Source organism: Bos grunniens, chromosome X (assembly GCF_055505025.1).
Source record: "Bos grunniens cultivar Pamir isolate PY7600 chromosome X, Bosgru_T2T1.0, whole genome shotgun sequence".
Lineage (NCBI taxonomy): Eukaryota > Metazoa > Chordata > Mammalia > Artiodactyla > Bovidae > Bos > Bos grunniens.
This window is the reverse complement of record NC_141194.1, coordinates 53,318,957-53,391,045: the sequence shown is the minus strand read 5'-3', so window position 1 is coordinate 53,391,045 and position 72,089 is coordinate 53,318,957. Positions and strand designations below refer to the sequence as shown.

At 40.0% G+C, this 72,089-nt stretch overlaps 1 protein-coding gene and 1 long non-coding RNA gene across 7 annotated transcripts; one reads left to right on the top strand and one right to left on the bottom strand.

Annotated features, from left to right (window-relative positions):
- Positions 1-10,840: 10,840 nt before the first annotated feature.
- On the bottom strand, positions 10,841-16,408 carry LOC147340373 (diphosphoinositol polyphosphate phosphohydrolase 3-beta). Of its 5 annotated transcripts, none has more exons than XR_015159387.1 (4): positions 16,210-16,405; positions 15,404-15,959; positions 13,086-13,164; positions 10,841-11,640 (listed from the first exon to the last, which is right to left on the bottom strand). XR_015159387.1 is itself a non-coding variant. In XM_086388752.1 (3 exons), coding segments are annotated over exons 2-3 (495 nt in total). In that variant the 5' UTR covers positions 15,898-15,959; positions 16,210-16,408; the 3' UTR covers positions 10,841-11,639. The 5 variants fall into 5 exon arrangements, 3 of the variants coding, with proteins under 3 accessions (XP_086244878.1, XP_086244876.1, XP_086244877.1); XR_015159386.1 differs by having other exon boundaries at positions 16,277-16,403; XM_086388752.1 differs by lacking the exon at positions 13,086-13,164 and having other exon boundaries at positions 16,210-16,408.
- A 4,834-nt stretch (positions 16,409-21,242) lies between these two features.
- Positions 21,243-69,749, top strand: LOC147340372 (uncharacterized). 2 transcript variants are annotated; one of them, XR_015159384.1, is made up of 4 exons: positions 21,243-21,311; positions 26,469-26,687; positions 33,735-33,826; positions 34,736-35,025. It is a non-coding gene; the product is annotated as an uncharacterized LOC147340372 (long non-coding RNA). The 2 variants fall into 2 exon arrangements; XR_015159385.1 differs by lacking the exons at positions 21,243-21,311; positions 34,736-35,025 and adding exons at positions 62,232-62,286; positions 68,592-69,749.
- The last annotated feature ends 2,340 nt before the right edge of the window (positions 69,750-72,089 follow it).

Sequence of the window (72,089 nt, the reverse complement as noted above, 5' to 3'; positions counted from 1 at the left end):
CTTAAGTACTTTTTAGAGATTGAGTCATGGGAGCAGCTTTACCTTATCCATGGTGCTGCTGCTGCTGCTGCTAAGTCACTTCAGTCGTGTCCGACCCTGTGCGACCCCATAGACGGCAGCCCACCAGGCTTCCCCATCCCTGGGATTCTCCAGGCAAGAACACTGGAGTAGGTTGCCACTGCCTTCTCCAATGCATGAAAGTGAAAGGTGAAAGTGAAGTCGCTCAGTCGTGTCTGACTCTTAGCGACCCCATGGACTGCAGCCTAACAGGCTCATGAGATTTTTCCAGACAAGAGTACTGGAGTGGGGTGCCATTGCCTTCTCCTATCCATAGTGGGAATCATTTTATCCATGATTTGAAACTGCAAACTCAGGTTTTTGGTAGTGATGGAGAGTGGGGAGTGGAGGGACTTTCCTAGGCCAATTTGGAGTCAGCCTGCATTAGGGAACTTTTCTAGCAATGAAACCTAGCAAAGATCTGAACTGTACAGTAGTTGTAAATTGTGTTCATTGCCTCACATTATCTGGTACTCTTCAATAAATGGCCTTGTCTTTGGGGCACTGTATAAAATTGATAAGGGCACATTCTGGGGTAAAAAGATAGAAGGGGAATGAATAACAGGGTTCCATTTCCTGAGTCCAGAGTGGTGATGTCCTTGCTTACCAGTTGAAAAATCACTATGCTCAGAAGAGCACATGAGAGTCACACATGGCAGCTTAAAAAGGATCCAGAAAAAACAGAGAAGTTTCTGAAAAACAAGGTAGTAGCAGGCCAGCCTACTTTTAGCTAATATATTGCAATTGTGTGATTTAACAAAGGTGAACCCCTCTGAATTGATTGTTCTCCCTCCCCTGCCAGCCTCAGTGCTTGGTGACTAGAAAGTCTGTATGGGAATTAAGAGATGAAAAGCCAAACCAACTAAAACAAGCCTGCAGGGGGCGGTCCTAAGATGGTGGAGGAATAGGACAGGGAGACCACTTTCTCCCCACCAAATTCATCAAAAGAACATTTGAACGCCAAGCAAATTCCACAAAACAAATTCTGAACGCTGGCAGAGGACATCAGGCACCCAGAAAGGCATTGTCTTCGAAAGGAGGTAGGACAAAATATAAAAGATAAAGAGAGAGACAAAAGAGGTAGGGATGGAGATCTGTCCCGGGAAGGGAGTCTTAAAAAAGAGAGAAGTTTCCAAACACCAGAACACACTTTCTCCAGCGGGTCTGTGGTGAGCCTTGGAATCTCAGAGGGGAAAATAACCAGGAGGAAAAATAAATAAATAATTAAAACCCACAGATTATGTGCCTAACAGCAACTCCCAGCAGAGCAGCAGCCCAGACGCTCACATCCCCCACTAGCAAGCAGGGGCTGCATTGCTTAGGGTAAGGACCGGGCCTGAAGGCCCCGAGGGCAATCTGAGGGAACTAGCTTGAGATAGCAACCCAGACTGTGGGATAGCTATCCCATGAAAAGCCCTAACCTAACACACCACCAGGCCCGCTCACAGAACAAAGGACTGAGTAGAACTAGCCAGCTGCCGCAGGCACATCCCCTCCTAGAGACAGGCAGGCGAGGGCAGCCAGAGCTGGAAGGGGGCAATCACGACCCCAGAGAGGCATCCTATACCAAACTGCAAGCAGACTTCATTGCTAACCAAGACTTCTTGGGATTCTGGATGGTTGACATCCACCAGGAGGGTCGAGGTCAGAGATCAGCTCCCCAGAAGAGACACACGGCACACCTGAGAAGGCGCGCCCATTGTACACCCAGAAAACTGAGCGGCTGGGTCAGGGGAGGCAATAAGTCACAGCCTTCAACTGGGGGCAACTGTGCTCGCCAAGCACCTGGTCATCTGAGCTGCTTGGACCTGGGATGGGCACAAAACACAGGCCCAACCAAGTCTGCCTTTGTGGAGTACCCGAGAACCTGAACCTGAGTGGCTTAGACCTGGGAAGTGCATGCAAACCAGGGCCCGCATCAGACAGTTCCCGGCAGAGCAACCTAGAGCATGAACAGTGTAGACTGGGAAAGCACACACGCTGTGAGCGGGGGCAAATGCAGTGTGGCTGAATCACTGTGAGCACATGCCAGTGATATTTGTTTGCATTGTTCCTCCCTCCCCACAGCACGAAAGAACAATTGAGCCTAAAAAAAAGTGACCACCACCACCCTGCTTGTGTCGGGGCGGAAATTAGACACTGAAGAGACCAGCAAACATAAGAAGCTAAAATAGAGGGAACCACTTTGAAAGTGACAGGTGCAATAGATTAAAACCCTGTAGTTAGCACTGACTACATAGGAAGGGGGCTATAGACCCTGAGAAGTACAAGTTCGACCAAGGAACTGTCTGAAAATGAACTGACCCCACACTGTCCGCAAGAGCTCCAGAGAAAGCCCTAGATACATTTTTACTATTATCATTTTTTAAATTAAATTAAAAAAATTTTTTTAAGTCCCCTATTACTCCTTTAATTTTCATTTTTATAACCTACTATTACTTTGCAAAAAAAGACCATATTTTTAAAGCAAACTTCACATATATATATATATTTTATAATTTTTGTGACCTTTTTTTTTTTTTTGATATTGTATATTTGAGAATCTAACCTCTACTCTAGATTTTTAATCTTTGCTTTTTGATGTTTGTTATCAACTTTGTACCTTTAAGAACCCAATCTTCAGTACCCATTTTTACTTGGGAGTGAGATCACTGGCCTGATTGCTCTCTGCCCCTTTTGATTCTCCTTTCTCTCCACCAGGTCACCTCTATCTCCCCCCTCCCCCTTTGCTTCTCTACCCAACTCTGTGAATCTCTTTGTGTGTTCTACGCTGTGGAGAACATTTAGGGAACGGATTACTGGCTAGATCTGTCTCTCTCCTTGTGATTCCCCATTTTGTCCTCCTGGCCACCTCTGTCTCCTTCCTCCCTCTTCTCTTCTCTGTGTAACTCTGTGAACATCTCTGAGGGATCCTGACTGTGGAGAGCACACAGGGAAATGATTAATGGCTAGCTTGCTCTCTCCCCTTTTAATTCCCCCTCTTCTCGTCCTGGTCACCTCTATCTCCCTCCTCCCTCTTCTCTTCTCCATGTAACTCTGTGTACCTCTACGGGTGTCCCTCACTGTGGAGAAACTTTTCATCATTAACCTAGATGTTTTATCACTGGCGCTGTATAGATGAAGAAGTCTTGAGGCTACTGTAAGAATAAGACTGAAAACCAGAGGCAGGAGGCTTAAGTCCAAATCCTGAGAACACCTGAGAAATCCTGAATCCAGGGATCATTAATCGATAGGAGCTCATCAAACGCCTCCATACCTACACTGAAACCAAGCACCACCCAAGGGCCAACAAGTTCCAGAGCAAGATATACCATGCAAATTCTCCAGCAACACAGGAACATAGCCCTGAGCTTCAATATACAAGCTGCCCAAAGTCACACCAAACCCACTGACATCTCAAAACTCATTACTGGACATTTCATTTCACTCCAGAGAGAAGAAATCCAGCTCCACCGACCAGAACACTGACACAAGATTCCCTAAAGAGGAAACCTTGACAAGCCACCTGTCCAACCCCACCCACAGTGAGGAACCTCCACAATAAAGAGGAACCACAAACTGCCAGAATACAGAAGTGAAGTGAAGTGAAATGAAGTCGCTCAGTCGTGTCTGACTCTTTGCGACCCCATGGACTGTAGCCAACAAGGCTCCTCTGTCCATGGAATTTTCCAGGCAAGAGTACTAGAGTGGGTTGCCATTTCCTTCTCCAGGGGATCTTCCCCACCCAGGGATCGAACCCAGGTCTCCCACATTGCAGGCAGATGCTTTACTGTCTGAGCCACCAAACACAGCAATATGAACAAGATGAAAAGGCAGAGAAATACCTAGCAGGCAAAGGAACAGGATAAATGCCCACCAAACCAAACAAAAGAGGAAGAGATAGGGAATCTACCTGATAAAGAATTCCGAATAATGATAGTGAAAATGACCCAAAACCTTGAAAACAAATTGGAGTTACAAATAAATAGCATGGAGACAACAATCAAGAAGATGCAAGAAAGGTTTAACAAGGATCTAGAAGAAATAAAAAACAGTCAATATATAATGAATAATGCAATAAACGAGATAAAAAACACTCTGGAGGGAACAAACAGTAGAATAATGGAGCCAGAAGATAGGATAAGTGAGGTAGAAGATAGAATGGTAGAAATAAATGAAACAGAGAGGAAAAAAGAAAAAAGAATTAAAAGAACTAAGGACAACCTCAGAGACCTCTGGAACAATGTTAAACGCCTCAACATTCAAATCATAGGAGTCCCAGAAGAAGAAGACAAAAAGAAAGACCATGAGAAAATACTTGAGGAGATAATAGTCAAAAACTTCCCTAAAATGGGGAAGGAAGGAAATAATCACCCAAGTCCAAGAAACCCAGAGAGTCCCAAATGGGATAAACCCAAGTTGAAACACCCCAAGACACATAGTAATCAAATTAACAAAGATCGAACACAAAGAACAAATATTGAAAGCAGCAAGGGAAAAACAACAAATAACACATAAGGGGATTCCCATAAGGATAACAGCTGAGAGAATTCAGCACCACCAAACCAGCTCTCCAACAAATGCTAAAGGATCTTCTCTAGACAGGAAAAACACAAAGGGTGTATAAACTCGAACCTAAAACAATAAAGTAAATGGCAACAGGATCATACTCATCAATAATTACCTTAAATGTAAATGGGTTGAATGCCCCAACCAAAAGACAAAGACTGCCTGAATGGATACAAAAACAAGACCCCTACATATGTTGTCTACAAGGGACCCACCTCAAAACAAGGGACACATACAGACTGAAGGCAAAGGGCTGGAAAAAGATATTCCATGCAAATAAAGACCAAAAGAAAGCAGGAGTAGCAATACTCATATCCGATAAAATAGACTTTAAAACAAAGGCCGTGAAAAGAGACAAAGATGGACAATACATAATGATCAAAGGATCAATCCAAGAAGAAGATATAACAATTATAAATATATATGTACCCAACATAGGAGCACCGCAATATGTAAGACAAATGCTAACAAGTATGAAAGGGGTATTAATAATAACACAATAATAGTGGGAGACTTTAATACCCCACTCACACCTATGGATAGATCAACTAAACAGAAAATTAACAAGGAAACACAAACTTTAAATGATACAATAGACCAGTTAGACCTAATTGATATCTATAGGACATTTCACCCCAAAACAATGAATTTCACCTTTTTCTCGAGTGCACACGGAACCTTCTCCAGGATAGATCACATCCTGGGCCATAAATCTAGCCTTGGTAAATTCAAAGAAATTGAAATATTCCAAGCATCTTTTCTGACCACAAAGCAGTAAGGTTAGATCTCAATTACAGGAGAAAAACTACTAAAACTTCCAACATATGGAGGCTGAACAATACGCTGCTGAATAACAAACAAATCACAGAAGAAATGAAAAAAAAATATGCATAGAAATGAATGAAAATAAAAACACAACAACCCCAAACCTATGGGACACTGTAAAAGCAGTGCTAAGGGGAAGGTTCATAGCAATACAGGCTTACCTCAAGAAACAAGAAAAAAATCAAATAAATAACCTAACTCTACACCTAAAGCAACTAGGAAAGGAAGAAATGAAGAACCCCAGGGTTAGTGGAAAGAAATAAATCTTAAAAATTAAGGCAGAAATGAATGCAAAAGAAACCATAGCAAAAATCAACAAACCCAATATCTGATTCTTTGAGAAGATAAATAAAATTGACATACCATTAGTCAGACTTATCAAGACACAAAGGGTGCAAAATCAAATCAACAAAATTAGAAATGAAAATGGAGAGATCACAACAGACAACACAGAAATACAAAGGATCATAAGAGACTATTATTAGCAACTATATGCAAATAAAATGGACAACTTGGAAGACATGGACAAATTCTTAGAAAAGTACAACTTTCCAAAACTGAACCAGCAAGAAATAGAAAATCTTAACAGACCCATCACAAGCACGGAAATTAAAACTGTTAATCAGAAATCTTCCAACAAGCAAAAGCCCAGGACCAGACGACTTCACAGCTGAATTCTACACAATTTAGAGAAGAGCTAACACCTACCCTACTCAAACCCTTCCAGAAAATTGCAGAGGAAGGTAAACTTCCAAACTCATTCTATGAGGCCACCATCACCCTAATACCAAAGATGCCACACACAAAAAAAGAAAACTATAGGCCAATATCACTGACAAACATAGATGCAAAAATCCTTAACAAAATTCTAGCAATCAGAATCCAACAACATATTAAAAAGATCATACATCATGACCAAGTGGGCTCTATCCCAGGGATGCAAGGATTCTTCAGTATCCACAAATCAATCAATGGGATACACCACATTAACAAATTGAAAAATAAAAATGATATGATTATCTCAATAGGTGCAGAGAAAGCCTTTGACAAAATTCAACATCCATTTATGATAAAAGCCCTCCAGAAAGCAGGAATAGAAGGAACATACCTCAACATAATAAAAGCTATATATGACAAACCCTGAGCAAACATTATCCTCAATGGTGAAAAATTTAAAGCATTTCCCCTAAAGTCAGGAACAAGACAAGGGTGCTCACTCTCATCACTACTATTCAACATAGTATTGTAAATTTTGGCCACAGCAATCAGAGCAGAAAAAGAAATAAAAGGAATCTAGATTGGAAAAGAAGAAGTAAAACTCTCACTGTTTGCAGATGACATGATCCTCTACATAGAAAACCCTAAAGACTCCACCAGAAAATTACTAGAGCTAGTAAAGGTGCAGTAAAGGTGCAGGATATAAAGGTGCAGGATATAAAATCAACACACAGAAATCCCTTGCATTCCTATACACTAACAATGAGAAAACAGAAAGAGAAATTAAGGAAACAATTCCATTCACCATTGCAACGAAAAGAATAAAATACTTAGGAATACATCTACCTAAAGAAACAAAAGACCGATATATAGAAAACTATAAAACACTGGTGAAAGGAATCAAAGAGGACACTAATAGATGGAGAAATATACTGTGTTCATGGATTGGAAGAATCAACTTAGTGAAAATGAGTATACTACCCAAAGCAATCAGTAGATTCAATGCAATCCCTATCAAGCTACCAACGGTATTTTTCACAGAGCTAGAACAAATAATTTCACAATTTGTATGGAAATACAAAAAAACCTCGAATAGCCAAAGCAATCTTGAGAAAGAAGAATGGAACTGGAGAAATCAACCTGCCTGACTTCAATCTCTACTACAAAGCCATAGTCATCAAGACAGTATGGTACTGGCACAAAGACAGTAATATAGATCAATGGAACAAAATAGAAAGCCCAGAGATAAATCCACGCACCTATGGATACCTTATCTTTGACAAAGTAGGCAAGAATATACAATGGAGAAAAAACAATCTCTTTAACAAGTGGTGCTGGGAAAACTGGTCAACCACTCATAAAAGAATGAAACTAGATCACTTTCTAACACCATACACAAAAATACACTAAAAATGGATTAAAGATCTAAATGTAAGACCAGAAACTATAAAACTCCTAGAGGAAAACAGGCAAAACACTCTCCAACATAAACCACGGCAGGATCCTCTATGACCCACCTCCCAGAATATTGGAAATAAAAGCAAAAATAAACAAATGGGACCTAATTAAAATTAAAAGCTTTTGCACAATGAAGGAAACTATAAGCAAGGTGAAAAGACAGCCTTCGGAATGGGAGAAAATAATAGCAAATGAAGCAACTGACAAAGAATTAATCTCAAAATTATACAAGCAGATCCTACAGCTCAGTTCCAGAAAAATAAACGACCCAAAAAATAGGCCAAAGAACTAAACAGACATTTCTCCAAAGAAAACATACAGATGGCTAACAAACATATGAAAACATGCTCAACATCACTCATTGTCAGAGAAATGCGAATCAAATCCACAATGAGGTACCATCTCATGCCAGTCAGAATGGCTGCTATCCAAAAGTCTACAAGCAATAAATGCTGGAGAAGGTGTGGAGGAAAGGGAACCCTCTTACACTGTTTGTGGGAATGCAAACTAGTATAGCCACTATGGAGAACAGTGTGGAGATTCCTTAAAAAACTGGAAATAGAACTGCCATATGACCCAGCAATCCCATTGTTGGGCATACACACTGAGGAAACCAGAGTTGAAAGAGACACGTGTACCCCAATATTCATCACAGCACTGTTTATAATAATAATGCTTCCACGACATGGAGGCAACCTAGATGTCCATCATCAGATGAATGGATTAGAAAGCTGTAGTACATATACACAATGGAATATTACTCAGCCATTAAAAAGAATACATTTGATTCAGTTCTAATGTGGTGGATGAAACTGGAGCCTATTATACAGAGTGAAGTAAGCCAGAAAAAAAAAAAACACCAATACAGTATACTAACGCATATATATGGAATTTAGAAAGATGGTAACGACAACCCTGTATGCGAGACGGCAAAAGAGACACAGATGTATAGAGTAGTCTTTTGGACTCTGTCGGCTAGGGTGAGGGCAGGATGATATGGGAGAATGGCATTGAAACATGTGAATTATCATATGAGAAATGAATTGCCAATCCAGGTTCAATGCATGATATAGGGTGCTTGGGGCTGGTGCACTGGGATGACCCAGAGGGATGGTATGGGGAGGGAGGTGGGAGGGGGGTTCAGGATGGGGAACACATGTACACCCATGGCAGATTCATGTCAATGTATGGCAAAACCAATACAATATTGTAAAGTAAAAAACTAAATGAATTAGAAAAAAAAAAAAAAAGATTACAACCTTTAGTATCTTATTCTTGTATAAAGATCTCCACACAGGGCTTGCTAGCCTAGGCTGCAGCTCTTTCGTGGCTAAACAGATAAATAAAACAAACCTGCATTGTTCCCTTCATCAACACTTGATAGAGAACTTGGTCTGGATTTGACACCCAAGTTTTGTGCTATGCCTGTGCACTTGTACAGAAAAGAAGTAGCAAAAATTCCATGACAGCCCTGTGTAGTGTGCTATATTTAGTCGTTCTGTTGTATCCGACTCTTTGTAACTTCATGGACTGCAGCCTGCCAGGTTCCTCTGTCCGAGGGGATTCTCCAGGCAAGAATACTAGACTGGGTTGCCATGCCCTCCTCCAGGGGACCTTCCCAACCCAGGGATCGAACCCAGGTCTCTTGCATTGCAGGAGCATTCTTTACCATCTGAGCCACCAGGGAAGCCCATGACAACCATGAGAAGTACCCTAAAACACTCTTGAGGAACAGCAAGGTGCCTGTGTTGTGTTTGTTTAACAATAAAGTGGTCATGGATTTTAGGAACTATTCTGGGGGAAGGGGCTCATCTGTGCCATCTGTGTCTGGGTTATGTATGTTTATATTTGAAAAGAAAAATGGCTAGAATACACACACACACACACATTTTTTTTTTCAAACATAGTTATTCTTGGTAGGGGGATCATGTGTGATTTTTAATTCATTTATTTTGGGGGGAATTTTCCAACTTTTATGAAATTAAGATGAATTAACTTTGTAATGAGGAAAAAAATTTCAGCTTTTAAAACTATAGAATGGGGAGTGGAACCTAAGCTATGTCCACCAGTAGTGTTCAAAGCTTTCTGGTCATATTTGACATACTGATGCAACTAAAAGTCTTTTTATGTGTAGAGCTGGGAGACCTCCGAGGGAAGCATTCACATTAAGGGAAGAGAAAGTCTGCCAACATGTTAGCTCAGGAACAAAACCTAGGTTTTTTTGAGGGGAGGAGACGTTCTGGCTGTATGGGCTGTCAACTGATGTTCCAACCAACCTTCTCAAGTCGTAGGGATAGAGGTAGGCCTACAAGTATACTCTGAAGAATTTTTTTCAATTTTTATTATGAAAAATCTCAAACATATACAAAAGTATAGAGAATAGTATAACGAACTCCCAAATATCCATCACCCAACTTCAATAATTTTCAATTTATTGCCAATTTCGTCTATATGCTCACTCACCCCATCTAAGCAAATATCAGTAGCATATTTTTTCATCTGTTAAATTTACAGTATATTTCCCTAAAAGATAAGGATTTAAAAAACATAACCACAGTACTATATCATACCTAAAAAAATCCAATACACCAGGGAAATGTGTCTTTATTTCAAATTCTATAAAAATTGGGGAAATAATCAATACATTTCACTGGTACCATGTGGAAGGGTGTAACACTCAAATGGAGTCCAAGCTTTTTTTCGATTTTACTGCTTTACAATGCAAAAGAAAGAAAACTACCTTATTAAGGCCACTCTAGGGCCTCTGTAGGGAGATGAGGAAGAGTGCTGACATCACAAACCCCATGGCAGAACTCCATAAAATTTCCTCTAAACATCTCTGTCATTGTCTTAAAGTTGCTCTCTTGGAGGCAGCTGACCCAAGTCATCTCTAAATCTTTTAATTTTCAGCACCCTCCTAGAAGTGTCCCCCCTTGACTTTTCCAGGTGACAACAATGTAGCTCTCTTTCAATCCTCTGCATTCTCACATACAGAATCCAGGTGGGATGAGGATCTAGCTGAGTGTATTGGAAAAGGGGATGAAAACTATGGCCAACTGAATCAGTGAGAGGTAATAAAGAAACCTAGGCAAACTAAGTGGCATGATTAACTTTGGAAACTGCCTGTAGCAGTTTTTGTTGCCTCTGACATCAAATAATACAGTATACTGAATCTGTAAAATTAGAAAAGCAATCTTTTCTTCAAAGAAATGTTAAGATTACATGAAAGAAGTGGTTAGAGCAGTGCAAAAACATTAACTTTATTATTTGTATATTGTAAAACTTTTATTAAAAGCACATCATCTTATTATGTTCATTGTATTTATTTTTATAATTAGTTTTACAGCAAGTGGTATTCTTGAATAAAATTTTAAGCAAATTAACAACAGTACAAAAACACTGAAGTTGTTACACAAAGGACTGATTCTATAAAATTTTGCCCTACGTGATGTAAAAACCGTGCTATCCACTGCATGGTATGACATAGCAATAGGAGTAGTAATTGTTGTCCTTGAATATCCTACAACTGCCTTGAAAAGTTTCCAAAATGTCTTATTCAGAAAAGCCACACACATGGTGCCTGGAGAGCATATAGCACCAGATTGGAAGGGGAATGTTTTGCCATTATAATTATATGTAGTGATTATAAAATATTAATTGAATCAAAGAACCTTCAGTGATGTCAACCATATTTCAAGTAGTGTCTCAGGGGCAGAATATGCAAAGAATAAGGAGATGTGGTTCTTGATTTCAAGGATATCATAGTCTAATAAAGAAGGCAGACATATCCAAAAAAAGCACAACAAAAGGCTACAGGTGCTGAATAAGAGTCTGTTCATGTACAACAGTAAAATCACCAGGGCAAGAGAAGTCAGCAAAATAGACAGGGAAGGCATGTCTCAAGATGCAGGAAGAAAACCAGATGAGCTGTCTCCTTGGAAGCATGGAAGTGCTCACCTATACTTGACAATTCCATTTATTAATGGTTCACATCATTGGTTCTTTCAAACAATCCTGGACATCTTTGCTGTTCATCTGGAGAAACAAACCAACATAAAATTAGAAGGCTTATATTAATTTAACAATTCTTCCAATTGATAAACTTACAAAGGCTTTATTATCTGCATCATTCACTTCACATTTGGAAAGCCTTCCCAGAATTATGTAATGCAGCTGCAATGTGAGTCTGGATAAGCAGCTGAGGAAGTTATAAGTCAATATATGTTACAAAACAAAAAAATCTGGAAAGAAGTGATACCAGAAGTTTTGCAAAAGGGGGAGTGGTCATCTAAGACATAAAAAAAAAAAAAAAAAACACACATAAATTTCATGTTCTGGACTCTAGGCTTATGGGAATTATTGGTTCCTAGCCAGTGGCCACACAACCATGCAAATAGGTAAGTACAATAAATTGTAAAAACCATGACACACACAGGAGAGGGTATCTTGACCCAGGTGGTCAGGAAAGGCTTCTCATAGGAAAAGTTTATGAAGTAACCATTTTTATTATCTTCAATTTTATATTAAAAACCCTGAGCATCAAATAACTTGGCTGAAGTTACAGAATTAGCAAAAAGAAGCAGTTGAAAACTGCTCATAAAAATATCCAGTTTTACTTCAGTTACCATAGTGACCTTTCCGATTCTCATAATGCTATTTGCCCATAAAATATTTAATATCTGTTAAATATAGTATAACAGTTTATCAGAAGACAACTACCAGGAAAACACTGGTGAAACCCTGGTAGTGCCTGGTGGCTTCCCTATATGGGACACCTGGAAGTAAAATATTTGTCCCCCAAATATATTTGTGTGTGTACATATTCAGACACAATTTATTTAAAATTTTTTATACATTATAGACACAGCACCAATTATTTTCAGTGTTTCTATGTATTTATAATTAATCTCTAATGTTGCCTCTCTATAAATTAAAAGAATAAAATATTTGAGCAGCTGAAAATATATGCTGGTTATAAAACATGCAGAAAAAAATTTGATTCATTGCTGCAAACCTCAATTATCTATGGAGAGTACTCTTTTTCCCTTTTTACCAAGGGGAAGGCTGAAAAACCAAACAAACAACATATAAGTGACTTTAACACTCTTAGAAGGAAAAAAAAATCAACTGTACATCAATCTTTGGAGCGCTGAGGCGGTAGAAATTTTTTACATGATCTCTGCTCATCTGTTTAGCTTGAAAGGCTTGGTCTTAAAGAGAAAAAGAGAAGTCTCCTTGGAGCTTTAAACTATTTCGACTAGGCTAAGTTCCAGAGAATATTTCACAAAAGCTACTTAAATGAACCTAACAGTCAATCCTAAAATATAGCATGACATATTCTAAATGTTTCTGGCAAAAGCAAACAAACCCACAATGTATTTATATGCTAAATTCTTAACAAAGGGTTAATATGAATACTGTATATTTTTGCCTTTGTCAGACACTTAATTTAAGAACCAAGTAAGATGATGCATTATTACCTCTAAGAATAACAAGTTAAGGCTCCAAAGTATTTGTGACAGCATTTCAGATGGAAGGGGTTTTTATCTGCAAAAATATCTGTAAAATAAGAACCCAGTATATCTGCTGTGTTAATGTTAAGGTAGAATTTAAGAACCCTCTTGAATAACTAGGTTATTGGGGGAAAATATCTTTGGGGCTATTTGAGATTATATGAATAGTAAAGGTCAAGTTGTTTGGAATTAAACATATGTGCTCAAATATATATTTGATATAGATCACTTTTGCAGAGGAAAATTGAAAAATACACAATAATTAATTAATCAAATGAAATAATTCAGATAATAAACTGTCATTTGTTTTTAAAACTCATTCATTTTTTAGTTTACTTCAATGGCATTAGTACAGAAAATGTTTTGTGAACTGAAACTTGCACTTTATCTGTACTTGAAAGTGTAATAAGATTTGTTTTCAAAATAGTAGTACCAAATTTCTTTAGAAAGTGAAACAGAACCCACTTTTTAGAAGCAATCATATAAGCATGTTACTAATTTATAGAATTAAAATGCAACCAAATAGAGAAAAATATTTGAGTATTTTGAGGAACAAAACACATACAGCACACAAGGGAGCAGCACAAAAGAGTATATGTTCTAAAATTCAATATAAAGTTTAAAAGTAGAACTACTCTATGGTCTTAAAAGATAGAAGGGCAGAGTACTGATTAGGAAGAGGAATGCAATGGACTTTTGAGTTACAGGTAATGTTATTAATAATTTCTGGATCTGAACTCTAGTTACATGTATTGCTCACTATGTACAGATTCATTAAGCTGTAAAGATTTGTCAACTGTTCTGCATGTATGTTGCACAACAGTAAAATATGAATTAATTTAACAAAGGATAACTTCCATTAAATCTTTAGCAGTAATTGTGTTTTAAAACAGGCTACTTTCAGGACTAACAAAATGTTTGAAATAACTATTACTTTCTATCTTATTATTTACTAGAAGGATGTTTTAAAAATGCTTAAGTATTATGTATGGAATAACTTTTTCAACCTGAAGCCCAATTTAGAAAGTAGATTTTCCATCTACCTAACTGCCGACATGGCTAGAGGAATAAAGGTAGTTCCAGAAGACAGACCTATACATTTTAGATAGGATCCCTAAACAAGTCCTGAAGCAAATGTAAGTAAGAGCTTTTACTTAGACACCCAAAAAAGATTGTCATGTGACACAAAACCTAATCCAAAATCTTCACAAGAGATTGTTCAGACATCTTAACAGTTTGAGAAGTCAGTAGTAGCTGAGTAGCTAAGAAAGCTAACTCCCTCAATTGGGATGAAATTACCATATAATATTCCAGTTCTTTGACTACTGATATTCAGACAAGTTTAACTTGACTATCACAAATTCAAATACGCAAACTTTCTTTCAAAGAATAGTTTATACTGAGAACCATAGTTGTTCTAGGGCACTGAGAAAAGAGCAATGGAAGTTGGAAGTTGAGCATGCTAAATCACACTTGGAATACAGTTTTCATAATATGTACATTATCAGGACAGTACATAACAACCTTCTCGAGAGAGTGTTTACTCTATAAAATGGTATTTTGCTAAGCTACATTTGGGCTAAAAAGGTAATGGTTATTTCAAGTAAGAAGTAAAAAAATATCAGTTATGAAAATATTCTGAAACTCGAATTAACAACATATGAATAAAGCAATTTCTGAAAAGGGCAAATTAGATCACATATCTGAACATGCAATTATTGCTCAGTGCAGAAAGAGCAAATGATGTAAAATTTCTTAAATACTTTTTTGAAATTCAAAACTGGACCGTCAAACCAATTCCCATCACAGAAGGGCTTGCTGACAGGACTAAAGCTGTGAATGAGAAAACAACTTAAAAAAAATTAATGAAAATGCCACACAACCAAGGTGATCAGATTTTAAAGGCCCTCAATACAATACAAACCACAAGACTGGTACCAAAAGTACACATGCACACAAGCGCGTGCATGCACATACACACACATCCCAAACTCTGGGTGACCAGTTAAGGCAACTTAAAAAACCCATGTGGCTTTGGCTTTCTGAAATGTTATCAAGTGTTACCAAGAAGCGATTCTGAAAGCATCTGAAAAACGTGCAAAGTGCCTGAAAACAGTGCCTGGCAACTGAGACAGTTTGCAAGCATGATTCAGAGGTCTGCCAAGGAAACAAAAGAAGCCTCCCTCCTCCCGGTGAGACCGCACAAGGCAACAAGAGAGGTGCTCCAGGCACTACTTATTGTCAGGTAGGCGGAAAGCAGAAGTTTGTGCACGAGCGGTACATACTAGGGATCGCCCTCCGGCGGGGACGGGGCCACGGAGTTTCCATTGGTTGGGGAACCGCCCAGCTTTAGTTTTTGCAGATATTCGGCATGCACGGGCTTGTGGCACTGGAGAACCTTGATCGCATCTTCGACTTTGAACCACTCTCGCTTCCTCCCAATGCTAACCGAATCTTCCCAATCCTCCAGAATCTCAGTGACAGTCAGTACATACACGTACGTTCTGTGCTTGCGATCTTGGTTCTGCTCGAAAATGCCCAGGAGCCGGCCTAACTTCCCCTTGACTCCCGCTTCTTCAAACACCTCGCGGACGGCCGCACCGCCCGGCTCCTCCTCGGGCTCCATGCCCCCGCCCGGCACGATCCAGCGGTCCGGGTACCGACTGCTACTCACTAACAGCACCTCGTCCTCGCGCTCGCTCCGGAAGCACAGGCACGCCGCCCGCTTCTTGAACCCCTCCGGGTCGTAGGTCCGCGTCTGGTTCGGCTTGCACTTCATCTTCGAGGCCGTCCGCCGCCGCTCAGGTCCCCGCCGCAGCCGGGTCGAGGGGCTCCAAGGTGCTGGGGAGAGAAAGAGCCGCGAGGAGGGGCAGAGAGTGAGAGAGAGAGAGGGGCCTCAGCTCAGGAGCCCCAGGAGCTCAGGGAAGATAAGGCGGGGGCGGGGACGGGGGCGGGGGCGCGCGAGGTACGTCAGTCGGTCCGTCCCCCGCGCGGCCGGGGGTCCCGAGCACAGACGCCAGAGTGGAGGAGGTGCCGCCCCCGCCCCCGTCCCCGCCTCCGCCCCGAGCCCGCCACTCTGCGAAGAGCCCACTCGCGTCTCCGGTGCGCGTCTCCGTCCGTCCCTCCTTCCCTCCTCAGCCGCCCAGACCAAAGCTGACCGAGGTGATGCGCATTCGCGCGCGCGTCCGCGTCCCCAGGCACGTGCGCGTTCCCGTCGGAGGGCGGGGGTCTCGCGGCTCCCGCAGCGCCAGGCGCCTCTGGCGCACAGCGCAGGCGCCTGGCACTTCTCCGACTGGGAGTCTCCGTCCCCCAGGGTGAAATGCACCGCATTGTGACTTGGGCCAGCTTGTTTCCACGTGTGCCTTTGACCCACACGTGGCTGTGGCGCGGCCAGACCTCTTCAACCTCTCCATCAGGTCGCAGAAAACACACGCGCAATCGTTTTACACACAGGACCACAAGACGGATGGTCAAGTGCATAAGGTTGTAGTCATCTCCCACAATGAAGAGTACCGGCTTACTTATAGGAAGGCCTCGGTTTTGTCAAGATGATCCTAGGTATTGGGCGAAAGAGTACCGAATCATTGCTGAGTCATTTCGTGCAGTTTTGTTTTTTCAACAGGTTCTTCACTTGGCCAGGCATCTTGGCACAGTGCATGACTGAACAGCTTTCTTGAACCTACCCCTGTTGACATCTTACCTAACCTCTGGTCCCTGGTTTCCTCATCAGTAAACTCCTCACCTGCTTGGTTCAGACCTTTGCACTTTAGGTCATATTCACCCAACAGCTGGAGAGCCACCCAAAGCAGTGTTTTATTCAATCCCAAGAATCTCTCCCCTCCACACACTTCACACGTCTCTCTCTCTCTCATTGGGAAGCACTGGTTGAGGTTTTGGGAAACATGCCTCTGGCAGTCCCTTCATATTTTACATTTTGAGTTTCAGAAGCCTCCTGGCCTGGGACTCCAGCAAGGCCACTTGGTGATCTCTCACCTCTGCTGCTGCTGCTGCTAAGTTGTTTCAGTCGTGTCCGACTCTGTGCAACCCCATAGATGGCAGCCAACCAGGCTCCTTCGTCCCTGGGATTCTCCAGGCAAGAATACTGGAGTGGGTTGCCATTTCCTTCTCCAATGCATGCATGCATGCTAAGTCGCTTCAGTCCTGTCCAACTCTGTGCGACCCCATGGAGAGCAGCCCACCAGGCTCCTCTGTCCACAGGATTCTCTAGGCAAGAATACTGGAGTGGGTCTAGCCATCCTATACCCTTGGCCAAGAAGTGGCCTCCCCACAACCCCAGATATAACAACCTAAAGCCTTCCCCCTCCATTTTATTTCTTCTTATTGCCTCCCTGCTCTCACAGTAACCTTGTGGAGAAGACCTCTGATGTCCCCCACATTTTGCCTTATTGCAACTTAGGCATCTTTGTCTCTTTTGCCTGCAGACAGTCTGCTGGCATCAGGCAAGCCGGATCATGACAACTCACTTTTCCAAGGAAATAATCCATTCCTCAAGGGGAAATGGAATCAGAAAGGTATGTGGAAAATGGTTATGAAACATACAGTCCGGTTTTTAAATAACAAGTTTGTTCAGCTTCCCAGGGTCTGTTCCACTCTGTGTATACCCAAATAGCCCATAAAAATGATTCTGTTCCTGGTGGCAAGACTACCCTCAATATCTTGAGCATAATATGACAAAAGTATGTGGGCATGATAGAACAAAACTGTAGGAAGAAAAAGATAAGAGATATACAGAGTATCACCTGAACCAACAGCCATACTACCGCTAATGACCATATTTCAATGATATATGGATGATCAAAGAACAGTTGGTGGAATGCAACATACCATGACCAAAAACAAACTAGGAGGACTTCCCTGGAGATCCAGTGGTTAGGACTCTGCACTTCAAAGCAGGAGGCACGAGTTGGATCCCTGCTCAGGAAAGTTTCCTCTGCTGCATGGTAGGATTTCCACCCCACCCCACCCCCCAAAAAAAACTACACTAGGAAAAAATATAAATTTCAGCAAGATGTATTCCTCAGTGTGTTTATACTCACAATTAAAAAATCAAAAACAAAATCCATCATAATCAGAATCTAAGCAAATATATCAATTATCACCCATGTTATTACATATCATTTAAAATTTTCTTTCCCATGTAATGAGATCATAAAGAGAAAAATGCCTGCCATTTTGGAAAAGAAGACAAAATTCTCTTTATGGCAGACAGTAGGAATATATTCTTGGGAAACACCTGAGAAACGATGTAAAAATAAACTTCTTTAAGTGGGAGAAATTAATAAACATTAAATTTAAAATCCCAAAAGCTTTCATGTATGCCAGCAATAATCCTGTAGAAAATAGAATGGGTAAATGATGACATCACAGTAGTAGTATCAACCACTACAAAGTAAATGAAACGCCAAGGAATCCTAAAAATATGGTTAGGACGTTGTAGTAGAAAATGATAAAACTCATACTCAGCTTTAAAAGATATTTGAGTAAATCAAGAGGCACTTTAGCAAAGTTGGGAGATTGGGCTGGTGTCTGCAGGGATTATTATTATTCATTTCTTGCTTAGTACTTTCTTGTTTTCAGTCACTTAGTCGTGTCGTGACTCTCTGGGACCCCATGGACTGCAGTACGCCAGGCTTCCCTGTCCTTCACTATCTGCTTAGGACTTGAAAGTGTCAGTCCCTTAGTCGTGTCCTGCCAACTCTCTGTTCATGGGATTCTCTGGGCAAGAATACTGGAATGGGTTGCCATTTCCTTCTCCTGTCTGCAGGGAGGTGTGGACCAAACAGGCTGCAGCTACAACACAGGTCTGCTTCACAATTGCCAGGTACTATCTCCTTGTCTTACCAGAGGTGGCGTTTTATAGTCTATTCCACCATTCCCACGTCAGATTACACCCATGTAACATGTCTGTGCTGGGGGTGGGGCACAGTTTTTGGAAGGTAGAGGAGAGGCAACATTATAATATGGAAGGAGGTAGAGAGTGAATTCCTACTGGCAAAGACCCACAAGTTGCAGGTTTAGTACAATGCCAAGGATACTTACAGATTAGTTTTTCCCTTGATTTTCATAAAATAATTGTATTTTCCACCTGTTAAAACAATAGGGCAAGACAGTTTTGACTTTTTCTAAACAAGAGTAGAAATCTTTTTTGAAAGACTAGCACTCCACTGCGTGGTTTATCTATAGTTCAGGGCTACTGCACTGATGAGCAGGGTTGTTTTTTGAGCCACTGTAGTAGTAGACTGTTACAGCGACAGCTGTGATATGTGCATGCCTCCCACATTGTCGTAGCCTTGGCGATGGAGCTTGCTTTGTCTGATGGCACAACAGCATGTGTGAAGCAAGCAGAGAGTTGAAAAGTGCTTGCACACTGGGGTTTGCCCTCTCTTGCTGTTCTTGAAACAAGATCATAGCAATGTGAAGAAGCCTGGGATAGGTGAATGAGGTGAGATCCATGGTCCATGTTTCACCCTAGCTGCCAGAGAATCATTTACCAGAAGTGTGGGTGAGACCATCCTATACCATCCAGCCCCCAGCAGAGCCAGTTAGCTAACAGAGCACTGACCACGAATGCATTAAGTAAGGCTTCTGAGAACAGCAGGACTGCTCAGCTGAGCCCAGCTGAACTCATTGAGCTGCAGAATTGTGAGCAAAAGAATCAGTTGTGTAAATTGTGGGGTGCATCAAGAGCTAGCTGACACAATCATTAACTGCCATCCATCAAATTCCAACCAAAACTAAAGAGAGAACGTATATTTCCTAGTAGAATTTCACCTCTTTTGAAGAGATTGACATTGAACTGAGTCAGACCTTGACTCTGACTCCAAAGGTAATCTTCCCTTCACTATGACAGATTGCACATGTGCTGAGATTGCTGAGATGCACACACAGTACATGTTGTTCCTTATGGTACAGACTTTCTCTTCTCTCATTTTTTTTTTCTACCTGGGTGATCCAGGCACCCAGGAGACCATAGCTTCTATGTAACATTCTAAAACTGAGAAGACCTGCCCTGAGAGCAACAGGTCAGGGATACGTATTTGTGCACTTTTTCTGAGTTAGGAAGGAGCAGGCAGATTGGAAAGTGAGAGCAAGATTAGAAACATGATCCTGCACAGTTGGGCACCTTTCTTGGTGAGATGGGCATGGAACCCAGAGTTGTCTCTTTTGTGATTAAATTAAAGTGGAATACAATTCTAAGAGGGAGGAGTTCTCCAGAACAGATGTCAGCTCAGATGGAGACAATTTCAGGCCTTCTCAGAGCTTTATGGTATTCACAGCTGATTCTAGCTTTCAGGAGAGTTACCACCCATATCTGCGAGGATTTCTGGATGTATTAAAGGGAAGCTGAGTCAGGGAATGTGATTTTAGTAGTAGTCAATGAGTGGGGAAAATTGGTGTTTTGTTAACCCAATGCCCTAGCATTTAAATCTCGCTCTCTCACTAGCTGTATAGTCTTAAATCAGTGAATATCTTGGACCTTGATAGTTCTCCTCTATAAAATGCAGATAATGAGAGTACCTACCTCATTAATTTCTCCCTCCCGCAAAGGCTTTCCTGACCATTACTCACTCATCTCTTATACTGTGATTAAATTACCCTCCTCCTTTTTGCCAGGCTCCCTTGACTTGAATTCTGTCATAGTTTTATTTAGGGAGCGCTGTGATGATCTGTCTGCATGTTTGAGAAAAATGTAAAGGCTGGGGGCCAGCCAGATACGTACCTGTTCCCCGAGTCAGCACAGTGACCTGAACTTGGCATCCAGCAGGGATTCAAAATATATTGATTGAATGAAAGAGTGTGACAAAGGCTATTTGGATCATGAAGGATGGTTCTCATTACACCTAATAATTGTTTATTCCAAATATAAAATGAGAGATGAGTGAACACAGGCAACTCCATACGTGGCTTTTCATGTGGGGAGGCTTCATCATGTTCCTTGCATTCTCTCTTTTTCCCTCAAGTGCAGAGAGGGGCTATAGTAAGTCATTCAGTAGAAACTTCTCAAACACCAAGTGATTAGAACAAAACAATGCCTCTCCAGTCTTTCTCTTTGATTAATCAGTGAACCATGGGGATAAAAACAAGACTTCTAAGTTTGTGATTGTGTGAGTAACAGCACACATGTGAACAATCAAGGGTGTGAGCACAAAGGTCAATGGAGATCAAGTCCAGGTGAGTGTTACCACTCTCAAAGAGGCCGTGAGCACCCCTTAATTCCTCCTGCTTCTTTGGTGACTCCCTCTGGTTCCCTGACTGCAGTGTCCCCCTTTTTCACCGATTACTGTCCTCTCTACCGACCTAAATTCAGCACCCAAACCCTTGCTAGTGCTGTCTCTAGAGTCAAATGCTAATCACTAAGAGAGGTGTTTGAGGTCCTATAGGATCTGACCCTGTCTCCTCCCTGACTGTACCCCCAGCAGCCTCCCTTCAGTCACTCAACTCCAGGTCAGCTGGGCTCTGCAGTTTCTGGGTCATGTCAGCGAGGCTCCCTCCTCAGGGCCTCTTCCCTTTGCCTGCATGCTCCTCACCCACATCTGCCTGGCTGACTTCCTCACTTCCATGGAGGTCTTGCTCATTTCTCACTTGCTTTCTCTGTGAGGGCTACCCAGGCCACTGGACAGTATATTGGCAAGTGCACCCACCTTTCCCACCGTCCACCCTATCCCTCATCCCCTTTATCTTGCCCTACATTGTCCTTTAGTTACAACATGTATCACCTAACAGACTCTGTTATTTACTTCTTTGCTTTGTTTGTACTTATCTCTGTCCTCCCCCATAGTTCCCAGCTGCAAAGTCCTTGATCTTAGAAATCTTTCTCTCTTGCTCACTGGTCAATCTCCACCAGCCCAGAACATTACTGAGAACACACTGTAGTCACGCAGATGATATCAGTTTATGTACTGAATGTATCTGCCTCCCTTGGTACATTGTGATACCCTTGAGGGCAAGGGCCGTTGTTTGTCTTTGTCAAACCATGGATCTTTGTCACTCCATGATCCAGCAAACTTTCTGATACAGCTGGAGAGACACTACTGAATATTCACTGAATTAATGAATTAATTTGTGAAAGTGGCACTAACAGAGAAAAGATTCTGTTTCCAAACTGTAGTGCTTCCAGTAGGCACTATCTGTGTGAGAACCATGGACCTATCAGCGCCATGCAAACTCTGCTAGTCAGTGCGGCCAGATGTCTGACTTGTTTTCTGTGGAAATCTCATAGGCTAGCACTCGGCTTACTACCCAGCCTGACTTAGGGTGGCATTTCTGGAACTCAGGCCTTCGTCATCTAAATAGACTTTGCTTTAGCTGTGCAGAACATGCAGTACTTTATGTATTTTCTTTCAATAAAATTGTATCTTTGAGAATAAAAGGTAATCATATAATCAAACGTGAGTGCAAAAGAAGGTAATGAGCTAGTTGGAGGAAATTGGAGACTACCATGGAATAATAGTACACACAAAGATTGGCACCAAGCTAGGCTCTTCCTGGATCTTCTGTAGTTGAATCCTAATAAAAACCCTCAAGAGGTAATATTGTCATTCCCATTTCACAAGGGAGAATATTGAGACCATGGACATTCTGTGAGTTGCCTGTGATCTGGCAGTAGATAGCCCAATGAGCCCAGTTCAGGGCTCATTGGTGATAACACCTCAGAGCAAGTTCAGCATAGACAGTTGCTGTTGCTGTTTAGTCACTAAATCGTGTCTGAATGACCAAACGGACTATAGCCCACTAGACTCCTTGTCCATGGGATTTCCCAGGCAAGAATACTGGAGTGGGCTGCCATTTCCTTCTCCAGGTGATCTTCTGGGCCCTGGGATTGAACCCGCATCTCCTGCATTAGCAAGTGGGTTCTTTACCACTGAGCCACCAGGGAAGCCCACAGCATAGGCAGATCCCCCAACACACTTAATCTGCTCCCAGCAGTCCTGTTTGGTTCCCTTCCTTTTTTCACTGATCCGCTCTCCAAAGCTTCATCCCAGCTCATATCACTTGCAGAAGTGCTTCATCCCAGAGATTTCGCCCCAGCTCCTTTGATCAAATGTTGGTGTATTCAACACTGACCCCTGCTGTGGCAGATGGAAGGTGACTGTTCTGAGCCCTTGCGAAGGAACAAAGTAACTGTTATTTATACTTCTTCATGACTTTTGATGATTGTGTATGCTGGGGAGGGTCCTTTGCTGCAGAGCTAGTTTCCTTGTGTGAGAATCGTGTTCTTGGCAGGATGCCCTTTCCTTCCACAAAGACTTCAAACTGGCCCAGGATGGAAGGTCAGGATCTTACTGATCAGTGCTGCTATGTACCCACAGGCCCAAGCACTGCACCATGAGACCAGTTCCCTCAGAAGCAACACAGATCTCTCAGGGTTACCAGGCTGTTCTGCACATTTCACAGGCTCCTTTGATAAAGACAACAAGTGAGATTTGGAATCAAAATTGGGATCAGGAAAATGGCCACAGTCTTCCAGGACTTCAGTAAAATCTGCCTGTTCTGGGATGATGCACATTAGTGAGCAGCATGGTAGAGGGGCTCTGACCATGGGTTCTGAGCCAGGCATCATTCTGTTGAATTAGAGATTAGTGGACAATGGCTTCCCCCTTTTTTTCCCCATCTTCTCGGGTATTTATTTCAGGGCACATTTGAAAATCAGTGGTTTTGTTAGCAGTTTTCATAAAATAGAAGATCTCCTAGCAGAGGACACCAATTAGACTCTTATTTTCTAAACTTCATTTTAACGTTGATCAGATTGCTTTTAGTACCAGCCTACACCTCACAGGAAAGCTCCTTGACTTGTTGCTTTGGATGAATCTTCTGATGTGTATAATTCCCAGAGTTCTTGTAAAGGAATCCTAGTTCTCTTGTTGCTGTTTCCGAACTACATATCAGAAGAGATGATAGAGTCTCTTTGGGGGCTACTGCAGGTCAGCTATTTTCATAACTCACTGACAATTTCCATAAAATCCCTGCAGCATAAATGCCATTATTCCAGTGTCACAAATGAGGGAATGAAGGCCCGGGAGGATAGATGCCTTGCTCATCACAGAGTGAGGAAGTGGCAGAGCTGGGATTTAGAACTGCTCTCACAATCCATTGTCTGCATATCTCCACAATTTAAAAAAGTATTTGAAGAACATTCTTGTGTTTTTGAGAGTCACCAATGTAAATTGAAAAATTCTATACTGTTTCTCTATCTCATCATTCTGTTTATTTTTAGAGTCTTTCTCATGACAAATAGTACTTTCCTTTACAGACAGTATTAAGGTTATAACATTATACTTGGGGGTGGCAGACGTGGAAAGGCATATACATGACTCAGTTCTGCAAAGTGTCGCATTTCGCCATACTGTGGGCTAAAAACTGTGCCATATACTGTGTAGATGCACATGGAGAAAAGAGCCAGGTCTCGTCCTCCAAAACCTCCCGAGTTTCTAGAAGAGTTTGCATGGCACCTGATACTCATAAACCACAGCTATGCTACCTGTGTAGAAATCCTCTACTGTACTACCCCCAGGTTGCGAATGGATGTTTTTGAGGTTAAAGTTTCACGTTTCAGCGATGCCTAAGATGTTTCCTGCAGTGTATGTCCTACATGATAAGCAAAGAGCAAAGCAACCATGGTGCCAGCCCTTAGGATCTCACAGGAAAACAAACCAAAAAGAAGTTGTACTTGCTAAATTAGAAGTATCCACAGAGTACATGTACAGTGCAAGATGGGAAAAGAGGAAGAGGAGACAAAGATTAGGGCTGAGAATGAAGAGAGGCAGTAGGGTCAGAAGTCAGATCATATTGTGACTGTGAACACTTAAGGCCTGTATTGGAAAATTCCACTGTTTGCCAGGGGATGTGATTCCTTAATCCTGAATATTTGTGATTTTCAACAGAATGATTAAGTAATCACATTGCCAGCTTTATCAGTTCAGTTCAGTTGCTAAATTGTGTCCACCTCTTCGGGACTCAGTGGACTGCAGCACGCCAGACTTCCCTGTCCATCACCAAGGTTGCTCAAACTCATGTGAATCGAGTTGGTGATGCCATCCAACCATCTCATCCTCTGTAGTCCCTTTCTATTATATTCTTATACCAGCCTTATATTCACTAATTAATCTCTCAGTTACATTTTTTAAATAATTTTTATGTTTCTGTCATTTTTTTATTTGCAAAGCTTTGGATTTCGAAACGCTCCCATCATGAGGACATTTCAGAAACTGAGAGATGTTAGAAAGACCAACGATGATGAATCCAGGAAGTCGCCAGTACACTAGTAGTAGAGGCTCCTGAGTACAGGGAGCTGCTGTAAAAGTCAGGAGATGCGTACGTTCCACGCGCCATGGTAGGGTCTGGGATTAGAGCAATCAGGCAAGCTGATCCAGGTCTCTTAGTACAGAATCATGCAGTCATATCTTAAACCCAGTGGTCTGGAAAGATTTGTCAGGATTGTTGATGGAGGAGGTGTCTTACCTGCGCGCGCACACACACACACACACACACACTCACACACAGTTAATAAATTAGAATTCTGAAAGCCAGCTAAGATCACAGTTTTGGAGCCAGTCTGTCTGCCTCCAAAGCCTCAAAGAATGTCTATGACATCAAACCCTTTTTCATAATAATTTATTTCAATTTAATTGAGAACCACTACCTGCAGTTCCCCTGACTGTGCTTGCCTGTTGTTGCCCTTAAGAGGAACTGGGAACTGAATGTTCTGCCTTATCTAAACGGCAGGGACTGAGTGGGCAGCTCCTGCGCCCAAGCCCTTCATGTTGAGTATGGCCCCATCTGACAGCCATGTGACCTCATGTTGCTGTCCCACTGCAGGCTGCCTGTTTTTGCCTCTTTTTTGCAATTAGTCTTCACTACAATTAGAGTTAGAATTCTCTGCACTGTGACTTTGGTGATTCTTATTTTAATTGGCACTTTTTGAGGTATGTGTGACTATCACTGGGCCAGAAATGATTCCTTAACCTCCCCAGTAGATTGGATAACCTCCCCAGTAGATTGGATAATGCAGAGAATTACCTTATGCTCAACAGATTCAATACGCCAATAACTTAAATACCTGTGATCAGTTTTTGATTGCTGCACAGCAAATTGCCTTGAATTTGGCAGCTTAAACCAGCCCATATGTATTATTTTCCGGTTCCCATAGATAATGCATGCTGCATCGATCAAGTGAGTTCTCTGCTTAGGGTCTTACGAGGCTGAAATCAAGGTATCAGTGCGGCTGGAATCTTACCCGGAGGCTCTGGGGAGGAAGCAGCTTTTAAGCTAATCCGGGTGATTGGCAGAATTTATCTCTTACGGTGGCAGGACTGAACTATGTCTTTGCAGGGTCTTGTCGAAGCTGCTCTCGGATCCTAGAAGCTGCCTGTTTTTCTCATCATATGGTTCCCTCAATCTTCAAGCAAATGATGGTGTGTCAAAACCTTGTGCTTCAAATTTCTCTTGCTTTCCTCTGCTGCAAGCCAGGGAAAACTCTCTGCTTTTAAAGAACTGCTGTTATTCTGTTAGGCCCCTTTGGATAATCCAGGATAATCTCCCAATTTTGAGGTAAGTGGATTAATAATCTCAGTTACTACTGCAAAAGCCCATTAGCCATGCAAATATAACACAAATGTGCATGTGATTCCTCCTCTAATTCACAGTACCTGGGATTATGGCAAGGTATCTTGGGAAACCAGTATTAGGATTCTGTCTACCATAGCCTTTAATAACCATCAGATAATTATTTATTAAAACCCTGTTTTGTGACCCTGATGGAGTATCTGTAAATTCTGTGATCATACTGCAGGTCTTCACTGAGTTCTATCATGTCATCATGTAATTTTATTTGCACCAGTGACTAGTGCCTTCACAAGTGTATTGGTCAGAGTTCCAGAGGAACAGAACCAATAGGATATTTAGAGAGAGAGAGAGAGGAGAGAAATAGATTTTTTTATTAGGAATTGGCTCACATATTTATAGAGGCTGACAAGAGCCCAAGATATGCTTTCAGCAACGTGGAGACCTAGGAAAGCTGATGGTACAGTTCGTCTGAGTCCAAAGGCTGAGAACCAGGAGAGCCAGTAGTGTAAGTTCTAATCCAAAAGTGCTGAGATTGAGCCTTATGAGCTTGTTCAGTTCAAGTCCACAGGCAGGAAAAGACCAGAGTCCCACCTCAAGCAGTCAGACTTGATTCCCTCCTCCTTGAAGGAAGCTCAGCTTTTTTTGTTCTATTCAGGCTTTCAACTGTTTGGTATGGGACATCCCCATTAGAGGGCAACCTGCTTTACTCAGTCCACTTATTCCAGTGCTGATCTTATCTAAAACTCCCTCACAGACACACTCACAATAATGGTTGACCTACTGTCTGGGCACTTTCTGTGGCCCAATCACATTGATGCAAAATATTGCACATTAGTCCAGGCATCTTGACACAGTCCATAGGTTATCATTTATTTTAAAATTCCTATTCTTTGTTAATTAACTGCTTAGTTTCCCAGCTTCCTTGTCTGTGGATAAGTTCCCTTTGTTAGTTTTATTGTAACTAATTACCTTTAAGAGTATATGTGTTAAAGGGAAACACTGATCAGGAAGCAGTGTACATTCTATATGGTAAAGGAGAATATTGCATCATGTAGCATGCAGATTTAATAATACCTAATATTTATGAAATAGTTACCATATAGCACATCCTTTTGTATGTTTTTAAAGTGCTTTACCTCGTTTGTTCAGCAAAATCCCATGAGATACATGCCATTGTTATTCCCATTTCCATATGAAGAAACTGGGGCACAGAAGTAATTTGCTGCAGATGTCAACTGTTAAGTGGCAGGCCCAGGGTTGGAATCTATGGCTTCAGAACCAATGTCCATAACTAGTTAGTGTGAGCATATAATTTATCATCCACACCAGAATGAGAGCACTATGAAAAATTATACCTCAGTGGGCATAAAACAGAAGACTTACATGTGTGAAGATGCTGTTCACTCTATTAGTGAAAATCCTTTGGGTTGCAAGGAGCAGAAAATTATTTTCTAGGTTGGCTCAATGGAAAAGGAAGTTCATGATCTCAGAGCATTTGTAATATCTGCATCACTTTCCCTCCCTCTGGTAGATTACTCCTGTCAAAATAAAAATTGATTTATTATTATTATTTAAAAAACAAACAGAAAAAAACCTTCTTTTTGCCTCCCTATTTCTTACTCCCTATGGGGACATTTCTCCTCCCCTTGGTAGCCTACTTCACATAGCGAGGGTCTATACTCACTGTCTCCAGTTTCCTATCCTTCCATTCTGTCTTAATCTCACTGTGATTGAGTGAGGACATCTTCACCTGAGCTGAAACTGTTCTAATCAACGTAATAATGACATCAATATTTCTAAGTCAGTGGCTATGTCACAGTTCCTTGTGTATTCTGTCTATAATTTTGGGCCAAGTCAATCACTCCTTCCACCTGGAACTACTTTCTCCCCTGGTGTATTATTTAGCATTCTCTGGAGATATGGAAACAATAGGATATATATATAGGAAGAGATTCTTTAAAGGAATTGACTTACGCAATTGTGGAGACAGAGAATTCCCCCAATCTGGTGTCTGCAAGCTGGAGTCCCAGAGAGGCTTGGTGGCTTAATTCATTTCAACTCCAACAGCCTGAGAACCAAGAGAACTAATGAGGTAGATTCTAGTCAGGGTCTGAAGACCTGAGAAACTGTAGCACCGAGAACAGTAGAAGATCAATGTCCCAGTTCGTTCAATCAGGCAGGAAAGGCCCAGATTTTCCTTCCTCCACCTTTTTATTGTATTCAGCATTGTTTGCCCTCACACTGGGAAGGGCAAACTTCTTTTCTAAGTCCAGTCCAAATTAAATTCAGATGTTAATTTCACCCGGAAATAGCCTTGCAGACATACTCAGAAATGATGTTTAGCCAAATATTTGGATACCCCGTGATCTAGTCAGGTTGACGCATAAACACCTGGGTTCCAGGACAACACTTTCCTGGTTGTTCCCTGATAAAATGTAGCTGTAGCTGCTCAGTCTCCTTGGCTTGTTCTTCTCCTTTCCTTGTGTTCTCTCCATATTGACAAACCTCAGAACTGAATCCTTATCCTCTTCTTCTCTACCTATACTCATTCCTTTCGTGATCTCATCCAGGACTGAGGCTTTCTATGCCATCTATACCCTCTTCTCTCCCCAGCTTTGATATCCAACTTAGGCTCCAGAGTCTGTTTTCACTGTCCACCTGGAAGTGCAAATGGATATCCAATAGACATTACATTTCAATCATGCAAAAAATGAACTTATTTCATTTCAGTCAATCAAATTCTGTTGGTTGTCATCTCAGTTAACATCAGCCTTCCAGATACTCACTTAAAAATACTGGGGTCAGAGGAATCCCTAGTGGTTCTGTGTTCCCAATGCAGGGGTCCTGGCTTCGATTCCCTGATCAGGGAACTAGATTTCATATGCCCCAGCTAAAAATCCCACATGTGGCACCAAAGATTGAAGATCTTACATGCTCCAACTAAGTCCTGGCACAGCCAAATAAATAAATATTAAAAAAAAATATTGGAATCAGTCTTACCATTATATCCATCCAGAAATCCTGTTGCTTCTGTGGTCTAAGTAGATTGGGATTATGAAAAATTTTGCCTTCCCCACTCCTACCATTTGATTCTAAGCCACTACAACTTCTTGCCTTGATTGGTGCAACAACGCAACATCAAAATATTTACATGACCTACAAGTTTCTGCAAGATTTGATGTGTTATTTCTCTGAAATCCAACTACACTACCACGAAATCCCTCCATAGCTACCTTAAGTTAAGTAATCACAGTTTACCTGAATGCTCTTCAACTGGCTGTTGTCTGTGTTTAAAATGTTCTTCTTCTACATATTTAATGGCTCATCCTACCAACTCCTTCAAATCTTTGCCTAAATACACTTTCTGAGTGAGGCTTATTCTGACTACTTAACAAAATTTCCAATTTCTCAACATTCCAGATTTTTCTTTGTTGTTTTTATAGTTCAGTGGCTAAATCGTGTCTATATAGAAATATATATACTTTGTCTACAACTCATGCTTCCAGTTTTCACAATCTTCCAGTTGTTCTTCAGTTGCTCAGTTGTGTCTGACTCTTTGCAACCCCATGGATTGCAGCATGCCAGGCTTCCCTGTCCTTCACCATCTCCTGGACTTTGCTCAAACCCATGTCCATTAAGTCGGTGATGCCATCCAACCATCTCATCCTCTGTCATCCCTTCTCATCCTGCCTTCAATCTTTCCCAGCATCAGGGTCTTTTCCAATGAATCAGCTCTTCACATCAGGTGGCCAAAGTATTGGAACTTCAGCTTCAGCATCAGTCCTTCCAATGACTATTCAGGGTTAATTTCTTTTAGGATTAACTGGTTTGATCTCCTTGAAGTCCAAGGGACTCTCAAGAGTCTTCTTCAGCACTACAATTAGAACACATCAGTTCTTCAGTGCTCAGCCTTATTTATTGTCCAGCTCTCACATCCATACATGACTACTGGAAAAACCATAGCTTTAATTATACAGACCTTTGTAGGGAGTGATGTCTCTGCTTTTTAATATGCTGTCTATGTTTGTCATAACTTTTCTTACAAGAAGCAAGCATCTTTTAATTTCATGGTTGCAATTACCATCAACAGTGATTTTGGAGCCCCCCAAAATAAAATCTGTCATTGTTTCCACTTTTTCCCCTTCTATTTGCCATGAAGTGATGGAACTGGATGCCATGGTCTTTGTTTTTTTAATGTTGCATTTTAAGCCATCTTTTTCACTCTTCTTTTTCACCTTCATCAAGAGGCTTTTTAGCTCCTCTTCACTTTCTGCCATTCGAGTGGTATCATCTGCATACCTGGGGTTGTTTATATTTCTCCCAGCAATCTTGATTCCAGCCTGTAATTCATCTAGTCAGCATTTCATGTGATATACTCTGCATATAAGTTAAATAAACAGGGTGACAATGTAAAGACTTGTCCTACTCCTTTTCCAGTTTTGAACCAGTCAGTCCTGGCATGTAAAGTTCTAACTGTTGCTTCCTGACCCACGTACAGGTTTCTCAGGAGATAGGTCAGGTGGTCTGGTATTCCCAACTCTTTAAGTAATTTCCATAGTTTTTCATGATCCACACAGTCAAAGGCTTTAGCATAGTCAATGAAGCAGAAGTAGATGATTTTCTTGAATTTCCTTGCTTTCTCTATGATCCAGCAAATGTTGTCAATTTGATCTCTGGTTCCTCTGCCTTTTCTACCCCTTGCTTGTACATCTGAAAGTTTTCAGTTCACATACTGCTGAAGACTAACTTGTAGACTTTGAGAATTACCTTATTAGCATGGAAAATGAGTGTAATTGTGCATTAGTTTGAGCATTCTTTCTGCCCCCTTCTGTTATCTGTGTCAGAAATCTCTTTCTGACACAGATTTCTCTATCTCTTTTATACTTTGATAAAACTTTATTACACAAAAGCTCTGAGTTATCAAACATCATCACTGGCCCCGGATTGAATTCTTCTCCTCCGGAGGCCAAGAATCCTGGCATCTTTTGTGGTTTAGCAGTAACCTTTCATCTTGGGGCCTCATCCAGGATTCTTCAGGACAAGTAAGGATGCTTGGAGCTCTAGTTCTTTGTTCTCCTAATGAACATGCTTTCTGCTGTACTTTACTAACTCTACAGTGTGCTTGTGTGAATGAATGACATGCCCTGTGTGAAGCAAGTGAGGATCCCTGCTCTGCAGTTCCACAATTCCACAGTGACCTCATATGGCTCATGGCAGAAACCCTGTCAGGGGTTTATACCAACCTGCCAATGGACTTCCCTGGTGGCTCAGACGGTAAAGCGTCTGCCTACAATGTGGGAGACCTGGTTTCAATCCCTGGGTTGGGAACATCTCCTAGAAAGGAAATGACAACCCACTCTAGTATTTTTGCCTGGAAAACCCCATGGATGGAGGAGCCTGATAGGCTATAGTCCATGGTGTTGCAAAGAGCTGGACACAGCTGAATGACTTCACTTTCACTTGCTTTCACTTTGAGCATTCTTTAGCACTGCCCTCCTTTGAGATTGGAATGAAAACTGACATTTTCTGTCCTGCAGCCACTGCTGGGTTTTCCAAATTTCCTGGCATATTGAGTGCAGCATTTTATGAGCATCATCTTTTAGGATTTGAAATAGCTTAACTGGCATTCCATCACCTGCACTAGCTTTGTTTTTAGTGATGCTTCCTGAGGCCCACTTGACTTTACACTCCAAGATGTCTGGCTTTAGGTGAGTGACCACACCATCATTGAAAACCTGGTCATTAAAACCTTTTTCATATAGTTATTCTGTGTATTCTTGCCACCTCTTCTTAATCTCTTCTGCCTGTTAGGTTCTTACCGTTTCTATCCTTTATTATGCCCATCCTTGCATGAAATCTTCCCTTGATATCTCCAGTTTTCTTGAAGAAACCTCTAGTCTTTCCCACTCTATTGTTTTCCTCTACTTCTTTGCATTCTTCATTTAAGAAGTCCTTCTTATCTCCCCTTGCTGTTCTCTAGAACTCTACGTTCAGTTGGTTATCTTTCCCTTTATCCCTTGCTTTCCACTTCTATTCTTTCCTTGACAATTTATAAAGCCTGCTCAACTTGCTCTAATCTGCTTTCCATAGCAGTATAATATTCCTACTTACAGTGTAATTCAGTGATTTATTTATTGTTTATACAGGTACCCCAAAATATGAGTTCTGTGAAGGCAGAGACAGATGTACATTTTGTTTACTTTAGTATCTTCAGGGTCAACAGTAGTGCCTGGCAGGTAGCTGTTAGTCATTACATATTTGGTCTAATTGCCAAGTAGACTGGAAGTGCAAAGTAGGGTGGGTTCTAGACATGGAGAAGTCCAGTTCAGGGGTGTCATTAAGGGTTCAGATTCTTTCCCTCTTTTCTTATCCACCTCAGTGTCCTCCATCATTCTGGTACCCAGATGTCTGTAGCAATACAGAGCTCATATCTAGAAATGGTAATATTTAGGGAAAATGGAAAATATCTTCCAGTGTTCCTTTTCCAAGAGCAAGAAAACTGTGACATAATACTTTCTACCCCCATCATCCCAAGAATATGAGACTGAATCTGGTCACATGACCAACCCCAAATCAGTGATTGTCAGTGATACTGGATGCATCATAACTGGCTTAGATGAACATGAGATGATGAGGATTTTATCACAATGTCCCCTGAAAAACATCCATATACTGTTATGATGAGAGAGTGTGTGTGTGTGTGTTTGTGTGTATGTGATTGATAGGGGGGGTGGAATTCTGATATGTAGTGGTTTCAGATCATGAAGAAGTAGATTACGGTAATTCAGGAGGCAGGAGATGGGGGAAGAGTTGACATTTTGCCTAGAAACTCCTGGTCTGCTAATCACATGAGGCTAATGTCATTTGATATGTCTATCTCAGACTAGATACTATGTTGACAAAGGCACTAAGAATACTCAGTCAAGTTAGTAGAGACATTTTTGCCCAAACAGTGGTTAGATTGGCATTAAAAGTTTTGTTTTATGAATGAGTAACCTACCCCTTCTGACTGATAACATCTTCTTCATGTAGCCATGTTAATGCATGTGTGCTGAGTCATGTCTGACTCTTGGTGACCCGATGGACTGTACCTAGCAGGCTCCTCTGTCCATGGAATTTTCCAGGTAAGAATATTAGAGTGGGTTGCTGTTAATACCTTTATTCAAATCTCAGCATTTGTGTCTTGGGACCTACATATTCCCTTTCATTGGGTTCAGTTTTGAAGTAATATATAACATACGTAAGAAGCATGAAACATATACAGAGATTAATAATGAATAATTATAATGTGAAAACCTATGTAACCACCACCCAAAACAGTGACTCAAATATTATTAAAATCCCAGAGCCCCCGCAGCTCCCCTCTCTGACCACAACAGTGTCTCCTCAATAGAGAAATCTGCCATCCTGATCCTTGCTCAGTATCTCTTCCTTGCAGCTTATTATAGCTTCACCTACTGCCTATGTAAACTACACTAAACTATCTAGTTTCATTAAAGATAAACCTTGTGTCAATAGATATCACATGTTTGATTTTTTTAGTGTACACTTAGAGAGCCACCTCATGTAACTTGTTTCTACAAGCTCTCTGAAATGTTGAAAGGAACCCTTCTTTCCAGGTTAAAGGAAGAAATTCTGTCCCCAAGTATGTGCTTGAGAGTGAATTCAGTGCGAGAGTATACATGAGAGCTAAACAGTATTTTTGACCTCCAGTGAGTCTACAGGCCAGTTAGGAAGATGGTGTAGGCTGTAGGCTGCTAGAGCTAACAGTAGCTCAGGTTAGCAGTAAGGCCACGGGTGAGGCATTCCTTGTGCTACCTCTTACTGGTTTGTGATTTGGGGCAAATCTCTCTACATCTCTGAGCCTGTGAGCTGCTTTTTAAAAAAACTTATTTATATTTAATTGAAGAACACTTGCTTTACAATATTGAGTTGGTTTCTGCCACACATCAACATGAATCAGCCATAGGTATACATATGGCCCCTCCTACTTAAACCTCCCTCTGACTTTCCACCCCATCCCACCCCTCTAGGTTGTCGCAGAGCCCTGGTTTGAATTCCATGAGTCACACATGAAATTCTCATGGCTATCTATTTCACAAATGGTAATATATGTTTCCATGCTATTCTCCATTCGTTCCACATTCTCCTTACCCCTCTGTGTCCACAAGTCTGTTCTCTATGTCTGCATCTTCACTGCTGCACTGCAAATAGGTTCATCAGTACCATATTTCTAGCTTCCATATGTGTGCATTAATATATTATATTTGTTTTACTCATTCTGACTTACTTCACTCTGTAAAATAAACTCTAGTTTCATCCACCTCATTAGAACTGACTCAAATGCATTTCATTTTATGGCTGAGTAATATTCCATTGTATATATGTACCACTACTTCTTTATTCATTCATCTGTTGGTGGACATCAAGGTTGCTTCCATGTCCTAGCTATTGTAAATAGTGCTTCAGTGAACATTGGGGTATGTGCTCTTTCAAATAATTTATGGTTTTCTCAGGGTATATGCATTCATCTCACACACTAGTAAAGTGATGCTTAAAATTCTCCAAGCCAGGCTTCAGCAATACGTGAACCATGAACTTCCAGATATTCAAGCTAGTTTTGCAAAAGGCAGAGGAACCAGAGATCAAATTGCCAACATCCGCTGGATCATCGAAAAAGCAAGAGAGTTCCAGAAAAACATCTATTTCTGCTTTATTGACTATGCCAAAGCCTTTGACTGTGTGGCTCACAATAAACTGTGGAAAATTCTGAAAGAGATGGGCATACCAGACCACCTGACCTACCTCTTGAGAAACAGAGGTCAGGAAGCAACAGTTAGAACTGGACATGGAACAACAGACCGGTTCCAAATCGGGAAAGGAGTACGTCAAGGCTGTATATTGTCACCCTGCTTATTTAACTTATATGCAGAGTACATCATGAGAAATGCTGGGCTGGAGGAAGCACAAGCTGGAATCAAGATTACCGGGAGAAATATCAATACCCTCAGATATGCAGATGACACCACCCTTATGTCAGAAAGTGAAGAAGAACTAAAGAACCTCTCAATGAAAGTGAAAGAGGAGAGTGAAAAAGTTGGCTTAAAGCTCAACATTCAGAAAACTAAGATCATGGCATCCGGACCCATCACTTCATGGGAAATAGATGGGGAAACAGTGGCTGACTTTATTTTTCTGGGCTCCAAAATCACTGCAGATGGTGATTGCAGCCATGAAATTAAAAGACGCTTACTCCTTGAAAGGAAAGGAGTGACTGACCTAGACAGCATATTAAAAAGCAGAGACATTATTTTGTCAACAAAAGTCCATCTAGTCAAGGCTATGGTTTTCCCAGTGGTCATGTATGGATGTGAGAGTTGGATTATAAAGAAAGCTGAGTGCTGAAGAATTGATGCTTTTGAACTGTGGTGTTGGAGAAGACTCTTGAGGGTCCCTTGGACTGCAAGGAGATCCAACCAGTCCATCCTAAAGATCAGTCCTGGGTGTTCATTGGAAGGACTGATGTTGGAGCTGAAGCTCCAATACTTTGGCCACCTGATGCGAAGAGCTGACTCATTTGAAAAGACCCTGATGCTGGGAAAGATTGAGGGCAGGAAGAGAAGGGGACGACAGAGGACAAGGTGGTTGGATGGCATCACCAACTCGATGGACATGGGTTTGGGTGGACTCCGGGAGTTGGTGATGGACAGGGAGGCCTGGTGAGCTGCGGTTCATGGGGTCGTAGAGTCGGACACGACTGAGTGACTGAACTGAACTGAACATGGTATATGCATGGTAGTGGCATTATCGTGTCATATGGTAGTTTTCTTCCTAGTTTTTTGAAGTTTTCCATAATGGCTATATCAGTTTACTTTCCCGCCAGCAGTGCAAGAGGGTTCCTTTTTCTCCACATCCTCTCCAGCAGTTTTTGTTTGTAAATTTCTTGATTATGGCCCTTCTGACTGGTGTTAGATGATACCTCATTGTAGTTTTGATTTGCATTTCTCTAATAATGAAGGATGTTGAATATCTATTCATGTGTTTATTAACCACCTTCATTGGAAAAATATCTGGTTAGGTCTTCTGCCCACTTTTTGATTGAGTTGTTTGTTTTTCTGGTATTGAGCTGAATGAGCTGCTTGTATATTTTGGAGATTAATCTTTTGTCTGTTGTTTCATTTGCTGTTATTTTTCTCCAACAAATTGAGGGTTGTTTTGCTGTGCAAACGCTTTTATATTTAATTAGGTCCCATTTGTTTATTTTTGTTTTTGTTTCCATTACTCCAGGAGGTAGGCCGCAGAGGATCTTGCTGCGATCTGTGTCAAAGAGTGTTCTGCCTATCTTTTCCTCTAAGAGTTTTATAGTTTCTGGTCTTACCTTAAGGTTTTAAATTCATTTTGAGTTTATTTTTGTATATGGTGTTAGGAAATGTTCGAATTTCATTCTGTTGTACTTAGCTGTCCAATTTTCCCAGCACCACTTACTGAAGAGACTACCTTTTCTCCATTGTATATTCATGCCTCCTTTGTCAAAGATAAGGTGCCCATAGATTGGTGGATTTATCTCTTGACATTCTATCTAGTTCCATTGGGTTGTATTTCTACTTTTGTGCCAGTACCATACTGCCTTGATGACTGTAGCTTTGTAGTGTTATCTGAAATTAGGAAGGTTGATTCCTCCAGCTTCATTGTCAAGGTTGCTTTGGCTATTCAGGATCTTTTATGTTTCCATATAAATTGTGAAATTATTTCTTCTAGTTCTGTGAAAAATAATCATTGGCAGTTTGATAGGGGTTGCAGTGAATCCATAGATTGCTTTGGGTAGAATAGTCAATTTCACAATATTGATTCTTCCAATCCAAAAGCATGGTATATATCTTTTTTTTTTTTTTTTTTTGGTATATATCTCTTGATCTGCTTGTCACATTGATTTCTTTAATCAGTGTCTTATAGTTTTCTGTATACAATTCTTTTGTCCCTTTAGGTAGGTTTATTCCTAGGTATTTTATTATTTTTGTTGGATTGATGAATGAATTGTTTCCTAAATTTCTCTTTCTGAGTTTTCATTGTTAGGGTATAGCAGTGCAAGTGATTTCTGTGGATTAATTTTATATCTTGTGACTTTACCATAGTCACTGATTAGCTCTAGTATTTTCTGGTGGCTTTTTTTTTTAGCATTTTATATGTTTAGTATCATGTCATCTGCAAACAGTGAGAATTTTACTTCTTTTCCAATCTGAATTCCTTTTATTTCTTTTTCTTTTCTAATTATTGTGCCTAGGACTTCCAAAACTATATTGAATAATAGTAGTGAGAGTGGACATGCTTGTCTTGCTCCTACTGTTAGAGGAAATGCTTTCAGGTTTTCACCATTGAGAATAATGTTTGCTGTAGGTTTGTTGTAGGTGGCCTTTATTATGTTGTAGTATGTTCCTTCTGGGCTTCCCTGGTGGCTCAGATAGTAAAGAGTCTGCCTGTGGTGCAGATTCAGCCTGGGTTCAGTCCCTGGGTCGGGAAGGTCATGTGGAGAAGGGAATGGCTACCCACTCCAGTATTGCCTGGAGAATTCCATGGACAGAGGAGCCTAGGGGGCTACAATCCATGGGATCACAAAGAGTCGGACACAACTGAGCAACTAACACTTTTACTTTCACATGTTCCCTCTATGCCTACTTTCCATAGAGCTTTTATCATAAATGGGTGTTGAATTTTGTAAAAAAATTTCTCTGCATCTGTTGAGATGATCATATTGTTTTAATCTTTTGATTTGTTAATATAATATATCAAAATGATTGATTTGCGTATATTGAAGAATCCTTGCATCCCTGGGATAAAGCACATTGGATCAGAATGTATGATCTTTTTAATTATTGTTGGCTTCTGTTTGCTAAAATTTTGTTGAGGATTTTTGCATCTATATTCATCAGAGATATTGGCCTGTAATTTTCTTTTTTTGTGGTATTCTTGTCTGGTTTTGGTATCAGGGTGATGGTGACCTCATAGAATAATTTTCAGAGTTTTCCTTCACCTGCAATTTTCTGGAAGAGTTTGAGCAGGATAGGTATTAACTGTTTTCTAAACTTTTGGTAGAATTCACCTGTGATACCATCTGGCCCTGAGCTTTGGTTTGTTGGAAGATTTTTGATTACAGTTTTGATTCCTATGCTTGTGATTGGTCTGTTCATATTTTCTATTTCTTCCTGGTTCAGTTTTGGAAGGTTATACTTTTCTAAGAATTACTCCATTTCTTCCAGGTTGTTCATTGTCTTGGCATATAGTTGCTTGTTATAGTCTCTTATGATCCTTTGTATTTCTGTGTTGTCTGTTGTAACCTCCTTTTTCACTTCTAATTTATTGATTTGAGTCTTCTCCCCTTTTTTCTTGATGAGTCTGTCTAATGTTTTGTCAGTTTTGTTGACAAAAAACCAGGTTCCTATGTTAGGTTCTTTGGTCTTCTCAAAGAACCAGCTTTTAGTTTTATTGATCTTTTCTATTGCCTCATTCATTTCTTTTTCAGTTATTTCTGTGCTGATCTTTATGATTTCTTTCCTTTTACTAATTTCGGGATTTTCTTGTTTTTCTTTTTCTAGTTATTTTAGGTGTAAAGTTAGGTTGTTAATTTGATATTTCTCTTGTTTCTTGAGATAGGCCTGAATTGATATAAACTTCCATCTTAGCTCTGCTTATGCTTGATTTCTTTAGTGACCTCTTGGTTTTTCAGAAATGTATTGTTTAACCTCCATGTGTTTATGTTTTTAATTTTTTTCCCTGTGGTTGTTATCTAACAGCGTACAATAAAGATACTTGAAATAATTGCAGTTTTCTAAAAGTTACCAAGGCTTGATTTGTGAATCGAGGTGTGATATATCCTGGAGAATGTTCCATGTGCACTTGAGAAAAAAGTGAAATCTACTATTTTTGGATGAAATGCCCAAGAGATATGAATTAGGTCCAGCTGGTCCAGCGTATCATTTAAAGCTTGTATCTCCTTATTAATTTTCCATCTGGATGTTCTGTCCACTGGTGTGAGTGGGGTGTTAAAGTCCCCCACTATTACTGTGTTATTGTCAATTTCTTCTTTAATACATGTTAGCATTTGCCTTTGGAGAAGGCAATGTCACCCCACTCCAGTACTCTTGCCTGGAAAAATCCCATGGATGGAGGAGCCTGGTGGGCTACAGTCCATGGGGTCGCTAAGAGTCAGACATGACTGAGCGACTTCACTTTCACTTTTCACTTTCATGCATTGGAGAAGGAAATGACAACCCACTCCTGTGTTCCTGCCTTGAGAATCCCAGGGATGGGGGAGCCTGGTGGGCTGCCGTCTATAGAGTTGCACAGAGTTGGACACAACTGAAGCGACTTAGCAGCAGCAGCATTTGCCTTATGTATTGAGGTGCTCCTATGTTGGGTGCATATATATTTATAATTTTTATATCTTCTTGGATTGATCCCTTGATCATTATGCAGTGTCCTTCATTAACTCTTGTAATAGTTTTTATTTTAAAGTCTATTTTATCTGATATGAGTATTGCTACTCGCACTTTCCTTTAATTTCCATTTGCATGGAATATCTTTTTCCAACCCCTCACTTTCATTCTGTATGTTTCCCTACGTCTGAGGTGGATCTCTTGTAGACAGCATATATAGGGGGTCTTATTTTTGTATCCATTCAGCCAATCTGCATCTTTTGGTTGGAGCATTTAGTCTGTTTACCTTTAAGGTAATTATTGGTGTGTGTGACCCTATTACCATTTACTTTATTGTTTTAGGTTTGTTTTGTAAACCTTTTCTTTCTCTTGTGTTTCAAGAAGTTCCTTTAGCATTTGTTGTAGAGCTGGTTTGGTGGTGCTGAATTCTCTTAACCTTTGCTTGCTTTAAAAGTTTTTGACTTCTCCTTGAAATCTGAATGACATCATTACTGTATAGAGTAGTCTTGGTTATAGATATTTTCCATTCATCACTTTAAGCATATCTTGCTACTCCCTCTGGCCTACAGATATTCTGTTGAAAGATCAGCTGTTAGCCTTATGGGGATCCCCTTGTATGTTATTTGTTGTTTTCCCTTGCTACTTTTAATATTTATTCTTTGTGTTTAATTTTTGTTAGTTTGCTTACTATATGTTTTGGTGTGTTTCTCCTTGGGTTTATCCTGTATCAGAGTCTATGGGCTTCCTGGACTTGGGTGACTATTTCTTTTCCTATGTTAGGGAATTTTTCAACGATAATCACAAATATTTTCTTGTACCCTTTTTATTGTCTTCTTCTGGGACCCCTTCTTTGAATGTTGGTGCACTTAATGTTCAAGAGGTCTCTGTGACTGTCCTCATTTCTTTTCATTATTTTTTCTTTATTCTTCTCTGCTTCAGTTATTTTCATCATTCTATCTTCCAGATCACTTATCCATTCTTCTGTCTCAGTTATTTGCCTATCAGTTCCCTCTAGTGTATATTTAATCTCAATTATTGATGTGTTCATTGCTGGTTGTTTATTCTTTAATTCTTCTACATGTTTGTGAAACATTTATTGTATTTTCTTGATCTGTGCCTCCAGTCTATTTATCTGTACCTCCATTTTATTTCCAAAATTTTGGATCATATTTACTATCATTACTCTGAATTCTTTTTCAGTTAGACTGCTTATTTTCTCATCATTTGTTTTGTCTTGTAGGCTTTTACCATGTTCCTTCATCTATTGCATGTTTCTCTAACTTTTCATTTTAAGTTACTGTGTTTGGGGTCTCCTTTTCTGCTGGCTGGAAGGTTGTAGGTCCTCTTAATTGTGGAGTCTGCTCCCTGTGGATGGTGTTGGCCAGTGCCTTGTGAAATTTTTGTTGTTGGGGAGACTTGTGCCTGTGTTCTTGTGGGTGAAGCTTGATCTTGTCTCTTTGAAGGGCAGTGCCATCCATGTCCAGTAGTGTGTTTTGAGGTGTCTGTGGGCTTGGTATGACTTTGGGCATCCTTTCTGCTAATGGCAGGGTTGTGTTCCTGTTTTGCTGACGATTTGGCTAGAGGCGTCCTGCACTGGAGCTTGCTGGCCTTTGGGTGGTGCTTGGTCTTAGTGTGGACCTTGAGGCCTTTGGTAGATCTCTCACCAATTAATGTTCCATGGTGTCAGGAGTTCTCTAATTGTCCAAAGTGCTAGAATCAGGTCTCCCACCTTGGAGCTTCAAGCCAGACTCCTTACTGCAGCACCAAGACTTCACAGGCCACACATCACAGAAGACAAAACCCCAAGACTAATGGTGAAAGCAACATTCAACATCCAAGAACACCCAAAGAAACTCAAACACAAAAAATAGGAAAGGAAAAAAGGGATAAAAACAGGAGTCAAAAAGGAAGAGAGCAATTAAGGCAATGAGCAAACCTCTAAGTGAAAATGAATACTAAAAACTAGACTAGCAAAAATACAGAATCAAAAATATTGAAAAAATACATGGGGAAAATGCGATATAACTAATGACTATTGTAAAAATAGGAAAATAAAATGAATTTATTTAAAAGTAAGGTGTTTTAAAAAGAAAAAAGGAAGAGGCGGTCCTAAGATGATGGAGGAATAGGATGGGGAGACCACTTTCTCCCACGCAAATTCATCAAAAGAACATTTGAATGCTGAGAAAATTCCACAAAACAACTTCTGAATGCTAAAAGAGGACATCAGGCACCCAGAAAAACAGCCCATTGTCTTCAAAAGGAGGTAGGAAAAAATATAAAAGATAAAAAGAGAGACAAAAGAGATAGGCATGAAGCTCCATCCTGGGAAGGGAGTCTTAAAAAAAAGAGAAGTTTCCAAACACCAGGAAACACTTTCACTGCCGAGTCTGTGGCAAGCCTTGGAACCACAGAGGGCAACATAATCAGGAGGAAAAATAAATAATTAAAACCCACAGATTATGTGCCCAATGGTAACTCCCGCAGTGGAGAAGCAGCACAGATGCCTGCATTCACCACTAGCAAGTGGGGGCTGGGCAGGGAGGCACGGGCTGCATTGCTTAGAGTAAGGACTGGGCCTGAATGCCCTAAGAGCAATGTGAGGGAACTAACTTGGGCTAGCAAGCCAGACTGTGGGATATGCTACCATGCAAAAAGCCTTAACCTAAGACACTGCCAGGCCCACTCATAGAACAAAGGACTGAGCAGAGCTAGCCGGCTGCAGACCGGCCCATCCCCCTGTGATGACAGGCAGACGAGGGCAGCCAGAGCTGGAAGGGAGCAATCGTGGCCCCAGAGAGGCATTATCTACCAAACTGCAAGCAGGCTTCATTGCTAACCAAGACTTCTTGGGATTCTGGACGGTCAACATCTGCCTGAGAAGGTGTGCCAGTTGTATACCCAGAAAACCAAGCGGCAGGGACGGTGGGAGGCAATAAATCACAGTGACCACGCTCGCCAAACACCTGGTCACCTGAGCTGCTTGGACCTGGGAAGGGCACAAAATGCAGGCCCAACCGAGTCTGCGCCTCTGAGGAATACCCAAGTACCTGAACCTGAGCAGCTTAGACCTGGGAAGTGCATACAACCCAGGGCTGGCCTCAGACAGTTCCCAGCAGAGCAACCTAGAGCCTAAGAAGTGTAGACAGGGAAAGCACACACACCGTGAATGGGGGCAAACCCAGTGTGGCCAAGACACTGAAAACACACAGCAATGTTATTTGTTTGCAGCATCCCTCCCTCCCCACAGCACGACTGAACAAGTGAGCCTAAAAAAGTGTCCACCACCGCCCCCTTGTGCCAGGGTGGAAATTAGACACTGAAGAGACCAGGAAACAGAAGAAGCTAAAACAGGGGGACCCTCCTTGGAAGTGACAGGTGCAATAGATTAAAACCCTGTAGTTTGCACCAACTACATAGGAAGGGGCCTATAGATCTTGAGAAATATAAGCCGGACCAAGGAACTATCCGAAAATGAACTGAAACCACACTGCCCACAACACCACCAGAGAAAGTCCTAGATATATTTTTTACTATTTTTACTATCATTCTTTAATTTTTTTAAATTTTAAGTCCTCTATTACTCCTTTAATTTTCATTTTTATAACCTACTATTACTTTGCAAAAAAAAAGAGATACCCTATTTTTTAAAGCAAACTTCATATATATATATATATATTTTATAATTTTTGTGACTTTGTTTTGTTTTTTTCTTTTTCCTTAATATTGTATTTTTGAAAATCCAACCACTACTCTAGATTTTTAATCTCTGCTTTTTGTTATTTATTATCAATTTTGTACCTTTAAGAAACCAATATTCAGTATGCATTTTTACTTGGGAGTGAGATTACTGGCTTGACTACTCTCTTCCCCTTTGGCCTCTCCTTTTTCTCCACCAGGTTGCCTCTATCTCCTCCCTCCCCCTTCTCTTCTCTACCCAACTCTGTGAATCTCTTTGTGTTCCGGACAGTGGATAACCCTTAGGGAACTGATTACTGGCTGGATCTGTCTCTCTCAGATTTGATTCTCCCCTTTATCCTCCTGGCCACCTCTGTCCCCTTCCTCCCTCTTCTCTTCTCTGTATAACTCTGTGAACATCTCTGAGTGGTCCAGACTGTGGAGGGCACATAAGAAAGTGATTACTGGCTAGCTTGCTCTCTCCTCTTTTGATTCCACCTCATCTCATCCGGGTCACCTCTATCTCCCTCCTCCCTCTTCTCTTCTCTTCTCTATGTAACTCTGTGAACCTCTCTGGGTGTCCCTCACTGTGGAGAAACTTTTCATCTTTAATGTAGATATTTTATCAATGGTGCTGTATAGATGGAGAAGTCTTGAGGCTACTGTAAAAATAAGACTGAAAACCAGAAGCAGGAGGCTTAAGTCCAAATCCTGAGAACCCCTGAAACTACTGACTCCAAGGAACATTAATCGACAGGAGCTCATCAAACGCCTCCATACCTACACTGAAACCAAGCACCACACAAGGGCCAACAAGTTCCAGAGCAAGACATACCACTCAAATTCTCCAGAAACACAGAGACACAGCCCTGAGCTTCAATACACAGGCTGCCCAAAGTCACTCCGAACCCAATGACGTCTCATAACTCATTACTGGAGACTTCATTGCACTCCAGAGAGAAGAAATCCAGCTCCACCCACCAGAACATGGACACAAGGTTCCCTTACCAGGAAAGCTTGATAAGCCAGCCATACAACTCCACCTACTCCACAATAAAGAGAACTCCACAAACTGCCAGAATACAGAAAGGCCACACCAAACACAGCAATATAAACAGGATGAAGAGACAGAGGAATATCCAGCAGGTAAAGGAACAGGATAAAAGCCCACCAAACCAAACAAAAGAGGAAGAGATAGGGAATCTACCTGATAAAGAATCCAGAATAATGATAGTGAAAATGATCCAAAATCTTGAAAACAAAATGGAATCACCAATAAATAGCCTGGAGACAAGGATTGAGAATATGCAAGAAAGGTTTAACAAGGACCTAGAAGAAATAAAGAACAGTCAATATATAATGAATAATGCAATAAATGAGATCAAAAACACTCTGGAGGAAACAAACAGTAGAATAACGGAGGCAGAAGATAGGATAAGTGTGGGAGAAGATAGAATGGTAGAAATAAATGAATCAAAGAGGAAAAAAGAAATATGAATTAAAAGAAATGAAGATAATCTTAGAGACCTCTGGGACAATGTTAAATGCCCCAACATTCGAATCATAGGAGTCCCAGAAGAAGAAGACAAAAAGAAAGACAATGAGAAAATACTTGAGGAGATAATAGTTGAAACTTCCCTAAAATGGGGAAGGAAATAATCACCCAAGTCCAAGAAACCCAGAGAGTCCCAAACAGGATAAACCCAAGGCGAAACACCCCAAGAGACATATTAATCAAATTAACAAAGATCAAACACAAAGAACAAATATTAAAAGGAGCAAGGGAAAAACAACAAATAACACACAAGGGGATTCCCATAAGGATAACAGCTGATCTTTCAATAGAAACTCTTCAGGCCAGGAGGGAATGGCAGGACATACTTAAAGTGATGAAAGAAAATAACCTACAGCCCAGATTACTGTACCCAGCAAGGATCTCATTCAAATATGAAGGAGAAATCAAAAGCTGAGAGAATTCTGCACCACCAAACCAGCTCTCCAACAAATGCTAAAGGATCTTTTCTAGACAGGAAACACAGAAAGGGTGTATAAACTCGAACCCAAAACAATAAAGTGAATGCAACGGGATCATACTTATCAATAATTACCTTAAATGTAAATGGGTTGAATGCCCCAACCAAAAGACAAGGACTGGCTGAATGGATACAAAAACAAGATCCCTATATATGTTGTCTACAAGAAACCCACCTCAAAACAAGGGACACACAGCCTGAAAGTAAAGGGCTGGAAAAAGATATCCCATGCAAATAGAGACCAAAAGAAAGCAGGAGTAGCAATACTCATATCCGATAAAATAGACTTTAAAACAAAGGCTGTGAAAAGAGACAAAGAAGGACACTACATAATGATCAAAGGATCAATCCAAGAAGAAGATATAACAATTATAGATATATACGCATCCAACATAGGAGCACCACAATATGTAAGACAAATACTAACCAGTATGAACGGGGAAATTAACAATAACACAATAATAGTGGGAGACTTTAATACCCCACTCACACCTATGGATAGATCAACTAAACAGAAAATTAACAAGGAAATACAAACTTTAAATGATACAATAGACCAGTTAGACCTAATTAATATCTATAGGACATTTCACCCCAAAACAATAAATTTCACCTTTTTCTCAAGTGCACACGGAACCTTCTCCAGGATAGATCACATCCTGGGCCATAGCCTTGGTAAAAAAAATTGAAATCATTCCAAGCATCTTTTCTGACCACAATGCAATAAGATTAGATCTCAATTACAGGAGAAAAACTATTAAAAATTCCAACACATGGAGGCTGAACAACACGCTGCTGAATAACCACAAATCACAGAAGAAATCAAAATATGCATAGAAATGAATGAAAATGAAAACACAACAACCCAAAACCTGTGGGACACTGTAAAAGCAGTGATAAGGGGAAGCTTCATAGCAGTACAGGCATACCTCAAGAAACAAGAAAAAAATCAAATAAATAACCTAACTCTACACCTAAAGCAACTAGAAAAGGAAGAAATGAAGAACCCCAGGGTTAGTAGAAGAAAAGAAATCTTAAAAATTAGAGCAGAAATAAATGCAAAAGAAACAAAAGAGACCATAGCAAAAATCAAGAAAGCCAAAAGCTGATTCTTTGAGAGGATAAATAAAATTGACAGACCATTAGCCAGACTCATCAAGAAACAAAGGGAGAAGAATCAAATCAATAAAATTAGAAATGAAAATGGAGAGATCACAACAGACAACACAGAAATACAAAGGATCATAAGAGACAAGTATCAGCAATTATATGCCAATAAAATGGACAACTTGGAAAACATGGACAAATTCTTAGAAAAGTACAACTTTCCAAAACTGAACCAGCAAGAAATAAAAAATCTTAACAGACTCATCACAAGCACGGAAATTGAAACTGTAATCAGAAATCTTCCAGCAAACAAAAGCTCAGGTCCAGACGGCTTCACAGCTGAATTCGACCAAAAATTTAGAGAAGAACTAACACCTATCCTACTCAAACTCTTCCAGAAAATTGCAGAGGAAGGTAAACTTCCAAACTCATTCTATGAGGCCACCATTACCCTAATACTAAAACCTTGACAAAGATCCCACAAAAAAAGAAAACTACAGGCCAATATGATTGATGAACATAGATGCAAAAATCCTTAACAAAATTCTAGCAAAGAGAATCCAACAACATATTAAAAAGATCATACATCATGACCAAGTGGGCTTTATCCCAGGGATACAAGGATTCTTCTATATTCACAAATCAATCAATGTGATACACCACATTAACAAATTGAAAAATAAAAGCCATATGATTATCTCAGTAGATGCAGAGAAAGCCTTTGACAATATTCAATGTCCATTTATGATAAAACTCTCCAGAAAGCAGGAATAGAAGGAACATAACTCAACATAATATATATGACAAACCCTGAGCAAACATTATCCTCAATGGTGAAAAATTGAAAGCATTTCCCCTGAAGTGAGGAACAAGACAAGGGTGCCCACTTTCACCACTACTATTCAACATAGTTTTGGCCACAGCAATCAGAGCAGAAAAAGCAATAAAAGGAATCCAGATTGCAAAAGAAGAAGTAAAACCCTCACTGTTTGCAGACGACATTATCCTCTATATCAGTTCACTTCAGTCGCTCAGTCGTGTCTTACTCTTTGTGACCCCATGAATCGCAGCACGCCAGGCCTCCCTGTCCATCACCAACTCCCAGAGTTCACTCAGACTCATGTCCATCGAGTCAGTGATGCCATCTCATCCTCTGTTGTCCCCTTCTCCTCCTGCCCCCAATCCCTCCCAGCGTCAGAGTCTTTTCCAATAGAGGACCCTAAAGACTCCACCAGAAAATTACTAGAGCTAATCAATGAATATACTAAAGGTGCAGGATATAAAATCAACACACAGAAATCCCTTGCATTCCTATACACTAACAATGAGAAAACAGAAAGAGAAATTAAGGAAACAATTCCATTCACCATTGCAACGAAAAGAATAAAATACTTAGGAATACATCTAACTAAAAAACATAAGACCAATATATAGAAAACTATAAAACACTGGTGAAAGGAATCAAAGAGGACACTAATGGATGGAGAAATATACCATGTTCATGGATAAGAAGAATCAATATATTGAAAATGAGTATAACTACCCAAAGCAATCTATATATTCAGTGTAATCCCTATCAAGCTACCAACGGTATTTTTCAGAGAGCTAGAACAAATAATTTCACAATTTGTATGGAAATACAAAAAACCTTGAATAGCCAAAGCAATCTTGAGAAAGAAGAATGGAAATGGAGGAATCAACCTGCCTGACTTCAGGCTCTACTACAAAGCCACAGTCATCAAGACAGTATGGTACTGGCACAAAGACAGAAATATAGATGAATGGAACAAAATAGAAAGCCCAGAGATAAATCCACGCACCAAGGGACACCTTATCTTTGACAAAGGAGGCAAGAATATAGAGAGGAGAAAAGACAATCTCTTTAACAAGTGGTGCTGGGAAAACTGGTCAACCACTTGTAAAAGAAAGAAAGTAGAACACTTTCTAACACCCTACACAAAAATAAACTCAAAATGGATTAAAGATCTAAATGTAAGACCAAAAACTATAAAACTTCTAGAGGAGAACATAGGCAAAACCCTCTCCTACATAAACCACAGCAGGATCCTCTATGACCCACCTCCCAGAATATTGGAAATAAAAGCAAAAATAAACAAATGGGACCTAATTAAAATTAAAAGCTTCTGCACAACAAAGGAAACTATAAGCAAGGTGAAAAGACAGCCTTCAGAATGGGAGAAAATAATAGCAAATGAAACAACTGACAAATAATTAATCTCAAAATTATACAAGCAACTCCTACAGCTCAATTCCATGAAAATAAATGACCGAATCAAAAAACGGGCCGAAGAACTAAACAGACATTTCTCCAAAGAAGACATACAGATGGCTAACAAACACATGAAAAGATGCTCAACATCACTCATTACCAGAGTAATGAAAATCAAAACCACAATGAGGTACCATTTCATGCCAATCAGAATGGCTGCTATCCAAAAGTCTACAAGCAATAAATGCTGGAGAGGGTGTGGAGAAAAGGGAACCCTCTTACACTGTTGGTGGGAATGCAAACTAGTATAGCCACTATGGAGAACAGTGTGGAGATTCCTTTAAAAACTGGAAATAGAACTGCCATATGACCCAGCAATCCCAGTGCTGGGCATACACACCGAGGAAACCAGAATTGAAAGAGACACGTGTACCCCCAATGTTCATTGCAGCACTGTTTATAATAGCCAGGACGTGGAAAGCCACCTAGATGTCCATCAGCAGATGAATGGATAAGAAAGCTGTGGTACATATACACAATGGAGTACTACTCAGCCATTAAAAAGAATGCATTTGAATCAGTTCTAATGAGGTGGATGAAACTGGAGCCTATTATACAGAGTGAAGTAAGCCAGAAAGAAAAACACCAATACAGTATACTAATGCATATATATGGAATTTAAAAAGATGGTGATGATAACCCTAAAGAAGCTGAAGTTGAATGGTTCTATGAGTACCTACAAGACCTTTTAGAACTAACACCCCCAAAAGATGTCCTTTTCATTATAGGGGACTGGAATGCAAAAGTAGGAAGTCAAGAAACACCTGAAGTAACAGGCAAATTTGGCCTTGGAATACGGAGTGAAGCAGGGCAAAGACTAATAGAGTTTTGCCAAGAAAATGCACTGGTCATAACAAACACCCTCTTCCAACAACACAAGAAAAGACTCTATACATGGACATCACCAGATGGTCAACACCGAAATCAGGTTGATTATATTCTTTGCAGCCGAAGATGGAGAAACTCTATACAGTCAGCAAAAACAAGACCAGGAGCTGACTGTGGCTCAGACCATGAACTCCTTATTGCCAAATTCAGACTTAAATTGAAGAAAGTAGGGAAAACCACTAGACCATTCAGGTATGACCTAAATCAAATCCCTTATGATTACACAGTGGAAGTGAGAAATAAATTTAAGGGCCTAGATCTGATAGATAGAGTGCCTGATGAGCTATGGAATGAGGTTCGTGACATTGTACATGAGACAGGGATCAAGACCATCCCCATGGAAAAGAAATGCACAAAAGCAAAATGGCTGTCTGGGGAGGACTTACAAATAGCTGTGAAAAGAAGAGAAGTGAAAAGCAAAGGAGAAAAGGAAAGATATAAACATCTGAATGCAGAGTTTCAAAGAATAAAAAGAAGAGATAAGAAAGCCTTCTTCAGCGATCAATGCAAAGAAATAGAGGAAAACAACAGAATGGGAAAGACTAGAGATCTATTCAAGAAAATCAGAGATACCAAAGGAACATTTCATGCAAAGATGGGATCGATAAAGGACAGAAATGGTATGGACCTAACAGAAGCAGAAGATATTAAGAAGAGATGGCAAGAATACACAGAAGAACTGTACAAAAAAGATCTTCAAGACCCAGATAATCATGATGGTGTGATCACTGACCTAGAGCTAGACATCCTGGAATGTGAAGTTAAGTGGGCCTTAGAAAGCATCGCTACGAACAAAGCTAGTGGAGGTGATAGAATTCCAGTTGAGGTATTCCAAATCCTGAAATATGATTCTGTGAAAGTGCTGCACTCAATATGCCAGAAAATTTGGAAAACTCAGCAGTGGCCACAGGAATGGAAAAGGTCAGTTTCCATTCCAATCCCAAAGAAAGGCAATGCCAAAGAATGCTCAAACTACCGCACAGTTGCATTCATCTCACACGCTAGTAAAGTCATGCTCAAAATTCTCCAAGCCAGGCTTCAGAAATATGTAAACAGTGAACTTCCAGATCTTCAAGCTGGTTTTAGAAAAGGCAGAGGAACCAGAGATCAAATTGCCAACATCCGCTGGATCATGGAAAAAGCAAGAGAGTTTCAGAAAAACATCTATTTCTGCTTTATTGACTATGCCAAAGTCTTTGACTATGTGGATCACAATAAACTGTGGGAAATTCTGAAAGAGAATGGAATAGCAGACCACCTGATCTGCCTCTTGAGAAATCTGTATGCAGGTCAGGAAGCAACAGTTAGAACTGGACATGGAACAACAGACTGGTTCAAAATAGGAAAAGGAGTACGTCAAGGCTGTACATTGTCACCCTGTTTATTTAACTTATATGCAGAGTACATCATGAGAAATGCTGGACTGGAAGAAACACAAGCTGGAATCAAGATTGCTGGGAGAAATATCAATAACCTCAGATATGCAGATGACACCACCCTTATGGCAGAAAGTGAAGAGGAACTAAAAAGCCTCTTGATGAAGGTGAAAGTGGAGAGTGAAAAAGTTGGCTTAAAGCTCAACATTCAGAAAACGAAGGTCATGGCATCCGGTCCCACCACTTCATGGCAAATAGATGGGGAAACAGTGGAAACAGTGTCAGACTTTATTTTTCTGGGCTCCAAAATCACTCCAGATGGTGACTGCAGCCTTGAAATTAAAAGACGCTTACTCCTTGGAAGGAAAGTTATGACCAACCTAGATAGCATATTCAAAAGCAGAGACATTACTTTGCCAACAAAGGTTCATCTAGTCAAGGCTATGGTTTTTCCTGTGGTCATGTATGGATGTGAGAGTTGGACTCTGAAGAAGGCTGAGCGCCGAAGAATTGATGCTTTTGAACTGTGGTATTGGAGAAGACTCTTGAGAGTCCCTTGGACTGCAAGGACATCCAACCAGTCCATTCTGAAGGAGATCAGCCTTGGGATTTCTTTGGAAGGACTGATGTTAAAGCTGAAACTCCAGTACTTTGGCCACCTCATGCGAAGAGTTGACTCATTGGAAAAGACTCTGATCCTGGGAGGGATTGGGGGCAGGAGGAGAAGGGGACAACAGAGGATGAGATGGCTGGATGGCATCACTGACTCAATGGACATGAGTCTGAGTGAACTCCAGGAGTTGATTATGGACAGGGAGGCCTGGCGTGCTGTGGTTCATGGGGTCGCAAAAAGTCGGACACGACTGTGCGACTGATTTGATCTGATCTGATCTGATAACCCTGTATGTGAGACAGCAAAAGAGACACAGATGTATAGAACAGTCTTTTGGAGTCTTTGGGTGAGGGCGAGGTGGGATGATTTGGGAGAATGGCATTGAAACATGTATAATATCATATGTGAAACAAATTGCCAATCCAGGTTCGATGCATGATACAGGATGCTCGGGGCTGGTGCACTGGAAATGACCCAGAGAGATGGTATGGGGAGGGACGTGGGAGGTGGGTTCAGGATGGGGAACACATGTACACCCGTGGCAGATTCATGTCAGTGTATGGCAAAATGAATACAATATTGTAAAGTAATTAGCCTCCAATTAAAATAAATAAATTTATACTAACGCATATATATGGATTTTAGAAAGATGGTAACAATAACCCTGTATACGAGACAGCAAAAGAGACACTGATGTATAGAACAGTCTTTTGGACTCTGTGGGAGAGGGAGAGGGTGGGATGATTTGGGAGAATGGCATTGAAACATGCATAATATCATATATGAAACGAGTCGCCAGTCCAGGTTCGATGCATGATACTGGATGCTTGGGGCTGGTGCACTGGGACGACCCAGAGGGATGGTATGAGGAGGGAGGAGGGAGGAGGGTTCAGGATGGGGAACACATGTATACCTGTGGCAGATCCATTTCGATATATGGCAAAACCAATACAATATTGTGAAGTTTAAAAATAAAAAATAAAATAAATTAAAAAAATAAAATGAATAAATAAAAAATAAAAACAAAAAATATAAAAATAAAAATTAAAGGAATAAGAAAGAGCAATGTTAGAACAATATGAAAAAGAATAAAAAGAAAAAATATATAGAGAATGATAGTAAAGGTGATTTCCTCATAATTCCTCCGTTGTTCTCTTCCCAAAATGTGCTCCAGACAATCTGCCTACTCAGGAAGACCTCCAACATTTCTAGGAAGGTCTCTGGACCTGCTGTGGGTACTGTGGGGTCAGTGCAAACTCAGATCTTTCCTTAGTCCAGCTTGTACTCGCTTCCAAGGTGCACAATCGCCCCTAAAGTCCACAGTCTCAGCTAATTGCAGTGATATAATCTGCACTGTAGGATTATGGGAGGATTGTAGGCTGTAGGAGCTAATTCTCTTCCTCTTCTTTGGTCACACAGTCCCTAGTGCTCCACTTGGTTTTGGGTCTGCCTTTGTAGGCTGCCCTCCAGTGTTTGTTCTCTACCCAAACAAGAGGAGGCAAAGGCCAAGGCTTATTAGGGCTCACTTTCTCAGTTGGGCTGGGGAGAGGGGGGTGTTTGGAAGCCACAACTGAGATGTACTAAGGAGTGCCTGAGGCTGTGGAGACCAGAAGGATGTTGTTACAGTCTGAGGCAGTTTATGTGTTCTCCCATAGGATTTGGGCTCGCGTTGTATATTCCTAGGGAAAATCAAGCTACTTAGACTCCCAGGAAGGTGTGGGCAGTAATCTGTGCCTGCTCACAGCTTGGTGGCAACTGCCACCTCTGGGGTTGGGACCGTAGCAGCAGCATTTTGTTGCTGCTTTAGGCCCTCTCCCTGGTTTTGGCAGTGGCTTATGTTCCCCTCTCTGGTATCATAAACTTTAGACATGCCATGTCTGCCAACTTTGATGGCCACCCACTGGGCAGCACAGCCACTGTCTGTGAGTACATGGAGTTAGAGTGTCCTGGCGACAAGAATCTCTTGTCTTTCTGGCAGGCCCAGGCTTTACCCTAGACTCCCTCAGCTGTGTCGTACTAGCCCGCTCAGAATATCTTCAGGGCAGTCAACCCCTGTCTTCTCCTTGGGGTCTGACCCACGGAACCTGAGCCTCAGTACCCATCCCCCACTCTCCTTGGTGGGTGCAGGAGTACTGTTCGCTTCTCGTCTGGGAAGTGCTGTTCAGCAATGATCTCTCTGGTAAATTCTTTCCGTTTTGCCTTCCAAGCATCTGTTGCTGCATTCACCTCTGAGGTTCCAAAGCTCCTCAATGATTCCACATGTGAGGGGTTTCTGAGTGTGTAGAAAGTTTTCCTCCTTCAGGACTCCCTCCCCAGGGCACAGGTCCCTGTCCTGAAATCCTTTACCTCTTTTTTATCTTTGTCTTTTCCCCTACCTTGTTCTAAGGAGATTTGTTTGCCTTTTGGAAGTCTGAGGTCTTCTGCCAACATTCAGAAGTTGTTCTGTAGGAGTTGTTCCATATGCACATAAATTTTTGATATATTTGTGTGGAGAGAGGTGGTCTCCCCATCTTTTTCCTCCACCATCTTGGAAGTTCTCCCTACCACTTTACTTTTAACCTCTGTGTCTCTATATTTAAAGTGGGTTTCTTGTAGACAGTATATAGTTGGGTATTCTTTTTTATTGCCTGTCCTTTTATTGGTATATTTAGACCATTGATATTTAAAATGATTTTTATATAGTCATATTAATATCTACCAGTGCTACTATTTTCAAAACTGGGTCTTTATTTTATTATTGTTTTTGAGAATGAATATGCTTTTAATAATGTCATCTCCTTACTGCACAGATACTAGCTACATTTCCTTGACTTTGCTTGCCCATAAATTTGAAAACTAAATCTGCTCAGGATAGTATAAAAATGACCAGGAGAAAACACCAAGGAGAAACAGCTAAAAATCTCTTAGCCTAACTTAATCCTCATAGGAACATTATGAGCTATTTTCTGACACAGGTGTAGCAAACAAAGCAGTTGACAAGCAATTAATCTCAAAAATATACAAGCAGCTCATGCAGCTCAATTTCAGAAAAATAAACGACCCAATCAAAAAATGGACCAAAGATTTAAACAGACATTTCTTCAAAGAAAACATATAGATGGCTAACAAACACATGAAAAGATGCTCAACATCACTCATTATCAGAGTAATGAAAATCAAAACCACAATGAGGTACCATCTCACACCAGTCAGAATGGCTGCTATCCTAAAGTCTACAAGCTGGAGAGGGTGTGGAGAAAAGGGAATCCTCTTAACTGTTGGTGGGAATGCAAACTAGTACAGCCACTATGGAGAACAGTGTAGAGATTCCTTTAAAAACTGGAAATAGAACTGCCATATGACCCAGTAATCCCACTGCTGGGCATACACACTGAGGAAACCAGAATTGAAAGAGACATGTGTACCCCAATGTTCATCGCAGCACTGTTTATAATAGCCAGGACATGGAAGCAACCTAGATGTCCATCAACAATGAATGGATAATAAAGCTGTGGTACATATACACAATGGAATATTACTCAGCCATTAAAAAGAATACATTTGAATCAGTTCTAATGAGGTGGATGAAACTGGAGCCTATTATACAGAGTGAAGTAAGCCAGAAAGAAAAATACCAATACAGTATATTGATGCATATATATGGAACTTAGAAAGATGGTAATGATAACCCTATATGCAAGACAGCAAAAGAGACACAGATGTATAGAACAGTCTTTTTGACTCTGTGGGAGAAGGCAAGGTGGGATGATTTGAGAGAATAACATTGAAACATGTATATTATCATATGTGAAAGAGATCACCAGTCTAGGTTCGATGCATGAGACAGGGTGCTCAGAGCTGGTGCACTGGGATGACCCAGAGGGATGGGATAGGGAGGGAGGTGGGAGAGGGGTTCAGGATGGGGAACACATGTACACCCATGGATGATTCATGTCAAAGTATGGCAAAACCACTACAATGTTGTAAAGTAATTAGCCTCCAAGTAAAATATAAATTAAAAATTATATATTAGCTCAAATCCAAAAAATGAAAAGAAAACCCTTAAGACAGTATCAGAAATTTACTAGAGCTAATCAGTGAGTTTAGCAAAGTTGCAGGATACAAAATCAATATACAGAGATCACTTGGATTCTTATATACTAACAATGGAAAATCAGAAAGAGAAATTAAGAATCAATCCCATTCACCATTGGAACAAAAAAGGATAAAATATCTTGGAGTAAACTTACCTAACGAGACAAAAGAGCTGTATACAGAAAACTATAAGAAAGAAATCAAAGATGATATAAACAGTGGAGAGATAGTCCATGTTCCTGAGTAGGAAGAATCAATATTCTGAAAATGACTATACTACCAAACGCAATCTACAGATTCAATGTGATCCCTATCAAATTACCAATGGTTTTTTTCACAGAAGTAGAACAAAGAATTTCACAATTCATATGGAAACAGAAAAGACTCCAAATAGCCAAAGCAGTCTTGAGAAAGAAGAATGGAGCTGAAGGAATTAACTTCAGGAATTTCCTGACTTCACATTATACTACAAAGCTACGGTCATCAAGACAGTATGGTACTGTCACAGAAACCGAAATATAGACCAATGGAACGAGATAGAAAGCCCAGAAATAAACCCATGCACCTATGGGTACCTTATTTTTGACAAAGGAGGCAAGAATATACAATGGGGCAAAGACAGCCTCTTCAATAAATCGTGCTGGGAAAGCTGGACAGCTACATGTAAAAGAATGAAATTAGAACACTTCCTAATACCATACACAAAGATAAACTCAAAATGGATTAAAGCCCTAAATGTAAGACCAGAAACTATAAAACTCTTAGAACACATAGGCAGAACACTTGATGACATAAATCAAAGCAAGATCCTCTATGACCCACCTCCTAGAATAATGGAAATAAAAACTAAAGTAAACAAGTGGGACCTTATTAAACCTAAAAGCTTTTGCACAGCAAAGGAAAGTATAAGCATGGTGAAAAGACAACCCTTAGAATGGGAGAAAATAGCAAATGAAACAACTGACAAAGGATTAATTTCCAAAATATACAAGCAGCTCATAGAAGCCAATACCAGAAAAAAGAAATAACCCAATAAAAATGTGGGGAAAAGACCTAAACAGACATTTCTCCAAAGAAAACATTGCTAAGAAACACATGAAAAGACTCTCAAAATTGCTCATTTTTAGAGAAATGCAAATCAAAACTACAATGAGATATCACCTCACAAAGTAAGAATGGCCATCATCAAGTCTACATAATAAATGCTAGAGAGGGTATGAAGAAAAGGAAACCCTCTTTCACTGTTGGTGGGAATGTAAACCAATGCAACCATTATGGAAGACTGTATGGAGATTCCTCAAAAGGCTAGGAATAAAACCACCATATGACTCAGCAATCCCACTCCTAGGTACATAGCCTGAGGAAACCAAAGTTGAAAGAAAACACATGTATCCCATTGTTCATTGCAGCACTGTTTACACTGGGTAGAACTTGGAAGCAACCTAGATGTCAATTGACAGATGAATGGATAAAGAAGTTGTGGTACATATCCACAATGGAATATTACTTGGCCATAAAAAGGAATGCATTTGAGTCAGTTCTAATGAGGTGGATGAAACTAGAGCTTATTGTACAAAGTAAAGTAAGTCAGAAAAAGAAAGATGAGTATCATATACTAACACATATATCTGGAATTCAGAAAGATGGTACTGAAGAATTTATTTGCAGGGCAGCAGTGGAAAAAAACACATAGAGAACAGACTTATCGGCATGGGGAGAGGTGGGGAAAGGGTGAGGTATATGGAGAGAATAACATGGAAACTTACATTACCATATGTAAAATAGACAGCCAAGGGGAATTTGCTGTATGTCTCAGGAAATTCAAAAAGGGGGGCTCTGTATCAACCTAGAAGGGTGAGATGGGGAGGTGGATAGGAGGAAGATTCAAGAGGGAGGGGATATATGCATACCTATGGCTGATTCATGCTGAGGTTTGACAGAAAACAACAAAATTCTGTAAAGCAATTAACCTTCAATTCATAAATAAATTTATAAATTGCATTTGTTAATATTATAATAAGGTATCAGATGAGTCCTTAAGTATGAAGAGAAAAAAAGCTTGGGTTGTAAACTGGATATTTTAGATAATATATTGTAGCAATTCTGGATTTGGTTTTAACTTTATGAGTTTGTTTTTTTCTTTTTTTTTCTAGAGAGTTACCTAACTTTAGCATTGTAATTTCTTACTCCATGGTAAGCAGCCAATGAGATTTCTGTTCATTTTTTTTATTTTAATTTTTTATTCTGACTTCCTATTTTTCCTTGTGTCTACATAGCTTAGTGATCGGGCAATGATTTGGGAAGAGGTTGTTCTCAAATATCTTGAGCCTGTAAGGCTCCCACCCTCAGCTGATCTGGGAAGCACAATCAACATTTCAGTCAGTTCTCGTCTACTTTTAGTTTTACTTTTTCTTTGCTTCTCTTGGATCTCTTTCATAAGTATGCATATTTTCCCAGTCAGTCAGAGATATGTAGAACTCTAGTATGGTGCTTTCATTTTTAAACTCTCCCCATCAAATTCTTGCATGGTTCACTGCTTGTCCCACTGGAACCTCAAACGTGGGCTACCAAATGAACAGATTTTACCATTTGTTTCCTAATGAGTTTATAAGTATTAGCTAACAGTCTTTCACTATCTGACCCAAATGGAATTTACTTCCTCTCAGAGTTAAGCTGCTAATTTTGGGGGCCAGCCCATAGTTTGGTAAAACTATTCTTCTCACCTTCATAGCTGAAGGGGAATGAAGGGGGTGCTTGATGGGAACAGCCTCATGCAAGGCCACAGACTCTTATTCCTGCACACATCTCTAGTAGTTTTGCAAGGCTGGCTGTGCTTCAGTAAGTTCTTTGGCTTCATTGGACTTTCATAGACATAAAATGGTTGCTTGTTTTGTATTGATTTCAGCCTATCAATAGTGATGTTCTTGGGTACAAATGCCTAGAGGCAGTCATCTGGACCTCTGATAATTGTGGGACACCCCCAAAGAAATTTCCCCAACCATAGCTAATGTTGTGGCTGAACTGACCCTTATGATTTTTATTATTAATGATATGATGTGATAACATGACACCTCAGCAACAACCATCAAGGAACTTTGAAAAATACAAGGTTTATTATTTACAAGTCCTGGAGAGTACATGGCATACCCAGGGCCTCACAGGGAGGTCATTGGGAGAGACAGAGAGAGAGAAAGCCTGAACCTGAAGTTGTGCCTTTATTTGGGGTTGAGTTTGAGGCATCTAGGGTTTTGTATGTTCGCTCTTTATGGGTGAACTTAGGAGAACAGGAATTAAAGTGTGGGAAGGGAAGCAGGATCACTCAAATGGTCAGTAATCTAGGTCAACCAGGGCTTTCTAAAATGGGTGGGGCAGCCTGGCTCCTTCTCTAGTTGTGTGTTGGGCAATGTGCTTGTTGGAGATGGATGTTGGAAATAGATGCTGTAGCAATCAAAAGCTTAATGTCAGGCACTTACATTATGATCAGCAAAGCTAATTGTCTGGCACTTACTATGCTGCTTTTGACAACTTTTTCCAGCTTTATACTTGAATTTCACAGAGAGAATTAGCCAAACCTTCCAGCTATCATAACCAGAGTTTTCACTCTATCAGGTAGAATTCTTTTCATTTTCTCATAACCAAACCTAAAAACTTTGCCACATTCACTCTTCTATCAGTTGGTTATTGCTGTATAATAAATAACCCCTATACTTAGTGGCTTAAAATGACACCCATTTATTTAGCTCTTCTTACTCTGGTTGAGCAATTAAGGCTTAGCTCAAATAATCTAGTCTCCATTGGACCCATTCATATTCCTGTGGTGAACTGTCAGATAAACCAGGGAATGGATTTTTTAAGATGGCTCCAGATGCCATGAGTTGTCTATTTCTGCTACTTGTGGTCTCTCATCCTTCAATCAACTGGCCCAGGATCATTCACGTGGAAACTGAGCAGGGCTCCAAGAGTGAAAGCTGAAGTACACAAGAATTGCTGACCCATGCCTCCACAGGAGACATTCACACACTCAAAGGCAGGTCTAGCTCGGACTCTTGTGGGGGTCACTGCTCCTTTCCCTGGGTCCTGGTGTGCATGAGGTTTTATTTGCACCCTCCAAGCATCTCTGGCAGGTATGAGGTTTGATTCTAAATGCAATTGTGCCCCTCCTACCATCTTGTTGGAGCTTCTCCTTTGCCTTTAGACATGGGATATCTGTTTTTGGTGGGATCCAACATTTTCCTATTGATGGTTGTTCAGCAGCTAGTTGAGATTTTGGTGTCCTTGCCAGAGAACATGAGCGCACATCCTTCTATTCCACCATCTTGTATCACCTCCACTTCTTACAGAGATGGGAATACGAGACCACCATACCTGCCTCCTGTGAAACCTTTATGCAGGTCAAGAAGCAACAGTGAGAACTAGACATGGAACAATGGACTAGTTCAAACTTGGGAAAAAAGTACATCAAGTCTGTATATTGTCACCCTGCTTATTTAACTTATATCCAGAGTACATCATGCAAAATGCTGGGCTGGATGAAGCACAAGCTGGAATTAAGATTGCTGGGAGAAATATCAATAACCTCAGATATGCAGATGACATCACCCTTATGGCAGAAAGTGAAGAGGAACTAAAGAGACTCTTGATGAAAGTGAAAGAGGAACTAAAGAGCCTCTTGATGAAAGTGAAAGAAGAGAGTTAAAAAGTTGGCATAAAACTTAATATTCAAAAAATGAAGATCATGGCATCTGGTCCCATCACCTCATGGCAGATAGATGGGGAAACAATGGAAACAGTGACAGACTTTATTTTCTTGGGCTCCAGAAATCACTGCAGATGGTGACTGCAGTCATGAAATTAAACAACACTTGCTCCTTGGAAGAAAAGCTATGACCAACCTAGATAGCATATTAAAAAGCAGAGACAGTACTTTGCTGAGAAAGGTCCATATAGTCAAAGCTATGGATTTTCTAGTAGTCATGTATGGATGTGACAGTTGGACCCTAAAGAAAGCTGTGCACCAAAGAATTGATGCTTTTGAACTGTGGTGTTGGCGAAGACTCTTGAGAGTCCCTTGGATTGCAAGGAGATCAAAGCAGTCAACCCTAAAGGAAATCAACCCTGAATATTCATTGGAAGGACTGATGCTGAAGCTGAAGCTCCAATACTTTGGCCACCTGATGTGAAGAGCTGACTCATTAGAAAAGACCCTGATGCTGGAAAAGATTGAAAGCAAGAGGAGAAGGGGACAACAGAGGATGAGATGGTTGCATGACATCACCAGCTCAATGGACAGGAGTATGAGCAGGCTTTGGGAGATGGTGAAGGATAGGAGGCCTGGAATGCTGTAGTCCATGGGGTTGCAAAGAGTTGGACACGACTGAGTGACTGAACAACAATACTCAGAATTGGCACAATACCATTTACTCAGCACTTTATTAGTCAAACCAAGCTACAAGACCAGCCCCGATTCAAGTACGGAGAAAAAGACTACACCTCTTGATGTGAGGAGCTTCAAAGTCGTGTTGGAAAGGGATGTAACCCTTTCTGGAAGAGGGTGGGGTAAAGAATTCCATTTTGAAATAGATTACAACATCCATCCTTGTACTTGAAAGGAATTCAAGTACAGTAGAAGAGATTTCCTTTCTCCCACCTAAGACAATTCCCTCCACTTGTGCTCTGTATGCTTACTTCTTCCATCTTTTAACTCTCTAGAGGGAAGGTATCATTCTTAGTTGTCTTTCCTTCCATTCCCAGTATGAAATGGATCAGTGAGGCAAAAAAAAAAAATGATGATTTTATGTATGGTATTTCTATGAGAGATCATGATAATGCATGTGTTTGTCCTTTATGTGTGAATTTCCAGTTACTCTCTTGTTCATTTGTAAGTATGAAAATGATGTCCTTGCCAAAAATGGATGTTTTGTGTTACTCGATATTTTCCTTCAATTCAAGAATAGTCAAGGGTAGTATTGATAAACAAGTATGCTCCCTAGGTCCTGATTACATTGTTTCTCTAATAATTATTATTGGCCCCATTTTACAGATGAAGAAGAAGAAAATGAGGCTCAGCAAGGCACTGCTCCAAGGTTAAGAAATGGGTAAGTACATATTTGAATCCATATATGCTCTTCCAGATTTGTGTTTTCTTCATCACACATTTCAAGTGATATACTGAGAGTTCTGAGAAAAACTATCACAGCTGAAGTCCATTTTGAGGGATGGAGGTAAACAAATAGAAATGAAGACTTTGTCACATTCCTGTTCATGTTCTAGGCTTCATTTGCTGCTTATCACATACAGCTAGTAAAAGCTTGAAATTTCACTGACTGGAGCTTGATCCAATAAAGATCACTGGAAGTAAAGTCTGTTAGAATGATTGATATATGTAGTCCAAAACATTATATGTTAGCTTTTTTCTGTTTCAGTCTGCCAGATTAATGAGTGGCAAAAGATAATTTTTATTTGTTTGACTAACTTTAGTAATATTATTTTAGTAGTATTTTTTAGTTATAAGAATAGAAAGTCATTAATATATTTAGAAATGAGGAAAAAGCAAAGCAATCATTCATAACATCTTCATATATTCCCATTCAATCATTTTTTCTGTTTATTTATAATGGTTGAATATTTTTATATTTTACATTTTAAGCAAATATGCAATATATAGTTTTTGTCTTGGATATTTTAGTTCATTTTTTATTAAAACATATTAATTTTTAAAGCAAAACATAAGCAGTGGAGATTTGGGGGGGGGAAGCATAAACAGTCCATATAGGTTTCCCCACAAAATTAAAATATGTACTAACCAGCATAACACTGGTTAAGTAATTCATTATTTATAAGCAATTTGATGGTATACTGAGGAAAACGAGAGTTAATGGAGAAATAAATCTCTTAGTCACAGTGCTTGGCAAATCATCTGTACACACGACTCCCAGATTGCTATTTCCCAATATACCATAAATAATGACTTAGTGACACTAGCAATAAAAATAAAATATCTAAGAATAATGTTAAAGAGATGTGGGTTGTACATGAAAACAAATATTAAATGGAGTAAGAATAAAAGATGATTTGAACAAACAAATATTTATTGTGCAACTAGATTTGAAGACTGTATTATACAGATTTAAATTATTTTAAGGACACAATAGATTTTCCAAAGGCAATCAAAAATAATTCAGCACCTATTCGCATTAAAAAAAAAAAAAAACACTGTGTACTTTAAAAGTATATTTGTAGAAGGCTACATTGAGGTGAGTTTTTTTTTTTTCTGTAAAAAGACACAAAATGATTTTATAACCACCACTGGAGGAAATTCCATTAAAATTAGGACCAAGACAAATATGCTCATTATCTCCACTACCTAATATTGCTTTAGAAATTCTCTCCACCATGAAAAGATATTAAAAAGAAATGAAACTTATAACTTTCAGGATAGAGAAAAAATAATCATTGCTCAAGGATGATAAGAGTGTGTTATTGGAAAACACATTAAAAACAACACAAAATGCCTTGGTACATATGTATTCTATAAAAGGCTAGAATAAACAGCAACTATTTAAACTATCAATAACTTTTATGTGTATCAGCAAGAACCACATACAAAACATAATAGAAAATGATGGCATTCACAGTAGTTAAAGAGAAGTGATAAAACTGAGAGTTTTGAAACAAGGTTTGAATGATAAACGGAGAGACAGTTTATCAGTTTTGCAGAGCTAAGGATGATGGAGGTGGTGACTGGGGTGATAGGAAAAGAATCACAGATTATAATCTCAGGTTCTAGCCAAGGATCCCTCATAGTCATCAGGCAGGGTTCCCATGTCTCATCTATGTGTCCTTTTGTATAATTCGTTATAATATAAAAATTCAACACTTTCACAACCCATTATGCCCTTCCAATCTTTACAAATGTCTGTGCCAAAGGCAAGGGGAAGAAACTAACACAACATTGTAAAGAAACTCTACTCCAATAAAAGTTAATTTTAAAAAGGGAAGGGAAAGGAAGAGAAAGACTTGCTAACACAGGAGGGGAGTTACAGGATAGGTGGGTGATCTAATAATAATGGTAGACAAAACCTTATTTCCAGAGCACAAGGGTTATAAATTTCACAATAATCCGAATCAAAATGTCAATGGTATTTTATTTGTAAAACTCAACATAGCCATATTAATATTCGCCTATTAGAAGAGTATTGAAAGAATGCATAATTTAAGAAGAGTAAAATCATTTTTAAAACCTTGGCATTCCAATGTCTGGATTTGCAGTAATTATTAAATAATTTGATAATGTTGCTTAAGTATTTTTGCCAACTGCTTTGAACTTTAAGTCCCATCTTTTAACTTCACCACAAAGGAGAGAGACAAAAATGACCACAAAACTTGCCTTTGTTGTAGAAATTAAATCTGTGGTCAAGGGGTTCAATGCTTAACATTGGCTAGGTAGAAGGAAAGGGAAGGATTTAAGTCATCCAACATTGATTGAGGACAATCTATGTGCCAGGTCCTGTGCTAAACACTTCATCATTAATTATCATAACATTTTGCTATTATTGCTAATTATATAAAAGGAGACCAAAGATTAGAAGGTAGTTGGAATTTGATTTCAAGTTTTTCTGGCTCCCCAGCCTGTGCTCCTTGCACCACCACCATGACTTATCTAAAGAGTTATTTCATTGAGTAGTTTTTTTGTTATGATATTTTTGGTGGTGTATAGAGGTTTGCAACTTAAATAAGGCCCTCCCCTCCTTAAAAACACTACATACCTGGATGGTGTTGACTATGTTGGTTTTTTGTTCTTCCACAGGATATAATGAATGATCTTGAGTTTTATAATACTGATCTGCATTCCAGTTACATTCCTAGCAGTTAATAGCTGTGTAAATAGCTGGACAAACTGTTTAAACAGTTGGAGCCTCAGTTCCGTCAGCATGCATAAAACTTCATGGAATTACTCAGTTCTGAGGATAGTCTGTTTTGCCATCACCCCATGCAGCCATTTTGATAAAATCTTCACCTTCACAAGGGATTCTGTGACATTTTGGGGTATGATATTGTCATCATAGTTGCCTTTATATACCTTAACTACTGGGTGTGTTTATCACCCAGCCTAGTGTAGAATACTGCTGCTGCTGCTACTAAGTCGCTTCAGTCGTGTCCGACTCTGTGCGACCCCATAGACGGCAGCCCACCAGGCTCCCCCGTCCCTGGGATTCTCCAGGCAAGAACACTGGGGTGGGTTGCCATTTCCTTCTCCAATGCATAAAAGTGAAAAGTGAAAGTCAAGTCGCTCAGTCATGTCCGACTTTTAGCGACCCCATGGACTGCAGCCTACCAGGCTCCTCTGTCCATGGGATTTTCCAGGCAAGAGTACTGGAGTGGGGTGCCATTGGAAAGAGACAAATCTGGCCCACGTCTAGCAACATCCCAATCAAAGCCTCAAGTAAAAATAACCAAGTTAAAAGTTTTCTGTTTGGTGGGTTAGTTAGTTTTCATAGAAGCGTTGGATACAAGTTTTGAAAAGAATTTTCTAATGGAATCATTATCTTGCAGAGGAAGAGATCCTTTTTGTATTTGATCAACTAGAATACACTGACAGGAAGTACATATTAGGTGCTGTGCTAGGTGTGGAGGTGCAGATATGAATTATATAGAAATCCTTCCATCAAAATGTTAAGAGTAGTCGGGGGAGAAACATAAACAGATTAACAAATCTTAACATTTTTGACGATCTACTCTGTGCCATGCAAATTAACATATCATTTATTATATATAATTATACATATATTTATAGCATATACATATTTTTTTCTCAATGGGGTTTTCTCAGTGTTGCTGAGAGGGTAAATAACTAAATAGTGAATGGTGGAACTGAGACTTACACTAAATATGTGGACACTAAAGGTGATCCTTTTTCCACTCATTATGGCAAGAATTATTTCATATGTAGTGGCAGGTATAATTTCCCAATGAGACAGTCATCCTGTTTCCAAAAGGACTCATGTCTGTAAAACTCCAGCCATACAGCAAGGCTTAGCTTCTCCATAAAGAACCAGGTTACTCTTAGTCAAAACACAGATAAGTAGTGTGTTTTATATTAGTGTCAACTTAAAGAAAAATGCACAATGTAGAAGTTGTGAGTTGAGTTTTATTCAGGGACCCTACTGAGGACTATAGCCCCAGAGACAGCTTCTCAGATAGCTCTGAGGAGCTGCTCTGAAGAAGTAGGGGAGGAGCCGGGATATATATGAATTTTTTTTGGCTGGAAAATGCCTGTAGTCAAGCATACATCTTGGTAGAAAATGACTTCTAATTACAAAGAACATACTTCAAGTTAACGCAGCTAATGCTTTTCTATGTATGAAAAGATGCAAGAATCTAGGATCATTGAAATTCTTCCTTACTTATGCATCTTAACTATGTGGGGCCCATATATCCAAAGCACAGAATATTTCATCCTTTTTTTCCCATCCTGTATTCTCCTAAGTGTACATTGTCAGTGGGCTACTGCAGTGGGTTGCAACTTAACCCTCTGCATAACGAGATGACGAGCAACACTCTTTGTTCTTTTTGTTTACAGTAGGAATGAGTGGAGAGCTTGGAAATTGAGAGCTACAATAGTGGGCCCTTCTGTAGAAGGGATTTTACCAAGTATAAAGAGCTGTAAACCTCCAGTTGCCTCTTTGTTTCTGCCATCTCAGTGGGGTCCAATGCTAAGAGAACAGTTGTTATTTTGTAAAGGGGCAATGAAAGGCCTGGCTTGGTGCCTTCAGCCACTTACAGCTGGCCCAATCTTTCATCTCCAGGGTTCCCCTGTGAGAGGTGCCAGGAAGTTTCTTTAGAGACATCAACAAATTTTAAGTAGAACCAAAAGAGCCATGGGACATCTTTTGGAGGCTAGAAATGAAAACATACTGCAGGTTGGAGTGAAGAGACCCAGAATTGAAAACTGACTTTAGCACTACCACTAGCTAACTAGCTGTGTGATACTGATTATAGAACAGTTCCTGACATTGTATTCACTCAATAAATACTCATTGATTATAGGTGTTTGTTTCCCCTACTTGATTATGAGATCCTTGAGGGCAAGGGCAAAATTCAGTTGGTCTTTGTAAATCTAGCATCCAGTTCACTAAGTTCTGTTAAGCTCCACTAAATTTTGAACTAGTTTTTTTTTTTTTTTTTTTTTTTTAGTAACATTGATAAGAAAATCATTCACCCAGAAAGGACACAGTTCAGAAGTTCTTATGGATGTAGGCACCACGTAGTTTACTCTTAAGTATAGGTATCAAGCAGATTATTCTTTTTAATCAGCTGTGAGTTTTTAAGAGCAAAGAAATGCCCATTATCTTTGGCATTCCACACTGAAGCTAATATTTATAGTACATGTAATGATTTACTTCAGCTTTTCTTTTATCTCAATCATTCAAGTGTCACTCTTAGTGGTTTTTGCTTTATCTGTGCGCAATCTGTACTTTTACTAAATGTTTTCATTTTTGAAATAAAAAAAATCTTTTAAAGTGAAATATAACTCTGAGATTAAAAATTAAGAACACAAAATAATGTTATGAAATATTTTAAAGTGAAATTAAGATTCAGTACAAGTAATAGTAAGCTAGTATGTGCATGCATGTGTATGCGTGCTCAGTCGTGTTCAACTCTTTGTGACCCTATGGAGTGTAGCCTGCCAGGTTTCTCTGCCCATGGGATTCTCCAGGCAAGAATACTGGAGTGGGTTGCCATTTCCTTCTCCAGGAGATCTTCCTGACCCAAGGACCAAATCTGCATCTCCTGCATTGGCAGGTGGATTCTTTACCACTGAGCCACCTGGGAAGCCCAAGCTAGTATGTACATTATACTAACTATATACCTTCTCTCTTTCAATAGTTATGATAGCTCTTCTAGAAAAATGTTCTTCCCATGACCACAATTGAGATTAAGAGCCAGGGAAGTTAGGCAATAGCCCAGTGTCACACAGCTAGGATAAGGGAGAATCTTAAGTCTAACTCAAGATTTTTAGATGCTAAGGCCTACATGGAGTGCACTGTCCCTAGCTTTATTACACTAAGTCCCCTACAGATGAATGAGTTCTGTTCTGAGAGCATACTCATAAGTCCAATTTGTTCACAAATCCAACAAAGTTAGCCTAAATACTCAATTAACACAATCAGCTATACAGTACTGTACTATAATGGGTTTATAATACTTTTCACACAAATAATATGTACATAAAAAACAAACACAAAAAATAAACATTTTTAATCTTATAGTACAGTGCCTTGAAAAGTACAATAGTAGTACAACAGCTGGCATACAGGGGCTGGCATCAAGTGAAGATTTTCTGTGGAGGAGGGAATTCTTTCCCTTTTTTCTCACTGATCCAGGCTTCCTTGGTTTTCAGGTCATCTCCTGTTTATACTTTCAGGAGCTCCTCATCCCACAGGCACTCCCCAGAGCCTGTGGCCCACTGTCGATACATTCAGCACTGAGGCCTGCTGGAACAGAGGAAGAAATGGATATTTTAAAGTCTTTCTGAGAACACAAAATAATTGTTATCTATACCTTCCTGAGAAGTATAAAGAAGTGAGCATCTGAGGAGGGCTCTTTGTGATCTAGTTTCTTGCAGTGAGAATACAAATCAGAGTTCTGAGAGAGAGATAGAAATTATCTTGCTTGTGTAAAGGACTAGGGGAGGAGATAGAGTCTAGAAGATCTAGAGGTTGCTATGGAGGGAGGGAATAGGGACACTGAGTTGCTGACCTGCAGGAAATGTAGGAGATAAGGAAGGGCACAAGACTCAGCTTATGGTGGGCCCACAGTAAATGTTCATAGATTTTAACTGGAAAGAGATGTGGTAAATTGTGGGGAACCATATAATCAGGAAATTGCCTTCTAAACTGAAGCTGTGACCAGAAATTTTGCCTTTGGGTTAACAAACGTCTTTCTTCTGTTTTTAGAAACTGAGTAGCCAGATCAAGGAAACTTGAAGCAGCAGTGATTTGAGATGAGATAAGCTTCAAGGAATAATGAATCTGAGCTCATAGCTGAAGCCAAGGGATAGAATATGCAGTAAGAGAAAGAGAAGAGGGAATTATGTTGTTTATTGGCACCCTTCCTCCACCATGTCAAATAATTTATGTATATTACTCCATGAAGTTTTCAGAACCAATCTGCAAGGCAGGTGTTCCCCCCACACGACAGATGAAGAAATAGGCTCAGAGTGATTGAATGTCTTGTTAAAGGTCACAGAGATTGAAAACGTCAGAGCCTTGGGGTGTTACCTCTAGTTGTTTGTGACTCAAAGAAAAGTTAATGAGAGCGCCTGGATTCTAGAGTAGGAATGTGGGTTTGATAAAATTTTCTCTATTTCCTTGGCAGAGAGCAGTCTGATTCCCTGGATCAGGCTCTAGAATAACCACAGGACTGACCCAGGATGTGTCTGGATTCCTTAGATTCACATAATTCTTAGGCTGTAGTTTTTGTTTTCAATTTTTATAGTTATAATGAATGCTACAATAAATTCCTTCATTACAAAGGTTTTATTAAAACCCCTTTGCCAGCAAAGTATCTAATATAATTCAGTTTATGTGTCAGTTTATATGTGTGTGTGTGTGTCTGCTTATGTGTATACATCCTAGTTATTCTATTTGAACATATCTGGATACATCAGAGATGCTTAGTGAATACTTACACATTTATTTATTTAAAAAATAAAATTTATTTCCAAATCCTTAAGTGAATAAATGACTTACAGAAAATAAGAACAATTTCAGAAATGAGGAAAAATTCTTAATTCTTTGCTACTTTAGGCAGCCTCCAGTATACAACATTGTAATTAAAATGTAGGCCACAAAGTTATATTTATGGAATTATGGCAGTGACCAAGACCTATTGAAAAGAACTCAAAATGCTATGGTAAATAACACTGTAACTTATCATTTTGGAGTATTTTGTCTGAGATTATTAATTGTCCCTATAAAAAATAAGAATGATTTTCATTTTTGTTCTAATTCAATGGTCATTCAGACGGCCCCAAGTCATTCTAATATTTTGTGAAAAGGGGCACTTCGTTGGCTCTTCCTAGACCAACTCAGGAAGGAGGAGATTAGCAAGGTCCCTGGTGGCTCAGATGGTAAAGAATCTGCCTGCAGTGCGGGAGACCTGGCTTTGATCCTGGGGTTGGGAAGATCCCCTGGAGAAGGGAATGGCAACCTACTCCAGTATTCTTGCCTGGAGAATTCCATGAACCAAGACTACATACAGTCCATGGGGTTGCAAAGAGTCAGACACAACTGAGCAACTAACACTTTCACATACTGTTAATATGCATATTAAAGAAAGTTGTTCTGACAGATATTTGGCAAATGAATGCTTCAAGTGCTCCTCCTCTATAGTATAGTCTCTTCCTGATGGTTTTAGCATGTTACATCCACTGAATACACAAAGTCTTTTATCAAACTTTTTCATGGTGGATTTTTCTGCAGAAAGTTGAAAAATGGCTATTTATAGGATGTTAACTATATTTGGGAACTGGCTTAATTTACTGCCAAATCCAAGGGAATACAAACTGTTAAATCCACATAATGATATAGACAATACAATTAATTACTGATTTGAAATATTAGGAAAGTGAAGCTCAGAGAGGATAAGCAATTTACCTGAGATCATATAGTTAATAGCTGAAAAAACTAAAGTTGGAACTTAACTTGGTCAGTGATATGCTGGTAAATGTTTAAAAACCAGTAAGGGAAGAAGGAGAGGCCTGAGAGTACATGTTTTATAGTTTTCTGGTTTCCGAGGTGGAAATAGTCCACGAAAATAGACAATTTCAAGGGAGAGATGCATACAATCAGCTCTCAAGAGCCAGCGTGAGCCAGCTCTGGCATTCCACAACAATGTGGCAGGCCATTAAACAGGCAGCATCATAATTTCCTCACTGTAAGCTGAGAATGACAATCATTGCACTGAAGGAATGCTCTGAAGGCCTACTGGGATAACAATGGGAGAGTGCCTAACACTGGGCTTGGCAGGTGCACAAAGAAAATATTTTAGAGTAATAATAATGACAAAAATAACTGTTTTCTGTGTAACAATAAAACAAGATAATTACCATTTTCCTTAACTCCTGAATTGAATCTACTCTTTATGAGCAATAACTAACATATTTATGAGAATATTCCTGTATGGGCCTTTCCCTAGAGACAAATTTAAAAATTAACATTTGAATAATAATTTATAACATGTAGCACAGCAAACCATAGACTGACCAGGTTCTGAGTAGCATGCCTTAACTAGTAGTTATCTGACCTCTCTGAGTCATAGCTCCTTATTTAAACAGGCATCATATGAGTTACATTTCAAGTCTGGTAGGATAGTGACAGAATTTGGTGGCACATCTGGCACAGAGTCTGGTACATAGTGCAAACACTGTATATGGTACCTGCAGACTGACATAATAATTCACATTCTGAAGCTTTTCCTGATATAGTCCTTTTCACTCTGAAAGTAGGGAGGATATTTTTCTTTCCCCCAGGGACACCAAACAAGACTAGGAGAAAGGAGTGTTTATATTTCCCAGGGTCATCAGGCAGCTTCAGAAATCTCACCGAGTCCTGAAATTGAAAAAAGAAAGAAAGAAAGAAAGAAAAGCTCACACAAGTATGCTTATCCTTTTGGTCCCAGAATGTGAGGTCAGTAAGTAAAGTGGCTTGCATTCCCTGTTCATTTGTAAAACCTTTTAAATGTCTCTCTGTACAGTCAACCTATTCTGGAGTGATACCTCATTAGCAGGCACTAATGGTAGAGAGGTTATGACCACAGGCTTTAATTTGGGCATTATTTTTTTGGAATCTGTCTGGAAGGAAAGCAGCTCAGCCCTTTTAATTTCAGGCTGTGTATT

Excerpts from the sequence above, each read along its gene's own strand:
- LOC147340373 (XM_086388752.1), bottom strand. The coding sequence starts at position 15,897 with ATGAAGTGCAAGCCGAACCAGACGCGGACCTACGACCCGGAGGGGTTC.